The sequence below is a fragment of the Helianthus annuus genome, chromosome 3 (assembly GCF_002127325.2).
Source record: "Helianthus annuus cultivar XRQ/B chromosome 3, HanXRQr2.0-SUNRISE, whole genome shotgun sequence".
NCBI lineage: Eukaryota > Viridiplantae > Streptophyta > Magnoliopsida > Asterales > Asteraceae > Helianthus > Helianthus annuus.
The window spans coordinates 156,520,902-156,592,990 of record NC_035435.2 but is presented as its reverse complement, the minus strand read 5'-3'; the positions used below and the strand labels follow the sequence as shown (position 1 = coordinate 156,592,990).

Genomic DNA, 72,089 nt, shown 5'->3' with positions numbered 1-72,089 from the left:
GGAAATTAAAGAAGGAAAGATATTTGTAGAGTTGGAGATGAAATAGAGGTTTTTAAGGATTTGTAAGAATACTATGTGGCAGATGACGTGGCAGCTAAAGGCGCCTAAGGACGCTTTTAGTATTGGAGATTGTCTAAGGACATGCATGGCACGGTTCACAATGTGCCATGCTGGAACCATATTATGGGTGCTCTAAGTTTACATGTTACCATGAATTTGTCCGACTAGTTTGTTATTTTCATAGGCAGCCTCAAGGGAATTGCAATTTCTACTGAACATTTTAATTAATTAATTTGTACAATCCAAAGAAGTATAACTATTTGAGTGTTACAGATCATCTCCTCATTCTGGGCTAAAAAAAATAAAAATCTTTATGTGTGCAGCCACATATCATCTTCTTAAAAATTGAAAATTGAAAAGACCATAACATGTTTGAGACCTTATCTTTTCAAATTCTTAACATGTTACGTCTCTCCATCTAACAGATCTATGTTTTTGTTAATTAAAAATTGAAAAGACCATAATGCCCTTATGGTTTGTCTTTTTTTCCTTCCCTCCATATTCAACATTCTTCAAATTTGTAAATCCACATTTAACATTCAAATGTGGAGATCCACATTCAAAAATTCGGATTATAAACTCATACAAAAAATCAGTATTAGCAAAAACAAATCCACATTCAACAATTCAGATTATAAACGCAATGATTATTAAAAACAATTCCACATTCAACAATTCGGATTATAAAAATATAAATGTAGAGAATAATTATAATGTTATATTAGTTAGACTTAAAAAAACTATATTACGAGATAAAAGATATAAAACTAAAAAGAGCTCAAATGTGACAACTAAACCTATAATATTGGTTGCTTATATATAAAATGTATACCAAAAACTATGATATGATTAATTATCCAGGATTCCAGGCGGTCCGGTGATGGTGAAAGGAAGCAACAAACAGCGGGAGTACAACCCCAAATTTGAGTCGACACAGAAAAGGAAATGCACCAGACAGGATGGAGAAGCGGGGCGGAAGGAGAAAACACAATTTCCCAGCTTCGAGACATGACAAGCATTTGGATTCTACTTTAATCAAAGTATCATGTCATTATCGCGCATGATGTTGATGATGAACCACGTCTTGGTTATTCGCTGCTGACTTTTAATTATAGAGTGATTTGTACCAAACTACTAGCAAATGTAATGTAAGTTGTGTCTATTGAATAGTAAATTAATTATATAACTTTAGATTCACTAAGTGCTTAAATATATAGTTAAGGTAAACCAAGGGATCATAGACCGAATTATCAGATGGTTTAGGGGCCGTTTGGTAGCCTCTTAATGACCATTCAGATGCTACCTCTTAATGGTTTAAAACCTCTGAATGAATAAGAGGTAACCACAAGTCTGAATGGTTAAGAGGTAACCTCTGAATGGTAAATCATCTCATGTCACATTCTTCTACATTATCATTGGTAAAATTCTTAATGGTTCCATTAAGAGGTAGCATCTTAATGACCATTCAGAGGCTACCAAACAGCCCCTTAGATTGATCTAAGCCAACTAAAGGAGCTAATCACAACTAATGAAGCTTGGTTAGAACTCCTAGTGGTTGTCGGTATTATATAGAATAGGATTAGGATCAAATACAAAGGATCCTTATTGTAAGAAGTGTAAGAAGGATTTATAAAGCGACAAGTGTCCAATAACCTAAAAAAACCCACTACACAAAAAAATAAAAAAAATAAAAATAAACATCCACCACCACCAAAAACCCCCACCCCCCCCCCCCCTCTCCTCCATCACCTACCCAAAAATTATTTTTTTTTTATTTTTTTTTAACCGGGGGGTGGGGGTTTAGGTTTTTGGTGGTGGTGGGGTGGGGTGGGGGTGGGTGTTTAGTTTTTTTTTTTAGGTTTTGGGTGGTGATGTAGTGGGTTTAGTTTAGGTTATTGGACACTTGTCACTCTGTAAATCCTTCTTACACTTCTTACAATTAGAAGTCTTTGTAGAGTAACTTAACCCGAATAGAATATATTAGTTTTGATTTATTTCATTTTTTAACGATAGTTATGTTCTTGTTAATTCAGTTATCCTGGTTCCGTGACATGTGACATGTACCTTTATAGTTCAAATTGCAATAACATCATAAACCAGGTCCATGTGGACCATGTTACAAACATGAATCTCAAAACAAAAATATATGTATAGTGTGGGATGTTATTACTTAAAAGAGGCTGCCTTGTATAAGCAGAGCATGCACCCAATGTAGAATATACATATGAACATACATAATCCATGGTCTCATGCTATGCACATGAACATACATGGACAACGATATGATTAAAACGCGAATGCACGCTTATGCAGTACCACCTAAACAAACGTGTAACCCTATTCATGAAAAATCCTAGGTACATTTACAGTAGCTTCTTCCTTCAAACATAAATCCACTCATGGTCCATATCCATGTTCTCCTGCATTTGTTTTCAGTTGGGTTGTAATTGATATAAATAGAAAGTTTTGAAGTTTAAAGTTATGGGAGAAAACTTTAAACTAAAGATTAAATGTTTTAGAAATTGAATTTATGTTTTATACCCGAACTCAAGCTTCACTTCCTTCTGGCAATGTTATCAACCGATCTTCTTGATCAAACACTAGTACGGTTTGACAGCTGAAAATAGAGGTTTAAACATAACGTTAACGATCATGCAAAAGGAAATTGCTCCAAGAAAATAGGCATTAGTGTGTAAGGTTCAGTTGCTTTATACACGAGGTAGAAAAACAAGTGGATCCAGCAGGTTGGGTAACGGGTCAAAACGGGTCATGTTTAAAGGTGAGTCAAAACGTGTGGGTAACCGACATTTTTTTTCCGATCAACATGACTACATAAACAACTATATTCAATAACTCAATATGACTTCAGCAACTTTTCGACCCCTCAGGGGCGAGGCTTTATTTTTAGTAAATTAGAGTTTTCTATTCAGAAGGGGATGGCGGTGCAGTTTGTTGCTCGTCTACCTGCCTTGGTGATTGGAATGAAATTCAAAAAGTAGCGATTAAAAAAATTACCATAAAAAAATAAATGATTTACGCTGTTAAAATTGTTGGAACTTACTTTGTGCATTTGACAGTGTTGGTAGAACCCCCACTGGAAATTGACAATATGGTTCCAAAGAATGAAGTATTCTCTGTCCCACAGTTTGGACAAAGGCCCTGAAAAGTTAAAATTTAGATGTTAACATAGCACAAAGATTAGTGTTAATTTGTGAGGCCTAAACGTCGATAACTTGATGACGAAGATGCTTACCTTCAATATCAAGAAATCCCTCACAATGACGTTGGTTAGCGTAAAGGATAACCATAATATGAACGGCAGAGCCGCGAACCAAGTGAAGATAAAACTAAATGGCTCTGGAAGCTGATAAAAACATTTACAACTCTATAAACCACTTAAAAAATTATAACTTGAAATTGCAAGAAAACCGATATAAAACATTATTTACCTCCAAAAGGTATGTGATTTCGAACCCAGTAATGTCATCGAGGAAGAAGAATCTACCATACACAATTCACAAACATATATTAAACAATTAAAATGTAAAGTTGACATAATTGTTGAAAAAATCAAATAAAACAAGCAATAAAATGATAGTGTAGAAAACAAAATGCACCATTAAAGAACACTAAGAGCATTCACATCCTAACCATCAAATTATGTGAGGAGTGGTTTTTATATTATAAAGGGTATAAAAAGTGGTTGTGAGTAGAGGAGAGAGAAAATGTTACTGTTCATCTGTATATTTGGGGGGACACTGTTTACCCGTTATAATTTTTTAATATATTTTGAAAGTGGTTGTGAGTGGAAGTGAGAGAAAAAGGTAATGATAATATTATTTAATTGAAAGGAGAGAGAAAAAGTATTTGTTTTTAGTGGAAATATATTGATATAGGAGTTGTTTTTTAGTGGAATGTATGTATAATTTGATGGATTGGATGTGAATGCTCTAAAGTAGCATAATAATTGAAGTGTCACTTACAATCCTACTGCAACAACAGCAGCTGGGACATTTATGAGGAACATTTTGAGGTAATCAACAGTCAGGTCACTGTAAACCTACAACAAAATATGTTCATCGGTACGTAGAACATTACGTTAGAAACTGTAATGTAAACAACAAAGTTCAATGTAATACTCAAATTTATGGTCATACGTCATTATAATTTTAACACGTTTGCTTTTGAACGGGTTGCCCCGCTTGCAGTGTGCACATATAATGTATATATGTGTGGGCGCTCGGGGGGCAAAAGTGAAATGGTACTAACTTTAACGTTATTTTACTAATTTCGTGAAAATAACGTTAAAAGCGGTGGATGGTTAATCATGCATCATGTGGTAGCGTTGATAGCTGAAAGACACGAGGGTACATGCACCAATTGGTCTCTGTCCCGATTGTTATGTGCCTTAGGTCCAAGGCTTGATACAAAACTACAATCGAGCCGGGGGTCTCACTGGAAGCAGCCTCTCATTTCCTACGGGGTAGAGGTAAGGCTGTCTACATCTACCCTCCTCAGACCCTACCTTAGCTTTGCTATTGGTGGGATTTACTGAGTATGATGATGATGATGATGATGATGATGATGATGATGATGATGATGATGATGATGATGATGATGATGATGATGATGCTTTTGATCGGGCGTAACTTGCAATTTTTTTTTTAATTTTTTTTATACAAAGGCGCGTACCTTTCTACTACGAAGACTGCATCTTGGACCCTCAGCCACTATATCACTTCCATCTTTCTGAAAGAATGTATTATTAGTTTTTTTTTGTTTTTTTTTTTTAATAATTTTTGGTAACCATGAACATGAAAGCAATCATTTGCATACCTTTAGTTGCTTTTTCAGGTTGTCAAACTCTACATCACTCATTATCGGGTTACCAGATATGTACGCCATCGTAGCCTCTAGAAGCTTCTGTTCATCAGAGCCTGTGAAACATATAACAAAAGACCATATAAATTGACTGACATCATAATATTTGAAGTGTTCACTTGGTGACAAACTATACATACTTAGCATTACAACACTGCTTCCTTCCCACATGAGTTCCTCCTTGAGATTATCAAATTCCTCGTTCGACATGATAGCTTTTCCTTCGTAATAGAATGCCTTTGGTAGAAACAGAAGAAAAGTTTCAGATTTTGTATTGAGATAAAACAGTGAAACACAAGGGATAGTGTACTTGTAATGCTTGAAGAAATTCTTGTTCCATTTCTCCTATTGTTTTCTTCTTTTGTTCTAAGCTGCAATAAGGCATTATGTTGCTATCAACAGAATCTGCAGTAAATTCATCTTCTTCAACTTTACCTGAAAGAAACACAACACTACAACAATGAATTTGTGTTGCATTGCTGACACACTCACACATTGACATAACTTAAGCTCAAAATTTGGAAAAGTGATCGAGTGGATCTTTTTCATATGGGATTTACTCATGAACAAAAACAATTTATTTTATACCGGAAATGATAAAAGTAAACAGACGCCTACTTGGACCAGCTAGACAGGGGAAAATAGTACAAAAAAGGTTCAAATAAAAAAAGAGAATAACTTGGGCTACAAGTGGAGTTACAGGCCATTAAGTAGTAGCTGGTAAGACCTCAACAAGCCGGATCATGTAGCAAGCGCCACAAACGACCAAACATCATAGGCGGTTTGTCCCAACTATGAGACCCAATTTTAGCAATTTACAAATCATTCCCTTTTTAGTGTAAAAAGCATAAATCACTAAGGGTGAGCGGAGTGGGGCGGTAAACCCACTCGGTACCGACCCCTCATCCACCGCCAACCTTTTTACGAAGCCACGTTTACCGAAATGGGGGGCATTTTCGGTGAAGCTTCACCGAGTCGGTGAGAGGGAGGGAAGTGGGGAGAGAGATGGGTGTGTGGTGGGGTCCATTCCTTCTCAGCCAATCACATATTTTTCCTTTTTTTAAAATAGTTTACCTAAACCCATTAGGTAAACCACCGCCAACGTTTTTAAGCATTAGGTAAACAATTTAGGTGAATTTACGTGGAACTGTCTGATTGGGTGAATGGGGAGTTTACCTATTGCAACTAGGTTCCACTCCCTTCACCCTAATTATCGCAATTTACGCTTTTATCTATATCTTTGATTTAAAAAAACTAGCAATGGCTGCCAATTTATTTATTTATTTATTTATTTTATCATTTTCACTCAAGAATTATCTCCTTTATAAATTTGTACTATTGGCAAACATGATTATAAGTTCAAAAAAGCAACAAGACATAACATCAAAACCAACCTGGCTGTTCACTAGTGGCCTTTGGGGAAATAATAATCAATCTCCGTCGAATCGCAACCTCTCTTCCGATCATCTTGATCGAGTGATCATTGGACCCAGCCAACCGATACGAACCGGATAAAGGTAAACCAGCAGAGGGTCTCCGAACCGGAGCAGTGACGAAACGAGACGAGGCTATGGCGAAACACAATTTCGAGGCCATTTCGCCGGTGGCCGTTATGGTGGTGGAGTTGAGTGTGACAATTGCAAACGAAATTCATTTTGAGGTGCTTGTTTTGATATAGGAATTGAAGGATCAGACAAAGTGAGAGATAAGGTAAGGTTTGAATGTGTGGAGGGAAATTTGAGGATCAAATAAGTTTGTTGATTTTTTTATATTTTCTTGTAGCGTTTAAAATGCCATGTCAGCAGCTTAGTTGGTTAAGAATCTTAAAAATCCGTTTCTCTGACTTGGATTCCGCCACGTCATTTTTCAGTTTTCACATGGTTGTGTAAAAATAATTTATATGAAGTTTATTCTTTATTAGTTTCACTATTTAACTCAAATAGTCAAATGTAATAAAAAGAAGTTTGATGAGTGACGGAATTGTTGACCCTTGTATATTGAATAGAGTCTTTAAAGCTGACAATTTTTATATTTTGACCCTTAATATATCATTGTAAAAGTTGCTTTGTTCTCTGGCCAAAATTAACGGCAACATGATGGTTGGTGTTATTAGGTTTAGTGAATGGAGAGTTAAATGTTAGAGTAAACTGCCATTTTGGTCCATGTGGTTTGACCAGTTTTGCCACTTTAGTCTAAATCTCAAACTTATTACATCTGGGTCTCTGTGATTTGTATTTTGTTGTCATTTTAGTCCAAAATCAAAAAAACCTATTTTTTTTTACTGTTGCAACCTCCTATTTTGTCCTGTAGTGCAGGGGCATTTTGGTCCATGTTAATTTATTATAACATTTCAGTAATTAATAACATCTATCTTCAAGAACATCATCAAACTTCATCATCAAAACCCAGAAAATCAAAAACATCATCAAACTTCATCATCAAAATCCAGAAAATCAAGAACATCATCTTCAAGAAAATCAAGAACCCAGAACAAAACCAGAAACTATCACAAAAATCAAAATACAGACAACAAATCAAAACAAAAACCGATTTGTAAAAAGAAACGAGGCTCAGATCTGTATCTTCAAGAACATAATCAAACATCATCATCAAAACCCAGAAAATCCAGAAAATCAAAAACATCATCTTCAAAAAAATCAAAAACCGATTTGTAAAACCGCCATGGCTGCAAACAGAGGTTGCAAGCATGACAGATTAAGTGAAATCATCACAGCCTCATGGTGAACAGGCATAACAGAACAAGTAACAACACACACCATGAAAGAACAGTTGTCTCTCTGTCTCTCTCTCTCTCTCTCTCAATACATCTATATCTATCTATACTGTATAATAAAAGAAACCTCTTTAGGGACACTTGTCATCATATTAGGCCATCTCTTATAAATAATTATTATTTTAATTTAATCTCATATAATTATTTATAAATAAACAAACCATTGATTTATATAAACTGTTTGTTTAATATCAATAATATATATGACACGATCAATACTTATATATTAAATACTTATAAATGTAATTAAACAATACATATTATCCATATATATATCTAGGACCAAATTAACCGATTGATTTATATAAACTGTTTGTTTAATATCAATAATATATATGACACGATCAATACTTATATATTGAATACTTATAAATGTAATTAAACAATACATATTATCCATATATACAAAGTAACTAATATATTAATCAAAATTAAAAGAATATTAACATTATGTAAGTTAGTATTTCACATGCTTTAATTTTAATATAACATGAACATTATATTGATAGTTTGATAATGATATTAGTTAGTATTTCACATGCTTTAATTTTAATATAACATGAACATTATATTGATAGTTTGATAATGATATTATATTAATATAATAAACATGGTATTATACCAAAAATGTAATGGTATATATAAACTTTGAGAAAGACGATTTTATTTGATTGAGTTTAGTTTGTAAAAACAAACTAAACTTTTAACTTTTGTATTACTTATATGTAAAATTATACTTATTTAACCCGTGCAATACGTGAGGTTCTTTAAAATATTACTTTTTTTTATTATTTAGTATACAAATTACATTTCTTCAACCCATTTAATACACGGGGTTTTTAAATAAACATGGTATTATACCAAAAATGTAATGGTATATATAAACTTTGAGAAAGACGATTTTATTTGATTGAGTTTAGTTTGTAAAAACAAACTAAACTTTTAACCTTTGTATTATTTATATGTAAAATTATACTTATTTAACCCGTGCACTACGTGAGGTTCTTTAAAATATTACTTTTTTATTATTTAGTATACAAATTACATTTCTTCAACCCATTTAATACACGGGGTTTTTAAATATATATATTTTTTTATTATTAGGTATACAAAATTACATTTATTCAACCCGTGTAATACACGGGGTCTTTAAAGATATAGTTTTTTTATTATTATTTGGTATATAAAATTATATTTATTCAACCCTTACAATACAAGTAAATAATTAATTAATATTAAATTTTATCTTACTTTGAATGTCGGATAGAATCATTCTATTTTTTCCTAATAATATATTAATTTCAAATTTAAGTTATAAATTAAAGATATTTTTTAAATTATATTACAAAACAATAATCTTAAACTTCAAAAAGCAATAATACGCTCATATAAAAAATTTAAAGTACAAACAAAATATATAAAATAACTTATTAGACATCAGATCAAACTTTAAAAAACACTAATTTGGAAGATAAGCTAATAATATAATTCTATTTTTTATTTGAATTAAATCGAACCAAATTTATGATTTTTAAACGAATCCAATAGCTTATTATTTACTATACAAAATTACATTTATTTAACCCGTATAATACATGGTGTTTTTAAAGATATAACTTTTTTATTATTTAGTATATATTCGCCCCGCTTGCGGTATGCGTATATAATATATATGTGTGGACGCTCGGATGACAAAAGTGAAATTGCACTAATTTTAACGTTATTTTACTAAGTTCGTGAAAATAACGTTAAAAGCGGCGGACGATTAATAATGCATCATCATCATCATGTGGTGGCGTTGATAACAGAAAGACAAAAGGGAACATGCACTAATCGGTCTTTGTCCCGATTGCTAAGTGTTATGTGCCTTATGTCCAAGGCTTGATGCAGAACTACTATCCAGGCGGGGGTCTCACTGAAAGCAGCCTCTACATCTTACCTTCCTTAGACCCTACCTTAGCTTTGCTATTGATGGGATTTACCGAGTATGATGATGGTGATGATGATGATTTAGTACATATAATTAGATTTATTCAACCCGTATAATACACGAGGTTTATAAGGATATAACTTTTTTATTATTTAGTTTATAAAATTACATTTATCCAACCCCAATAATATACAAGGTTATAAAATTACATTTATTTAACTTGTGTAATACACAGTGTTTTTAAAGATATAACTTTTTTTATTATTTAGTGTATATAATTAGATTTATTCAACCCGTACAAATGACGAGTTTTTATTATTTGATATATAAAATTACATTTATTCAGTACAATACATAGGATTCTTAGAGATATAATTTTAATATATAAAATTATATTTGTTCAACCCGTGTAATAAACGAGCTTTTTAAAGAATATTTCTTTTAATTTAGTATATAAAATTACATTTATTCAGCCCGTGTAATACACGGGGTTCTAACCTAGTATACATATATAACGGAGGGTTGTTGAAGATAATCAAAATCACTGGCGGAAAGAGGCGGCAACCACCCTCAGAAACCCTTGCTCTTCTCTGCCTCATAGAGTAAACTGCCATTTCGATCCAGATCTGCAGTGCCACCACCGTCACTCCACCCGCCACCGCCCCACCACCTGCCCTCTCGCTAAAACCATCCAAAAAAGACGCACAGCCGCCGGAGCTTCTGCTTCATTCTTTCACCGCCACCACCATAACCACCGCCACCACCAATCTCTCTGATCTCTAACCCCCACAAACAATCAGATCAAAATATTTCTGATTTCGATTCAGATCTGAAACTCAAAGCTTTTCTCTCCAATACACACGAATGAGAGAGAAACATGAGAGAGAGAGAGGAACGCAGAGATGACGATGACGATGGTGGATCTGAGTTTCAGTAGGGACGACGCCGGAGTGGTGCTCAGGTGGGACGATGATGATGATTTATTTGGGGATTATGTTGATCAACCTAGGTCTCAACTTAACTGATCGATTTAGAGAGAGAAGAGAGAGAGAAGAGAGAGAGTCTGTTAGGGTTTTATGATGATGATGATAATTTATTTGGGGATGAAGTTAATTAAGAAAATGTAAAATGAAAAGCAAAATGACCAAAATGCCCCTACACTACAGGACAAAATAGAAGGTTGCAATAGTAAAAAAAATAGGGTTTTTGGATTTTGGACTAAAATGGCAACAAAATGCAAACCACAGGGACCCAAATGTAATAAGTTTGAGATTTGGACTAAAGTGGCAAAACTGGCCAAACCACAGGGACCAAAATGGCAGTTTACTCTAAATGTTATTTTAGTCTCTGTGGTTTGCGTTATTTTGCCAGTTTAATCCAAATGTTTGAAATGTTGTCATTTTAGTTTAAATAATTTAAAGCGTTGACATTTTAGTCTACTAAGTTAACTACATCCATTTTTTATGTTAGTTAGAAGGGTAATTCAATCATTTTATATGGTCGAATTACCCTTCTAGTTAACAGAATTACATTTAAAATGACCGAAATGCCCTTCTAGTTAACAAAATAAATGGATGGAGTTAACTTAGTTTTAATGGACTAAAATGACAACATTTAAAACTATTTGGATTAAAATGAGAACATTTTAAACCTTTTAACTAAAATAACAAATACTAAAATGACATTTAACACGTGAATGAAAGAGATGAAATGCGGATTACATATCAAAGACAGCCTTATGTTTAGTGGCCCGACTACCTACTCTTTTTTGTAATATGGGCCTTTGAAAGTTCAGTCAAATGCCCAAATCAAATCCTAATATAAACTTACACTTTTACTAAACACTCAACCTGTTGCAGCCTATTTTTTTCCTTTTATTTCTTTTTTTTTATTTATCTTTAGGACATCAACAATCGAACGTATTGATGAAACAAACCGACCAAAATATATACCAAAATCTTAAGCAATGTTTTAAAAACCGGTAAATACCGGCTGGTTATACCGGTATTACCATTTTCGGATGTAAATCGAGTACGAAACACCCCGGTAAGTAGGAGAAACGGCATAGACTTTGTACCGCTGGTAAAATCCGATATACCGGTTTGAACCGTTATACCGGTACCGTCTCAGGTCTGTTTTTGGGTTGGGATTTTACTTTTTATCATCCGATCTCCATGTTTACTCTTAGCTTTAACCTAACAACTTTTAATATTTTATCTCCATCGATTAAAATTCAAAACTTGCTTTATCACTCCATCATTCGTGACTTCCATTTAATATTTTATCTCCATCGAGCAAAATTCAAAACTTGTTTCATCACTCCATCATTCGTGACTTGTTCCAGACTTCCATCACCCCCATCGTTTGTTCCAGATTTCTATTTTAATCCAATTTTGGATTATTTTTTGAGTTAGTGTTGTAATTTATGAAATTATACAATTAACTAGTCAACCCGGTTGAACCGCCCGGCACAACCCGGTTCAACCGGTTAAACCATTTTTGTGCCTAATCCGGTATGATTAAAAAACCGGATTTTAAAACATTGATATTAAGTATTAACTAACACCGAAGCAGTGACGTATCTAGAAAATCTTAAAAAAAAGGATAACGAAATCGAATTTACACTACCGTTGGAGCGTCAAGGGGTAGCGAGGACTACCCTTTATTATATGGGAGATCCGCCCCTACACCGAAGATCTCGTTGAGGCGAGAATACCCCTAACCCACAAACATCATCGTTGAGGGAATCCCATTTGAGAAAGCACCGAAATAATAAAATCCCAACTAACGTTGTCATAAACTTTTTCGAAATCGATCTTTAGAAAAAACGCATTCTTTCCACTTTTCTTAATCCATCCCTTAAATTCATTCACAATCATCGGCCCATCGAAGATGTACCTACCATTTAAGAAAGTGGATTGACTCTCTAAGATAATCGACCCTAGACCCTTCTGAAGTCGGTTGGCAAGAACCTTGGATATGATTTTATTAATGAGACCGACAAGGGTGTGAGGCATATTTCATTCAAACCAACCGAGTTATGGTTTTTAGGAATAAGGACAATAAACGCCGAAGAACATCCCCTGTTAATGACTCTAGATTTGAATAAACTCTGAAAAATATCCTTGAAATCTGGTTCAAATAAATTCCAAAACTGCTTAAGGAATTTAATGTTAAATCCATCAGGACCAGGGGCACGAAAAAACAATCTCCTTTATCTCTTTATCCATAAACTGGAAGATAAGAGAATTAGCATGTGTCTCGGACAAGCGAGAACAGTGCAAAGGTGGCCGAGCATCAAAATATTTGAGAATACCTTTTCTAAAATACCGGAATACCTCTTTTTTGACCAACTTCGGCTTCGAAATCCAAACATTATTAATCGAAAGGCCATGAATAAAATTACTAACCTTCCTCTTGTTTATAACTAGTTGGATGCCTCGCCCACGTTGCGGGGCATTAAGCCGAATATTTCTTAGTTTCATAATATGTACACATGTATTTTAGTTACTTGCACATATTACTTATAACACGATCTCAACAAAAAATACATTGAGTCAACCAATTAAACCAAAAAACTACCATAGTTTTGCTAAAAAAAGAAAACTAAAACGATGGCAAGTCTATAATTTTGAGCTGGGGGCAAAATAGTAATTTGTCAAAACCAATGAGCGAGTTCTAGACACCTGCTTGACACAAAAGTTAAATTGAGCCAACCAAGTAAAATAAAAACTACTATAGTTTTGCCAAAAAAAAAAAAAAACAATGGCAAGATTACAAATTTTAACTGCGGGCAAAATCGTAATTTTTTGAATGAGGGCAAACTCATAGTTTTAAACTGAGGGCAAATTCGTAATTTTAAGCTGAGGGGACCCATAATTCTGAACTGGGGCAAAATCATAATTTTAACCTACGGAAAAAATCGTAATTTTTAGCTGGGGGCAAAAGCATAATTTTATTTTGACCTGGGGGCAAAAGCGTAATTTTAAACTCAGGGCGAAATCGTAATTTTAGAAAAAAGGGAAAATCATATTTTTTAACTGAGGGCAAAATCGTAAATTTGAGATAGGGAAAAAAAACTAAAACGATGGCAAGACTACAAATTTTAACTGGAGAAAAATCGTAACTTTTTAAATGAGGGCAAACTCATAATTGTAAACTAAGGGCAAATTCGTAATTTTAAGCTGGGGTGCAAAACCATAATTTTATTTTGAGCAGGGCAAAATCATAGTTTTAACTAAGGGCAAAATCGTAATTTTGAGTTGGGGGCAAAAACATAATTTTATTTTGAACTAAGGCCAAAATCGTAATTTTGAACTCAGGGATTTTTGAAAAGTGGGCAAAATCATATTTTTGAATTGAGGGCAAGCTCGTAATTTTGAGCTAGGGGCAAAAACATAATTTTATTTTGAACTGCGGCTAAGGTCGTAATTTTAAAATGAGATAAAATCATAAATTGATTATACCAATGGGGTTGTCTATTGAATTTGTTTGGTTATACACATGCATCAAAACCATTCAACCACGTATACTTTTGATAATGCTTAATTATAATATTAATAAGCTTAAGAATAAAAAAAAATAAAAAATAAAAAGGTGGCACGCCTTTTTCCACAAATAACATTATGTAACTATTGCCGTCATGTTATTTGTATACGTAGGTAATGCCGTGAAAAAGCCGTGTTGTCTCTAGGGGTGTTCAAAAACCTCATGGCTCGCAGCTCGCTCGAAACTCGCTCGAAAAAAGTTTGAAAAAAGCTCAGCTCGAAATTGGCTCGGTTGTAAACGAGCCAGCTCGGCTCGGCTCGGTTTGTAAACGAGCCGAGCTCGAGCTTGGCCTGGCTCGGCTCGTGAGCTCGTGAGCCGGCTCGATAAGGTTTACATCCTTCATTTCTTTTGTCCCACATCGCTCAGAAGACAAAAACTAAGGAAGTATTTCCCCTATAAAAGAAGGTAAAGAAAATGTACAAAGTGAGTTAACTATTTATACTTGCATATTTAGACATTTGGTTAAATTAAATTGCATATATGGCCCTTAGTATATGAAAATATTCATTTTTAGGGCTTTTTAATTAGTAAATTTTGCGGTTTTTTGTTAGTTCGAGCTAGATCGAGCCGAGCCGAGCTAGCTCGAATTTTAATCGAGTCGAGCTCGAGCCTCAAATCCCAGCTCGATTTGAATTTCGAGCTCGAGCCGAGCCAGCTCGAATTCAGTTCAAGCCGAGCTAGAGCTGGGTCGAGCTCGGCTTGACTCGGCTCGTTTACAGCCCTAGTTGTCTCATTCAGAAGCCATTTTATTCTACAACTTGCTTGATGTCTTTGGCTTTAAAATAAGTTCTAATTCAGCAATCCTTTTTTACATTCCAAATGGATCCAAGTTTAACGAGAAATCAATTCTCACTCTAATTCCAACTATTTAACCTGATCAAGATTTTCTCTAACATGTAAAGGATATTTAGAGGTTTACCCGACAAATTAGTTTCAATTCTATGGTTAAAATACTTAAATAAACAATTATAATAAACTTGTAAGCAATTACTGATATTTGTCTTAAAGAAAACTTGAATATATTTGAGTGAGAAAAACGTGCGAGGAAGTGTGATAAGGCCATGAGCTATGCTTTAACATTTGGGGTGTTAATGGTGACATAACATGTTAACTGATATTGCACACCACTCTCTCATTGTGTTAAGGAGCGTTAAAGAGGTTATTTGTTAACATGTTAACCGGATGTTAAAATAGGGTAAATGGGTAATGCGGTAGAGTAAAATGGGGAAAAATGGATGATGTGACACGTAAATAGAATTAAGGAGAGTTAATGTATACCATAAGGCCTAAGAAGAAGTGTCATATCTAAGAATTATCTATCTGACAATATATAAGTGTTTGGATGGATCATGTACAAGACAACTGAATCGTACGAAGCCAGAGCCAGCCTTTGGGGGAGCTAAATGAAGCTCTTGCTTTGGGCCACCACTTTCTTGAGGTCTCCAACTCATTCCAACTTACATCCATAAACATAGTTTAGAATATTTTCTTTTCGTTTTTGTCTTCAATGTTCTTATTTTATGCCCATGAAATTCAGTTATTACTGATTGCATTGAGGGCATATCACATTTAACAGGTGTAGTAAAATGGGTGGGATGACTTATAATTAAATTTGAAAAGGGCCCCAATTTCAGAGTTTGCTTTAGGCCACTAAATTGGTTGAGCCGGCCCTGTACGAAGCATACACGAGAAGGAGAGAGTAACAAGTGTCATTGGTTGGAAGAGTAATTTAGTCTTTCTCAAGTGAACTAGTTTCCCCGTTGATTTTCAAACAGCTATATAATATTTTCACCATTTCAAAATTCATTTAGTTAAATAGTTAGAAAAACAAGTTAGATAATAAAATAAACGAAGAAAATGTATTTTAAATGAAAAAAGTGAATTACGTGCTAAGTCAACGTGGTTTCTCAAAAGTAACAAAGTTGGGTAATACATTTTTTTTCTTAGTTTTTAACTGTAGTTAGTCTTAGCACCTAGGATGTTTCAATACCAAAAATTAATACCCTAGATTGTTAGTTTTAACTCTTAGTACTCAACCTTTTTACCTTCCACATCTAATTAACCTCTCTTCAAAATTAACAATAATAAATTTTGTTTATACATGTTTCTTTTACTTTATTTAGTGACGAAGTTTTAACAAAAGTGTCACTTATAAAATATTGATAACCAGCAACACTGAGTGTAAGGTTCTGTTTGTTTTCTTGGCAGAAGCTCTTCTAGCCACTTATGTCTGCGTCGCACAGACACGCGCAGACCTTTGGGTCCTGCAGCTTGTTTGTTTTCCAGAAGCACTTCTCAACTTTTACCTCTTCCCCACCTCTTCCTGGAACAGACATAAACCCACCTCTTCTCACCTCTTCTCACATCTTCTTTCTTTCAAACCCTTTTCTTCCACAATCCCTTCTCTGCAAATTCACATCAAACACACATCAAACACAGAGACAAATCTCATCTCCTCCAAACAAAGCACACCCATCTGCTCTCTTCCTCGGCTCCGGCGACGGGTCTACCGTTCTCCGGTAGACAACACACACCCAAACCATTTTCCACCCTATACCAAACCCCCTACTCGCAAAACGGAGATGGAGGTTCACGGCGACGGTGGTGGCGGTGGCGTCGGGTTGTTCGAGCAGGGGAGAGAGTTCAGAGACGGAGATGGAGGTTCACGGCGTACGGCGGCAGTGGTGCTTGAACCGAAGATGATGGCGGTGGAGGTGGTGGTGCTTGAACCGAAGATGATGGCGGTGCAGGTGGTGGTGCTTGAACCGAAGATGATGGCGGTGGTGGTGCTAGAACCGACGAAGATGATGGCGGTGGCGGTGGTTGAAAGACGAAGGCGGTGGTGGTGGTTGAACGACGAAGATGATGGCTGTGGTGTGATGGCGGAGGTGGTGGTGCTATGGGCGGAGGTGGTGTGATGGCAGATTGTAGAAAGAGAGTAGAGAGAGAGAGAGTTGAGGCAGAGACAAGAGAAGTGTGTGGTTGTGTTTGTGAGAAGTGATTTTGTAGAAGAAGGGAAAAAAAACAAACCCCCTTCTCCTTGCAGACTGCAGACATTTGGTCCACCTCTTCTTCTGCAGATGGCTGCAGATATGGTCCGCAGACTGCAGACGTTTTCTCGCAGAAAAAACAAACACCACCTAAGTGTCAGATATTCGTAAACATACAAAACTAACTATCAGATATTATATAACACACAAAAATAATTTACAGGTATCATGTGACACAACTATTGTCTATATGAATCCGTCATAGACTATTATTTAATTACGTACCACATAAAGATAGAGATATACGATCGACTATACATTTAATACGAACGTTACTATTGTTTTATCCCCCTGCATTTACAACTATAAAGGTACACAAGTCGTATAACATTTAACTCTACTTTTCACATAATGTAAGTTTTTTATTAAAATTTATCTATTACTAGGTTATAACTGTATTACACGGGTTGCATAGATATAATTCTATATGATAAATAATAAAAAATATATATCTTAAAAAAAACTCCTATATTGCACGTATTGAATAAGATATAATGTCATATGTTAACACAAATAGTTATCAAGATTTATCTTTTAAATATTTATCTAAATATTTATTCTTATCTAATTTTTTGTTTAAAATTATTATTATTTAATACGAGAGACAAATAGAAAAATAAGGTGATAAAGCACTGTTATCCGTGTTCAAACAAAAGAAAAATGAATGAATTCAGTTAAAGTTAAAAAATAAAATGTTAGGAATTAAAGATGTACCATAGTATGATTTTATATCCACATCTAAATCACCTAGTAATTTGAGAGAGTTAATCCTAGTTGAACAAGGATAAGGCCACCCGGGGTGGTCTGTGATGGAGGTGCCATCACTCGTTATTTCATCACTCAACACCGCCGCCACCCCTTTCTATCACTCGTGGAAGTATAACGAGTGATGGTGGTAACGCGTTGAACTTTGAGGATGATAGGGTATGGACTTGTACATTGTGCATTAATACTTGTACATTGGAATCCCATCACTAGTGATACCACCCCCACTACATTTCTATCACTATCACTAGAATATTGGGTGCTGACATGGCATGATTTGATTGGGTGCTCCCATCACTAGAATCTATCACTAGTGAACCACCCCGTCCCGCCTAAGTCTTCGTATGCATGAGATTGTCGATAAACATGCATGGCCGATATGCATGCAACTCATTTAACCATATCTTTTATTTTGAATTTCATATCATATCAATAGGAGTCATTGCTCTTTTTTATCTCAAAATTACCTTCCTTTCCAGATTACGTATTCATTCAAGTTATAAATACTACGTGTTGCTTGATTTGCTTTCATTATCCAATTGTACCCAACAATTAATTAATATTCTCCAATTCATTCATCTCCAATTGTCAAATCACTCCGATCATGGACCAATGGCCCGACATTGATCAACAAGATTCTTCAGTACCCGACTCTCTCAGCGAGAAACTCGTCTTCGCCTCAATAATTATGATGATCCTTTTCATCTTCATCTTCATCTTGTTCATCTGGCTCCTCCCTGACGACGTCACCCGACATCTTAACCACCAAAACCGGTCCATCCGATATCCTAACCCCCGAAACCGGTCCACCCAACACCCTAACCCCCAAAACCGGTCCACCCGTATTGGCTACAACAATATACCACTTGCTCCCTGCTCAAATGGGCTCAACGCGTCAATATTAAAGTCACTCCCATTATTTGTTTACTCGGCTGAAACCAAAACCGAAACCAAAACAAATGCGGATGTTGTGGATTGTGCTGTGTGTTTGGCGGAGTTTGAAAACGGTGAGAAGTTTCGGGTTTTACCGAATTGTAAGCATTGTTTTCATACCAGGTGTATTGACATGTGGTTTTATAATCATTCTACTTGCCCGCTTTGCCGGGCCCCGGTTGAACCGGTTCAAAAGGTACCTGAACCCGGTCCAAGTGCACCATATATTGGGAGGGCTTCAGAGGAGGATAGGAGGAAACGAGTTAATGTTAGAATAGATGTGCATGCTAACGAGTTGGTGACGGAGAATGCGTTACTGATGGTGTCATCGAGTCGAATTTCGCATGTGGTTTCGCAGTTGTCTGGTGCCGGACCGAGTTGTGTAGCAGTTGGCACTGAGTCAGATGTTGAGTTAGCAAGGCAAGAGTCATAGCACGAGTCAAGTTGAAGAATTAAAATTTGAAAGACAAATTTGGATGGATTAGAAAAATTAATTGGTACATGTGATTGTTGAAGAATATAATTGTTTTTTTTTGTTTTTTTTTATATCAGAATGGATCCAAATAGATTGTAAAATATTTTTTATTCTTGAAAATTAATTTAAATCTTATTCACTACCGTATACTTGAGTTCTTTTTATCATTGTAAAATACGTATAAACACTAACAATTATTTGATTATGTGCCGATCTATAAACACATGACAGTGACCATCTAATAATATATAATACATAAATATAATTTACGCGTGTGACATGACAAATATTATCATTTGATTGCGTGCATGAATTCGTAACCGGCTATTATTTGATTATGTGCCAATCTAGGGATGAGCACGATACCTGTTCGATACTGAACCAACACCGGTATCGAAATACGGGTAAAATTGATACCAAAACCGTACCGGTACCGAAAAACGAAGAAAACAGGAACTGGTACCGGTACCGAATATACCCGGTATGATTTGGTATCAGTACCCGGTATCAAATGTTGCGGATCTATAAAGGTATATAAGTCATGAGAAACTAACCTTACTTTTGTTTTCATAAAGGTATATAAAATGTCAAAATAGTATTTACCAGGTAATAACACCTACAACCCTAAATATACACTTTTTTGCAGAAAAATAGAGGTTTTTCATAACATTGATTTATATAACTAATTGTGCCTCATATTCTCAACATGAATTTTCATAACATTGATTCATATAACTAATGGTGCCTCATATTCTCAACATGAATATGACAAGGTCTTGCTAATGATCATAAATAAGAGAAAGTTTGACAACAAAAGTTAGCATGTTTAGGAATCAAGATCCAAATATTAAGTCCTAAATATTAACAAGGAGAAACAAACAAACAATTGCACCCAGCGGAAACGAGACCAATCTATGAGATAACAGCTTTACAAAAACACATTTCATCACAATTCATGAAATCAATAAATTGATCTATAATACTAGCATCACAATGATCAATTCAACGTATCAACTAATCAATAAATAAAAAAGCTGTAAAATTCAAAAATTGGGGGGAGGAGGGGAATGAAGGACCTGGACGATCGAAATGGTTAGGGTGAAACTAGCGACTCGACTCCCAAGCTGCGACAGCTTGGATATCAGTGGCTTGGACGATGTTTTGGCTTGACAAACTTAATAGCAGCGCTTTCGGGCATCGTCTTCAATCTTTTACAAAATCCTAATTCAAGGTATGACAATTGGTCGGGTAGAGGCAGGGTATGACTAATCTCAGTCTCATACCCGGTTGTAAAATCTTGTCTCATATCCGATCAATAACTCGTCGGGTATCGGGTACATTCGTTACTGTTCTAAAAAATACCCCTTGGGATTTTCATGTATATATATTACTTTCCTTTATTGTTTTATGTTTTTTAAATCTACACAATATATTAAATTATGATAAATAACATACATATTATCAGCACCATAAAATATTTTAAAATTATAAATATGTTATAAACTTATAATATTAATCTCAAAAGATAGTTTTGTATTTCGTATCGTACTAATATAAAGAGTCTCATGAAAATATACATTTCAAAAGAAAAGTTTATTTTTCAAGTAATGAAGCAACTAGAATGATATGTTACTACATAATAATTAATGGAAAAAAAAAATTAAAGTTAAAAGTTTTCAGTATACACATTGTGGCTAAACGAGCATATACTTTCGAGTAATGGGGTCGAGTATCACCTAATCCAAAACCCGTTGTTGATGTATTTTGAGTGATTAGATCTTGTTAGAATTATTAAGTATATTATGTTAGGTTTTCATGTAATCAAACTGGGTACCTTATCCAATACTACGCTAGACACTAACTAGCGCAGTTAGCTAACTGACACGGCTGGTCGTGATGACTATAGATGTTTGTTTTACGTATTTCAAAGTTAGAATTCTCAGATTGAATACTTTGTAATACTTTGTGTTTTGAGATTGAATAAAATAAAAGTTATTTACTTGTTGATGTTCATTATGTTTGATAAATAGAGTGTGTGTGAGCTAAGAGAACTTTGTAATACTTTGTGTCTTGAGATTGAATAGAAGAAAACTTAATTATTTACTTATTGATGTTCATTATGTTTGATACACAGATTGAATTCCGCACAATCTACGTATTCGTGATCTAGTTGGTATCTATCCTTACGAGACACCTTTGGATCTATAAGTGGTATCAGAGGTATTGCCTTTGTTTGAGTGGGTTTTAGATCACTTTTGGACATTTTGACGTTGTTATCTCTATTCTACCCACTTTTCAAGCTTATTTTCGTAAGATATGGGGTTTGGGAGTGATAGAGAGGAAAAAAGAGGGTGATGGTGGGGAGGGAGACGACTTGGTGGGAGATGTTAGGGTCTGGAGTAAAAATGGAATATGATAAATTAGTATTGGGTTATGTGTAAAGATCTGGGTGGGTGGATCGCTCAGTGGATGACCCAAGGATTTTTTTCTAGGGGAGCGAATTTTTTAAAGAATTTTAGACACCTAGGTATATAATATTTTTATAGTTCGTAGCGAGTTAGGTCGGGTTGGGTCATGTTAAAAAAAGATAATCAAACTAAAATTCATATAATCAACAAAAACACATCAAACGTCAATACAAACATATTTTTATGCCCCACGGGTTTTTTTATTCATTTGGATATTTGGGGTCCTTATAGAGTCATTAGTCGAGAAGGAGCTACGTATTTTTTTAACTGGTGGTGTGGATGATTTTTCGAGAACAATTTGGTGCTACATGTTAAAAAATGGGGATATTGGCCTCTAATAATCCCTACTATACGTCGTTGGTCATTGGTAGTCTCACTTTTTCTTATTCCCTCTGACAGTCCCGCCTTTCAACTATTTTTCCTCCACCGGTCCTCAGTTAAAAAAACTTAACGGAGTTAAGTTTTTTTCCGAGTTACAAACTGACGTATTAGGGCTTTGATTAGAACGAGGATACGAGTCGAGTTATACAAAACTTGCCTGAAATTGTGCTACAAACAACAAAAACGGTGCTTCAATTTGGGTGTTTAAACTTCCAATTAACAAAAATCAAATCGTTTGGAGCACCGTTTCGAGGTAAGTTTTACATTAATAGACTCATATTCTCGTTCTGATCAAAAGCCTAAAACGTCAGCTTGTAATTCTGAAAAAAAAACTTAACTCCGTTAAGTTGTTTTAACAGAGGACCAGTGAAGAAAAAATAGTTGAAAGTGTTAAATGGAAAGGATTGTCAAAGGCGAATTCTAGTCATCATTCCTCAATCAAAGATTTGCCAGCCATTTTCCAGCCTGTTTTCCAGCACCAACCAGTAAATGTGTTTCCTTGTATAGATCTTTGTTTCTCGTATAAATAGGCCTCTTGTTTTCTTTGTATAATGCAACAATCAATACAATTTTTTCTCTGATAAAGTCAAGAGAAAGGTGTGACAGTCAGGGGGGGATAAAAAAAGGTGCGACTGTTAATGACCAATTATGTCTAATAGGGATTATTAGAGGCCAATATCCCTAAAAATGAAATTAAGGTCTTTGAAAATATAGTTATTAGTTTTTACAATCTTTCACAAATATAATTCAGTAAAAACAATTTAAAACTTTTAAAAGTGATAATGGAACTAAATTTATAAACAATCAAATGAATATGTTTTGTAATTCTAAAGGTATTCTTCATTAAACTTCATATTCTTATACACCACAACACGCAGGATTTAGAAAGTTAGATTAGATTTAACAAAATTAGTTGAAATTTAATAATAAAATGTTAGGAATTGAAGATGTACCATAGTGTTTGTAGCAAGTGAACGACTCCACATCTAAAGTCACTCAATCACTTCGTAATTGAGATGAGACGGTTAATTATACTTGAATGAGTGTGCCTATTGGCACACTAAAGTGCCTATTGGCACACCAAACCCTAGCAAAAGTTAGGGTTTATCTACGCTGCGTATTGGTCAATACGCAGCCTATAAGGTAAACCCTAGACGCTGCGTATTGACCAATACGCAGCGTAGATAAACCATAGATCTCAGTGCCTGATTACCAATCATTGCACAGAAAACAAGGTCCCTATACGCTGCGTATTGACCAATACGCAGCGTATACAAAACTGATGCTCATTTGGGGTCATTTTGGTAGGTTTGAAGTGTCAAATTTTTGCCAGGTTTCTATACGCTGCGTATTGACCAATACGCAGCGTATATAAACTTGGTAAAATTTGACACTTCATACCTGGAAACATTTTGTGTCAATTTCAGAAACATAAGGGACCATTATTGTAAATCCTGGAAACATCAGGGACCATTTATCTAAATTATCAAACATCAGGGACCATTTTTGTAATTTTATGAAACTTCAGGGACCATTTTTGTAATTTTATGAAACTTCAGGGACCATTTTTATAAAAAATGAAACACCAGGGACCAAAGTGTAAATATATATAAAATCAGAATAAAAGGGGGTCTTCTTTAAAGAACCGGCCCTTAGCATGAATCGAACTCGTGACCTTTCATTTAGAACCGTAACGCCTTAACCAGTTTATCCTCCGTTCCGGAGCTGTTAGAACATGGAACTTAATTCTTATATGCAGTGACTAATAATACGCTGCGTATTGACCTATACGCAGCGTATACTGACAGTTAGTATACGCTGCGTATTGGTCAATACGCAGCGTATAAAGCCTTCTGAACTTTAAATTCACACAGAACCTGTTATGTTCCAGAGACACTCGTTAGAACATGGAACTTAATTCTTATATTTTTTTTATTATTTAGTCGACGTCGTCCGTAAGGCGCGTACGGGCCTAACGAGCGTCGAAACTAAGCCCGTCGTTAAACGGACTTAGTTTCGACGCTCGTTAGGCCCGTACGCGCCTTACGGACGACGTCGACTAAATAATATTTTTTTTATTATTTAGTCGACGTCGTCCGTAAGGCGCGTACGGGCCTAACGAGCGTCGAAACTAAGCCCGTCGTTGCCCGTTAGGCCCGTACGCGCCTTACGGATGATAAATTTACAAAAATGGTCCCTGAGGTTTGATGTGTTTACAAAATTGGTCCCTGAGGTTTGATGAATTTACAAAAATGGTCCCTGGTGTTTCCAGGATTTACACAAATGGTCCCTGGTCAATTTCTGAAACACAAGGGACCATTTTTGTAAATCCTGGAAACACCAGGGACCTTTTTGTAAATTCATCAAACCTCAGGGACCAATTTTGTAAACACATCAAACCTCAGGGACCATTTTTGTAAATTTATCATCCGTAAGGCGCGTACGGGCCTAACGGGCAACGACGGACTTAGTTTCGACGCTCGTTAGGCCCGTACGCGCCTTACGGACGACGTCGACTAAATAATATTTTTTTTATTATTTAGTCGACGTCGTCCGTAAGGCGCGTACGGGCCTAACGAGCGTCGAAACTAAGTCCGTCGTTAAAATTTTAACGACGGGCTTAGTTTCGACGCTCGTTAGGCCCGTACGCGCCTTACGGACGACGTCGACTAAATAATATTTTTTTTTATTATTTAGTCGACGTCATCCGTAAGGCGCGTACGGGCCTAACGAGCGTCGAAACTAAGTCCGTCGTTGCCCGTTAGGCCCGTACGCGCCTTACGGATGATAAATTTACAAAAATGGTCCCTGAGGTTTGATGAATTTACAAAAATGGTCCCTGGTGTTTCCAGGATTTAATAAAATGGTCCCTTGTGTTTCAGAAATTGACCAGGGACCATTTTTGTAAATCCTGGAAACACCAGGGACCATTTTTGTAAATTCATCAAACCTCAGGGACTAATTTTGTAAACACATCAAACCTCAGGGACCATTTTTGTAAATTTATCATCCGTAAGGCGCGTACGGGCCTAACGGGCAACGACGGGCTTAGTTTCGACGCTCGTTAGGCCCGTACGCGCCTTACGGACGACGTCGACTAAATAATATTTTTTTTATTATTTAGTCGACGTCGTCCGTAAGGCGCGTACGGGCCTAACGAGCGTCGAAACTAAGCCCGTCGTTAAACGGACTTAGTTTCGACGGTCGTTAGGCCCGTACGCGCCTTACGGACGACGTCGACTAAATAATATTTTTTTTTATTATTTAGTCGACGTCGTCCGTAAGGCGCGTACGGGCCTAACGAGCGTCGAAACTAAGTCCGTCGTTGCCCGTTAGGCCCGTACGCGCCTTACGGATGATAAATTTACAAAAATGGTCCCTGAGGTTTGATGTGTTTACAAAAATGGTCCCTGGTGTTTCCAGGATTTAATAAAATGGTCCCTTGTGTTTCAGAAATTGACCAGGGACCATTTTTGTAAATCCTGGAAACACCAGGGACCATTTTTGTAAATTCATCAAACCTCAGGGACTAATTTTGTAAACACATCAAACCTCAGGGACCATTTTTGTAAATTTATCATCCGTAAGGCGCGTACGGGCCTAACGGGCAACGACGGACTTAGTTTCGACGCTCGTTAGGCCCGTACGCGCCATACGGACGACGTCGACTAAATAATATTTTTTTTATTATTTAGTCGACGTCGTCCGTAAGGCGCGCACGGGCCTAACGAGCGTCGAAACTAAGCCCGTCGTTAAACGGACTTAGTTTCGACGCTCGTTAGGCCCGTACGCGCCTTACGGACGACGTCGACTAAATAATATTTTTTTTATTATTTAGTCGACGTCGTCCGTAAGGCGCGTACGGAACGGGCTTAGTTTCGACGCTCGTTAGGCCCGTACGCGCCTTACGGAGGACGTCGACTAAATAATAAAAAAAAAATATTATTTAGTCGACGTCGTCCGTAAGGCGCGTACGGGCCTAACGAGCGTCGAAACTAAGTCCGTCTTATATGTAGTAACTGCGTACAGGCTGAGTGTCTCTGGAATATAACAGGTTCGTGTGAATTTAAAGTTCAGAAGGCTTTATACGCTGCGTATTGACCAATACGCAGCATATACAAAACTGATGCACATTTGGGGTCATTTTGGTAGGTTTGAAGTGTCAAATTTTTGCCAGGTTTCTATACGCTGCGTATTGGCCAATACGCAGCGTATATAAACTTAGTAAAATTTGACACTTCATACCTGAAAACATTTTGTGTCAATTTCTGAAACATAAGGGACCATTATTGTAAATCCTGGAAACATCAGGGACCATTTATCTAAATTATCAAACATTAGGGACCATTTTTGTAATTTCATGAAACTTCAGGGACCATTTTTATAAAAAATGAAACACCAGGGACCAAAGTGTAAATATATATAAAATCAATATAAAAAGGGGGTCTTCTTTAAAGAACCGGCCCTTAACATGTATCGAACTCGTGACCTATCATTTAGAACCGTAACGCCTTAACCAGTTTATCCTCCGTTCCGGAGCTGTTAGAACATGGAACTTAATTCTTATATGTAGTAACTCCTAATACGCTGCGTATTGACCTATACGCACCGTATACTGACACTTCGTATACGCTGCGTATTGGTCAATACGCAGCGTATAAAGCCTTCTGAACTTTAAATTCACACAGAACCTGTTATATTCCAGAGACACTCGTTAGGCCTGTACGCAGTTACTACATATAAGACAGACTTAGTTTCGACGCTCGTTAGGCCCGTACGCGCCTTACGGACGACGTCGACTAAATAATATTTTTTTTATTATTTAGTCGACGTCGTCCGTAAGGCGCGTACGGACCTAACGGGCGTCGAAACTTTTAACGACGGACTTAGTTTCGACGCCCGTTAGGCCCGTACGCGCCTTACGTACGACGTCGACTAAATAATATTTTTTTTCTTATTTAGTCGACGTCGTCCGTAAGGCGCGTACGGGCCTAACGGGCGTCGAAACTAAGCCCGTCGTTAAAATTTTAACGACGGGCTTAGTTTCGACGCTCGTTAGGCCCGTACGCGCCTTACGGACGACGTCGACTAAATAATATTTTTTTTATTATTTAGTCGACGTCATCCGTAAGGCGCGTACGGGCCTAAAGGGCAACGACGGACTTAGTTTCGACGCTCGTTAGGCCCGTACGCGCCTTACGGACGACGTCGACTAAATAATATTATTTAGTCGACGTCGTCCGTAAGGCGCGTACGGGCCTAACGAGCGTCGAAACTAAGCCCGTCGTTAAAATTTTAACGACGGGCTTAGTTTCGACGCTCGTTAGGCCCGTACGCGCCTTACGGACGACGTCGACTAAATAATATTTTTTTTATTATTTAGTCGACGTCATCCGTAAGGCGCGTACGGGCCTAACGGGCAACGACGGACTTAGTTTCGACGCTCGTTAGGCCCGTACGCGCCTTACGGACGACGTCGACTAAATAATATTTTTTTTATTATTTAGTCGACGTCATCCGTAAGGCGCGTACGGGCCTAACGGGCAACGACGGACTTAGTTTCGACGCTCGTTAGGCCCGTACGCGCCTTACGGACGACGTCGACTAAATAATATTTTTTTTATTATTTAGTCGACGTCGTCCGTAAGGCGCGTACGGGCCTAACGGGCAACGACGGACCTAGTTTCGACGCTCGTTAGGCCCGTACGCGCCTTACGGACGACGTCGACTAAATAATATTTTTTTTATTATTTAGTCGACGTCGTCCGTAAGGCGCGTACGGGCCTAACGAGCGTCGAAACTAAGTCCGTAACGACAAAACACTTTAAATAACCTGCCAGAATTTTTTATAACCTGCCTGAATTTCAAAATATAACATTTCAAAATATGTGAAACTGTTTACACCGAAGTTTGATATATACATAACAAAATACATTACAAAGTTTGTACATACATAACAAAATGATAAAATACTACTGCTGCTGCTCCTGATGCTGCTGCTGCTGCTCCTGATGCTGCTGCTGCTGCCGCTGATGCTGATCCCAGTCCGCATCCGCAATGAAGGGTAGTGGAGGTAACCCGTCATGCTGTCGCTGCTGCTGCAGCGCCGCAGCCACCCACTCTAACAAATAATTGTTTCTCTCAACGTTTCGAAGCAGCCGCTCATGTGACGGGTCAGGACCGGGCATAACATGGCGTGGGAACTGGGGCGCCCCGGGTGGTCCACGCGGCTGTGGTGGCCGCGGAAGAACGGCGGCCGGGTCATGCGGCTCCGGCGGCTCCGGATCCCGCGGGGGATAAATCAGAGGGAACTCTTCTGGCAGTTCCTTAAGCTGGTATTGCGTGCCGTCCAGATTCTTTAACCGCTTCCCGCATGGAAAGTCTTTGGTAATATGCATCCCGTTTATTGTGTTCATCCCCATCCGCTTTGGCTGTGCCGCCGGGCCTACACGGCCGCGGTCGTTCTCCGGATGATAGCCCAACGAATGGGCTATCTTGGTCACGTAAGCGCCGCCGAATAGCATTCCGCGCTCCTGTCGATGATGCGCGGAGGCGAAATACTGCGCCAACCCGTAGGCGAGAGCGCACGGCCTCTTGTATAAGAGGCAATACAAAAAGAATAAGTCACCACTCGTACACCACTCCCGGCTTTTGTTTCGAGCAGTGATCGAAGTGGAAATCATCTTGTGCAAATACCTGCATAAATGGAAACCAGTCAGTAAATAATAATCAGACGACATCGATTAAATGGAAACCGTAAGTCGCGTAGGTCCCTAACGGGCATTTAAACGGCTGCAAACGCAGCCGCAAACGGCAGCGATTTCGCTGCCGTTTGCGGCTGCGTTTGCAGTCGTAAACGAGCGTTTAAACGGCTGCAAACGCAGCCGCACACGGCTGCGTTTTCGCTGCCGTCTGCGGCGGCATTTGCAGCCGTAACCGGGCGTTTAAAGGGCTGCAAACGCAGCCCCAAACGGCTGCGAAATCGCTGCCCTTTGGGGCTGTGTTTGCAGCCGTTTAAACGCCGGTTTACGGCTGCAAACGCAGCCCCAAACGGCTGTCGGTTTAGACGTCGTTCAAACGCCGGTTACGGTTCGACTTCGACTAAAAAATTAAAAAAAAAATATGTTTAAAAAAAAATCCTGTTTAAAAAGAAATTTGGTTTAAACGGTCCTTGGAGTTTCAAAAATTGACACAAATGGTCCCTTTTTTGATATATTTACACTTTGGTCCCTGAAGTTTCAATTTTTTACAAAAATGGTCCCCGATGTTTCAAAAATTGACACAAGTGGTCCCTAACGAGCGTCGAAACTAAGTTCGTCGTTAAAATATAAAACGACGAACTTAGTTTCGACGCTCGTTAGAGACCTACGGGCCTTACGGTTCGACTTCGACTAAATAATAAAAAAATATATATTTTAACGACGAACTTAGTTTCGACGCTCGAACGGACCTACGCGCTTTACGAGCGTCAAAACTAAGATCGTCGTTAAATTATACTTTTTTTATTATTTAGTCGAAGTCGATCCGTAAGGCGCGTAGGTCCGTAACGAGCGTCGAAACTAAGTTCGTCGTTAAAATATAAAACGACGAACTTAGTTTCGACGTTCGTTAGGGACCTACGCGCCTTACGGTTCGACTTCGACTAAATAATAAAAAAAAATATATATATTTTAACGACGAACTTAGTTTCGACGCTCGTTAGGACCGTACGCGCCTTACGAGCGTCAAAACTATGATCGTCGTCGTTAAATTATATTTTTTTATTATTTAGTCGAAGTCGAACCGTAAGTCGCGTAGGTCCCTAGCTATATTTTGTTGGATGTGAAAGTGGCATAGAAGCCTTTTTGCGTTCGGGAATACTTTAGAACACGCGTTTATTAGGGCAAGCTCCCTATCCGTGACTATCACACGCGGCATCATACATTTATGCAATATTGACTTGATCCGCTCAAGCACCCACACGTAGTTACCCCTTCGTTCTTTACAAATAACGGCATGTGCGATACAAAAAGACTTCCCAGTCGACGTCATACCCACAACCTGGACAAATGGCATGTTGTAGAGGTTTGTTTTGTAGGTCGCGTCGATCAACATCACGTGCGGGAATGCACGCCACATAGTGATTGAATAAGGATGAACAAAGAAAATCTCTGTTACGACATCTGTTTTGGGATCTTGTCGGGTGTCGTAAATGAATCGGCGGTCATGCAGCAGGCTTTCCAGTGCCTGAATAGGATTCTTTCCGTCCATTATTGTCGCTCTAATTTTTTGTACCGCATTTTGCACGTCTTTCTGAACGTGCAGGCTGTCGGGGAACTGCTTTCTTAGGGTTTGAAATATGATACGTGGCTCCATGTTTTGAGCAGTTAGCTGCTCCACTAGCTTGTATTCGGCTTTAGTAAATCTTCGCACAAAAGCGTGGCCCAACAGACTCGTCGTAGGTTCGTGGTTATGGTTCGCACAGTCCACTTTTAACTCCCACGTGTCGTTCATCACGTCCCGGATGGCGAGTAATGAAAATGGGCAGCCGATTTTTTTGCTACCAGCTTTCCTAACTGTTGCTTTACTACGGTGTTCACCACTACGGTCGCACACAAGCCATACCATCCCAGTAGTACCGCCAATATTTTTTGATCGGCGGGTAACAATTACGTAACCATTATCCTTTCCCGTTTCTTGTACCCAATTCTTCAAATCAGTTAGAGACATGAAACGCTAAAAAAAGTTACGTTAATAATAATATAATCGAAACTTCAGGGACCATTTGTGTCAAAAAGACATTAATAATAATAATAACAATAATAATAATAATAATAATAATAATAATAATAATAATAATAATAATAATATAATCGAAACTCATACTTCAGGTACTAATATGGTTATTATTGAAACTATTTTAACAGAATGATTTAACAAGGTTAACTTTCATATAAAGATTTCATCTTTAAACACTAACTCAGTTAGCATACTTAACTGAACAGTATAGGGACCATTTGTGTCAATTTTTGAAACTTCAGGGACTATTTTTGTCAATTTTCGAAACTTCAGGGACCATTTTTGTCAATTTTCGAAAGTTCAGGGACCATTTTTGTCAATTTTCAAAAGTTCAGGGACCATTTTTGCAATTTTCGAAAGTTCAGGGACCATTTTTGTCAATTTTCAAAAGTTCAGGGACCATTTTTGCAATTTTCGAAAGTTCAGGGACCATTTTTGTCAATTTTCAAAACTTCAGGGACCATTTTTGTCAATTTTCAAAACTTTAGGGACTGTTTTGTCAATTTTTTAAAACTTCAGGGACTATTTTCGTAAAATTTGAAACTTCAGGGACTTTATATTGTTTTTGGCACTTAACTGGACTAACTGAGTTCTCTAACTCAGTTAGTGGTCCCTTGTATTAAATGCTAACCTAGTTAGGATATAACTATGATTTAACTAACTAAGTTAGGTTTAAACTAACCATTTTGTTAATTAGACTAACTAGATTATTATTATAAAAAGAATACAATTTTTAATAATAATAATAATAATTATAATTATAATATTTTTAACAACAACAATAATAATAATAATAATAATAATAATAATAATAATAATAATAATAATAATAATAATAATAATAATAATAATAATTACAATTATAATTATAATTAAAGTATTTAACAATAATAACAATAACAATAATTATTATAATTATATTATTTTTAACAATAATAATAATAATAATAATAATAATAATAATAATAATAACAATTATAATTATAATAATAATAACAATAATTATTTTAATGTGATACCTCATTTACTTGAAATGGATTGCCCGGGGTAGATGGTTCATAAAGTGATGTGTTACGGGACTCATAACCATATCCACCATGTTCTTCGTATCCACCGTATCCAACTTCATCCCTAGATCTATCGTATACACTGTAACCACCTTCACCCCCGTATCCACTGTAACCACCGTCACCCCCATATCTATCGTATCCACCGTAGCCCCCATATCCACTGTAACCACCTTCACCCCCGTATCCACCATCACCACCGTATCCACTGTAACTTCCGTATCCACCTTCATCCCCGTATACCCCATAACCCGGATACGATTGCTGCGACGGGTAATATGGTTCATCAACAGGTGCATTCTCAACACCGTATCCACTTTGTTGCACGTACGGAGATTCATACCCGTATCCGTAATCTGGACACACTTGATGCGCCGGGTAATTTGGTTCATCAACAGGTGGAGTGGGAGTCTTGTTCAAGTCTGGCAACTGTGTTTCTTGATTAACAGGGACTCCAGACACAACCTCCTCCTCCTCATTGGCAGCATTTGATCCCCATGTGTCGTTAGAATAACGATTACCGAAATAATTATCCTTCCAAAATGATGACATTTTAACAAGGTTGAACCAAAAACTAACAATTTACTGAAGAAGAAGATGAAAAGGAAAGCAAAGTATATGTCGGGTGATGGGTAACAGATATGAATGGAGGGATAAATAGACTTTCATCTGGCATGTCAATACGCAGCGTATTGATCCCTACTCACCGTATTACTTTATTCACGTGCCCTGGACAACATCGTATCAGGTCAAATCAGTCTATCAATACGATGCGTATTGATCAATACGCACCCTATGTAAGACTGATTTGACATGGTACTAGGTTTGACTGTCTGGTCGTCCACCTACCACTTATATACGCTGCGTATTGACCAATACGCAGCGTATTTAGGTAACCCTATACGCTGCGTATTGACCAATACGCAGCGTATGCAAACCTTAATTGTGCAGATAGCCTGACTTGGTGTGTAGATAGTGAGAGTCTACTTGAATAGGATGATTATTAAGTCATCGTATGCATGAGATTGACGATAGACATGCATGGCCGATATGCATGCAACTCATTTAAATATTAAATATTTTTTTATATTTTGAATATCGTATTGATAGGAGTCAGAATTGTTTTTAATTTCAAATTAGTTAGCTTCCATCCCACGTTATATAAACTTATAAATAGAGTAGTAACTTGTGATCTTTGAGTTTTTCATTCAAGTTATAAACCCTGCGTGTTGTTTATTTTGCTTTCATTATCCGATTGTACCCAAAACTTCATATCAGATCTTGAAGAAATAACTCCATGTCTGCAGACTCTCCGGTCATGAGCCCATGGCTCGACAGTGAATCACAAGATACCCCCATCCCCATACCTTACTCTTTCAACCAGAAACTAATGTTTGTCATAATAATGATGCTTTTCATCGTCATGTGCTTATCGTTCCTCTTCAAGGACACCCGACATCCTAACCGCCACAACCGGCCCACCAATATCGTCTACATCATCAACGACAATAGACCACTCGCTTCCTGCTCGAGTGGGCTCAACGCATCAATATTAAAGTCACTCCCATTATTTGTTTACTCGACTGAAACCAAAACCAATGCGGATGTTGTGGATTGTGCTGTCTGTTTGTCGGAGTTTGAAAACGGTGACAATTGTCGGGTTTTACCGAATTGTAAACATTGTTTTCATATTGGGTGTATTGACATGTGGTTTTATAACCATTCAACTTGCCCACTTTGCCGGTTACCAGTTGAACCAAAGTCTGCACCTGAGCCCGGTTCAAGTGCTTCATCTATCGAAACGACGTCAGAGGAGGATAGGAGGGAACGAGTTGATGTTATAATAGATGTGCCTGTTAACGAGTCAGTGACGGGGCCAAGTTGAAGAAATTAAAATTTTGGATGGATTAGAAAAAGTAGTACTTGTTGAAGAATATTATTGTTTTAATATCACAATGGATCCAATATGTGGAGGCTGTACAATTTTTGCACATGAAATAACATATGTTTTTGTTATAAAATCTTATTTGACTGTATTCACTATTGTATACTTCTGAGTTCTTTTTATCAGTGTTACTTATCGAAAATGATGATTCGGCATCACATAGGGGGGTCGGGGCGCCGCGTTGTGTCCCAAAGACCACGCGTGAACTAGCGTGATACACCGCCGCCGCCAAAGACCATCATGCAGCATGAACTTGATAACTCGTGGTGGTGATAACGCGTGAAGATTTCTTCCCAAACATCCCTGCTTCCTTCTCCTTCACATGATATCATGGGTGTGGTGAGTGATGGGCACCCCCACTAAAATCCATAACTAGTGATGGAACCAAGTTCAATGCGTGGTGGAACATGATTGAGTGTGGTGAGTGATGGAAAGTGGAGCGCCCTGACCCCCTTAGTGTGAAGCACGTATTACGTATATATAAACGCATGACAATGACTATCTAATACTAAAACATGAATATAAGATAAGTTGTGTGTATGAATCGGTCACTCGCTATTACATGCGGATATGTAATGGTATAGAATGTTAGATAGAGTATGTGTGACACTTGATTTGATTTTGAAATATGATCCGGATAATGTTTTAAGCCCCCGTTGGAAATTTGGTGAATGGATATTTAATATATTTATAATTTAATGAAATTATAAATATTAATTAGAATATTCTTGTGGTAAATAAAAGAGAAACTCTTGAGTAGAGCTTCTTGATGACATTTAATTAGTTTTATTAGAGTTTTTAAATCTCTAATTAAGTGACTAATTAAGTGAAACCTTTCACTAATCCTTAAGTCTTGTACAAATAGTAGGCTATGTGCTTCTTTTGTTATAACAAGAATATGCTATTGCTTGATACATGAAGAATACTTGAAGACCAACTAGAGAGATGAGTACTCTCTTGTAGGTCCCGGTTTTGACTCCGAATCGATTGCTTAACGACACGTTCGACGTGCGGAATCCGTGAACGTGTGTGACCGAAACACACGAAACGTAATATAAACGTGATTCTTTGATAGATATGAAAAATACAAAGAACCGTGAATCACCTTTTGCCTTTCTCTCTCTACTTTCTCTCTCTAACTTCTCTCTCTAAGCACCAAGCTCCAAATCTCTCAAATGGCAAAAGTCTTAAATCTAAACCCTAAGGCATCTATTTATAGGCACAAGGAATAAGGGATTTCCCCTTATTTACAAGAATGCCACCTTGCCCTTTTTCCTAAATATTACAATATAAACTCTAGAATTCTTCATTTTCTGCTACGCTTCTGATTGACGAAGGCGATAGACATTCTGCACTAACAGACTCCCCCTTGGATATTGCCGCAGTCAATCCGTAGTCAAACTCGTAGCGACTTGTCTTTCTCTTCCTCTTTGAGTCTTCTTGTAGGTTTGATATCATCAGCAACCAAAGACTCCTCTTGCTCGAACAGAATCCCCGTGGATCTGTCTTCGGGCTTTAGTTGCTCCCCCTCTCGATCAGACTCCTTTTCTTTAGGCTCCCCCTTTCGTCAAGCTTCCGTGCTTTTGGGATCGACACCTGGTTTTCGGGATACAAGCTCCTTCAGGATAGTTTCCTGGCTCCTTGAATGCACGCTTCCGTTTACGTTGAGCTCGTTTTCAGACTCCCCTTTAGACTCGGCTATCGGGATCGTAGTCTGGAACACCATCTGCAAATCTTATACATTCATAAGTAACAGCATTATGAACATCCAGGATTGATGACCTGGCTTTCTCAACATATGCTAGAATAATTTTATAGTGATAGCATTTTCAGTTGTTCAGGAACCGTAACCTGACACTTTTAAACATTTTCACTTCAACTTCCCCTATCAACAAACTATATAGATTTGGGAGATATAGCAACCAAAATCGAACACTGACTCTATTACAAAAGATTTTAACAATCTAAGCATCCAAATCCCTCACAGTAAATCATCCAAGTCCAATTTAATGACCTTAAAGATATCACAAACTGTTTTTGCTTTTAAAAATTTCAAGTTTCAAATTAATGAACTTGTTTTATTTTCAGAAACACATTCAGCATACTTAGATTTTGAAACTCAGCATTCAGACATCGATTGTCGAAAATAAAGCGAAATCAAAATCTTTTTGTAGTTTTCTGAAACATAAAGCAATACAGAAATATTTACAGACAATATTTTTGTTTGAGTTTGTGTCCGAGGATCATATCAGTTTATGACAAATCACTAGCACCGTTGAGCTTTTAAACACTTTAAGTTCTAAACGATTCACTTAGATTGTCAGTATATTGATCCACTTAAATTTTCTCACAAAGTTCAATCGAATCGAGATACGGATTAGTGTTTTAATGACTTAAACTTATTCGCGTGTACCACCTCAGAATATACTCCCGTATCCAGATCCCAATATTCAGTCTTACAGGTGAATATACCACAGATGATATCTGTAAGGGGTTAGATGCGAAACCGTGAGAGCTCAGGTCAGAACTTCCGTTCAGCGGAGAGATGACGGTTCGACTTTCGGTGTGTCCCCTTTAGAGGATCTTTTTTTACAACAGCAATGATTATCAATTTTATTGTTTCATCATTTTTGCTGAGGGCGGCGCTATGTTTCAAGCAATGCGAAAAGTATTATACGGGGACTAGGCCATTTCTTCCGCAAAATCAGAAGTCCCGGGATAATACCCCAGATATCACTGAGTATAAAGACCTAGTATCTCAGAAAGAGGGACCTTTCAAACAAGATTTCGGGGGTTACCCATATATCCGAGAGATGTTCCCCACGAGATAAGCAAATTATTGATATTTAGGTTTATATCTCGAAAACAATTTACTAAGCGTGTAAAAATCTACTGGCATATCATCAGTGAGACCGTTTTTCACATTAAAACATTCCATTTCTTTAGCGTACTGTGATTGTCTACTGATGTACTATCATTTCCTCTTTTCACACAAAACTCAATTTTTGAATTTTATCATGTTTTTGGCTTTTTCAGATTTTCTAATGTTTTTGTATTTTCTGACAATTTCTTACTCCCCCTAAAATGCAAAACCATTTAAAGAAAATTTGACAAACCGATGTAGATAGCTTTGTCTCGCCATCCATTTTCTGCTTTTTGTGCACTGAATTGCAGAAATCATAACGTACCCCCATGATTTACAACCCATTGATTTTCGACAGTTTGAAAACCGTTTTTCAATCTTGTGAAAGTAATCATGTTTGTTCCGCCGTGAGGGTTTCGGCATATTCAAGTAATATATTTTTTTTAAATTTTGATTTTTGACAAATTTCAAACAAACATATTTTTTATTTTTCAAATTTTTGACAAAATAAAAACATATTTTTGGTTTTTTTAAATTTTTCAATTTTTAGGGTTTTTTGAAATACTGTTTATTTATGTACAGAAACTGATAAGCTCCCTGTTCAACCAAACCAGGGTTCAGCAGCCTCTTCCTGTGCCAGGCTGCTCATCAATTCTCTTCCTTGACAATCAAACTTCATGAGCACCTGCACATTTACAAAAACTCAATTACTTGAACAATTTAGCCCAGGTCTGTTGGACCTTAGGCATTTCAACACAATATTCATTCAATGATGGAAAGTCTTTGTCATCTCGTACAAATACTTTTTCATCTTTGATTTCAACTTTTTTATCATTCTCAGAAGTCACTTATTTCTTAACCACCCAGTTCTGTCCTTTTGAGGCACTTCTTTTGTAAAATCGTGATTCATTTTGATTATTTTGACTTTGAACAGCAACTTTTGGTTTCCAAAATTGATTTGGCTTTGTCATATCAACTGATGTTTGCCAACTTTGTGTTGTTCTGAATCTGGGTGTGTGAGAATTCTGGGTATGTCCTGAATCAGACCTAGTCTGTTTTGGTTTCCAAGTTTGATTCGAAGCAAACTTGTTTGTGTTGTACCTCCAAGTTTGTTTCGAATCAAATCTGGTAGACTTTTGTCTCACATCCTCAGACTTCTGTTTTTCAACATCAACATGCTTTGTGTTTGGACACTTGCGTGCAACATGTCCAATTTGATCACATTTAAAACAAGTTTTCTTTGAAACATCCTTAGCCTGTTGTTGTGTCTTTTTCTGAGCATAGAACTCTTCATTAGACTGTCGTCTACATTGAAGTTCTTCCTCTTCTTTCAAACTTTTTCCGTGAACGAAATTCGTCTTTTGCTGAAAATTTGGTTTTTCATTTTGTTTCCAATTTTTATTCTTTTTATAACCTAAACCAGCCTTCATATTCTTCTTTTTGAAACCAGGCTTGTTATAAAAAGTTTTCTTGCTCTTCCCAGCAAATTTTGAAATTTCTGATTTTTCAATTTCAACCATCTTAAAAACTTTATCAATCTTTTCTGAAATCACATTTTGAATCGGGAATACAATATCTAAGAATAATTTGTCCGATCCAATCATGGTATAAACCAATCCTTTTGAATCATCATTCACAACTTTCTCAGATTTTGACTGTTTAAGATAGCCATCATGAAAATTTCCCTCATTTTCATCATGTGATTCAGACTTACCTTTGGTTGACTCATCTTTCAAAACGCTTTCAACAACCTTACTTACCACCTCTGAATCATCAGCTTCATCAGATTTGGTGTAAGTCATATCGATACTTTCAGGTAATTGGTCAACTATGTTCAGACCTTTTGCCACCTTTTCCTCATCATAAAAAGTATAATTGTTTCTCAATGGTGGAGGTACCTGATGAAATTCTGAACCAATACCTTTTCTAATCTTATCAATATCTTTGTCATCTGGTGTGATGTTGAAAATGCCTTCGAGAATGTACGAAGAGTTATGATAACTTTGAAGTTTAGTAAAAACCTTTTCTTTTTCAGCCAGAACTTGTTTAAGATTAGCAATTTCATCAACACATTTGTTTAATTCAAGTTGCATTTCTTTAAACTTTCTCTCATACATTTCTTTAATGACTAAAGTTTCAGACAATCTTTGGTCAACACATTTGACTTAGCTCTTCAAAGTATCATAAGCCTCTTGTACTCTCTGACTTGGACACTTCAAAGCACCATACTCTTTTTGAAAATCTTGGAATTTATTTTCTTTTTCAACACAACCAACACATTTTGCTTCTCTCTCTACTTTCTCTCTCTAACTTCTCTCTCTAAGCACCAAGCTCCAAATCTCTCAAATGGCAAAAGTCTTAAATCTAAACCCTAAGGCATCTATTTATAGGCACAAGGAATAATGGATTTCCCCTTATTTACAAGAATTCCACCTTACCCTTTTTCCTAAATATTACAATATAAACTCTAGAATTCTTCATTTTCTGCTACGGTTCTGATTGACGAAGGCGATAGACATTCTGCACTAACATCTCTACTTGTTTTCCACCACATGAGTTCAAACACTACAATTACCGGATGTAACCTTGGGCCCGTGAGCCATCTCCGGCAGTACAGACTGCTTCGGCTGTTGTACCCTGGGAGACAGACGCGTTGTCTTTAGTAGAGGCGCGAAATCTGTTTTAAGGGAAGCGTGTTGAACACGTGCATCAACCAAAATCGTCAACGTTTTAGTGTGCTCTTTGTTGCAGTCAAGGAGTATTTTCAATACTCAATATGATTAATACTCGAGTCAAGGATGCTATCAAGTGCGCGTGAAGGACCCATCAGAGATGCCGCTTGAATCAAGATTGGTATATATAATTATATTTTATATTCTTTTTATTTAGTTATTGCAACCGGTTTTGTACTATGATATTTCCTACGAATAACGAGAGTATCGTTATTATATATTTTGTAATTATATTTTACAAAAGGTGAACCTAATTCCTACAAACTTAAAATAGATTTCGTGAGATTGTTGCTACAATCTTAAAATCTTATTTATAAGGATTTTTGGTTCACAAAAGGATTTATAATATATATATATATATTTAAAGATTATGATCTTATAAATATTTTTTTTGGGAAATATGTATGTAGTACAACTTGTTGTGTTTGGATTTTTTGAGATTGAGATACAATCTTAATCCTATACCTTGGTACAAAACGAAGAGTTTTGGTTCCAACGTTTGGTTTTGAAACGATTTTGAGAATCGTTAATTTTTCTAACTATTGTGTTAGATCGGGTTTATTAGTGTAAACCATACGTTTTTTATAAACGTTAAATTCTCTAACATGCGTGTTAGACCGGAAATCATTAGTGTACACCATACGTTTTTTGTAAACGTTAAATTCTCTAACATGTGTGTTAGACCGGAAATTATTGGTGTAAACCATACGTTTTTTTGTAAACGTTAAATTCTCTTAAGTAGAGTTTTTTATGTCTTTAAATAAGAGTTTTATGTTACTTGATTAGAGTTTTATGTCTCTAATTAAGTCTCTATTTAAAGTAGACTTTTCATCCACCCATGGATTGATATGAACAATTAAGTCTTATAATGATTTTTGTAATCATTTGTCTTCTAACATGTGCGTTAGAAACGTTCATGAAACGCGTTAGTTTGGAAGCAATTTTTAATTGTTTAGTTTCTAACGTGTGTATTAGAAATGACTTATTTATTTGAACCATATATGTGCTTTTAGCAAGTCGAATTAACATTTTGTGAAAATGTTAATATTTCTAACGTGCGCGTTAGAATTTCTTTCATATTAACATGATTGTTAAAATAGTTAAAATACAAATGCTTTGAACTGTTTTATGTAAACATTTTATACAAGTAATTTGTTGTAGCATTGATTTTAATGCTTTGTATGATTTAGAAATAAAAGGTCATACATTGAAGTTGATGTTTGATTGGCTTCAATAATTAAATCACCAAAAAGTGATGGTGTAGTTGTGTGGGATTTATCACCAACTTTAATTTGTGATTTCTAAATCCATTTGAGTGAAATTTTAACTATTAATTAAACTCTTCATATGGTGAAACTCTTGAGTAGAGTTTTAATGATGACATTTGATGAGTTTTATTAGAGTTTAAGTCTATAATTATTGAGACTCTTAATTCTTCATATGGTGAAACTCTTGAGTAGAGTTTTAATGATTACATTTGATGAGTTTTATTAGAGTTTAAGTCTATAATTATTGAGACTCTTAAATCTTCATATGGTGAAACTCTTGAGTAGAGTTTTATTGATGACATTTGATGAGTTTTAATGATGATATTAATGCTTTAATTTGGTCATGTTTTCTATATATGAAATTAATTAAATTTTCTAACACGTGTGTTAGAAAATGTGTATCACGAATACGAGGTTAGAGATTGTTCATAATGAACAGAAATGTTTTATGTAAACATTTAATTGTCTCTATGTGCATTAAAAATGGTGAGAAATGGTTTATTTTATAAACTATATCTTCAGAAAACGTTTTATGTAAACGTTCAATTCTATAATGTGCTTGTTATAACATTTTTTTCTAACATGCGTGTAAGAAAATGTTTAGTACATGTGTAGAGTCACACCCCCAAAATCCACATGCGGAGTATCACCGCTTGGAGGCGTGACTGACCAGGATCAAGCCACCAATCATATTGAACATAGCATATAAATAAACGCAAACCTAAACACAATATAATTGGTGTCCAAACAAAACATAGTTTAAGTTGTAAGCGGAAGCATAATGTTTAAAACCAAAGTATAAGTTCAAAAGTATGACAAATGTTTAACATGGCATATGACTATCCATGTCCCACAACGTCCACGCCTCCTCGTGCAAGCTCCAAAAGTACCTATTGACCTGCAAGGCATGTAACGACAAGTCAACAACAAAGTTGAGCGAGTTCACAGTTGGTTGTTTAGTTTTAGCAGTTTGCTTTGAAATCATAAGTTGTTTCGTGTACCACGAGTTAACCAGTTCTTTTGTTTCCCAAACCATAACCATAATCAGTAGGGGGCTTCCCCTGTGAACCACTACACCGTACCATATCGACTACTAACGAAATATAAGTTGTGCCCTACATCAGTGTCTATCATCACTGACAGTTTGCCATGTCCATTAGTACACGCCCGTTCGAACGACACGGTGTGAGGTTTGTTAAACCTAATAGCGCTATTAACTAATGACCCGCTCGCCATCGGCCTCGGCGATTAAGTCGATATAAAGATGAGGGACTTCATGATAGAGTTTTGTCTAGTAAGTTAAGGTTGTTGTCCTACCCAAGGAGGACGAACGTACGTAGTTCTACCCAAGGAGAATACGCAGGATATATAGTGGCATCCTATCCAAGGAGGATGGCCGTACATATTCTACCCAAGGAGAATATGTAGTTTTCCGTTTTAGTTTTTAACCCATTCCCAACCCTTGGAAATCCCATGCCTTGTAGAAAGTGTGAACTCACCTCGGTTTGCTCGGTAAGATTATTACTCGCTCACAAATAATTCAATCCAATCCTATGGTGTTTATACATACATAATCAGTTGATAATCACATAGTTCAGGTAACAATCATGATCATAACGTATATGCAAGTAACAACTAACACATAGCATATAACAGTTGTACAAGCTCATGCAAGTCATGCTTATCACTAACACCAGTTAACTAACCCAGTTAACCCGTAACAGACCTAACAGAGTTACTGTGCATGTTTAACCCTTGACGAAACGCCCTGTTTCGTCATACTTCCCTTTTGACGAAACTCCCTGTTTCGTCATGCATCCCATCGGCGAAACGCACACATTTCGTCGTGATTACCTCCAGCGAAACACACCCGTTTCGTCCTCATCAGCGTTTCGTCGGAAGGCATCTTTACGTTGTGTTATCAGTTACACACAGGAACCCTAATCATTCTGAACAGCCGTTTTACACCAATCTCGAACAACCAGTTATCATCTAACGTTGTGATCACAAATCCTTATATAGAATCATACAATCAGAATCAAGCATTCAATCAATATACACGGTTCCAATACTTAACATCCGACCGACATGAACAACGAACCCACTCGCATACAATCACAAGTATCAGATTCAGTTTCATAAGTTAACAATGGAGCATCAGTTACTTACTATTTCTTAATACTTTATTTAATCGCATCAAATAAGTTTATCCGATTCACCATCTACGAATATCATCTAAATCATACAATATACGTATCGACATACAAGATCATCAGTTAACAAATAAACGAAATCAAACGGCTAAATCATAACATCATGGAAATCAAGTGCACCAACAATTAAATTAAACCCTAGCAACGATCTAATCATAAGAAAAAGGGTATACTAACCGATTAAGACACGAGACTAGCAAAGGTTTCAGGAGAGCTAGAGGCTGCCGTCGCACAGGAGAGGGAGAGAGAGAGACCTTAGGGTTTAGAGATTGATAACTGATAAGTTTTTACGTAACCCTAAGTCATTATACATTCATATACACGGGTTGGGCCCTTAATGGGCTTCGGCGAAACAGTGGGCTGGCGAAACGCCTGTTTCGTCAAGATAAGGATGGCGAAACACTCCTATGTTTCGTCGAAGTGGTTGATGGCGAAACTCCTTGTTTCGTCGGGTATAGTTCCTAATCTCAAACAGTTTACAAGTTCATGTAACCAAACACTTTAATCACATTGAATAGATAACATATCAAACAAACATCTCCACATATAATCCAACGTGTACAATTACAAGGCAACAAGTCGTGAAAGTAAACAACTAAACAATTAATCGTGCAATTAACGTGAAGATGGAATCTTGGAAACTCGAGTTGTCACATTATCCCCAACTTGAAAGAAATTTCGTCCCGAAATTTAGCATGCGGTTACTGAGGAAACTAGTTGTGTTGTGTTGTTTACTGGTTTTCCTGGGGTGTCACATCATCCCCCTGTTGGTTTGGAATTTCGTCCTGAAATTCCGCAGTAGCTTCAGCCTCAGTAGTAGTTGCATTGTTGCCGAACAACTGGGGATACTTGAGTTTCATTTGGTCTTCTCGTTCCCAGGTGAACTCTGGGCCACGACGGGAGTTCCAACGAACTCGAACAAGAGGTATTCTGGTGTGCTTGAGAACTTTCACATCTCGGTCAGTAATCTCTACTGGTTTCTCGACGAATCGCAACTGGTCGTCTATAGTCAGCTCCTTAAAAGGAACTATGAGGGTCTCATCTGACAGACACTTTTCAAATTTGACACGTGAAATATGTTGTGAACTCCACTGAGTTCTGTTGGTAGGTTCAGTTTGTAGGCCACTTTGCCTATTTTCTCTATGATTTCGAACGGTCCGATGTAACGTGGATTGAGTTTGCCTCGTTTGCCAAAACGAACTACACCTTTCCACGGTGAGACTTTGAGTAGCACTCGATCCCCAACCTGGAACTCGAGTGGTTTCCTGCGCTTATCAGCGTAGCTTTTCTGACGGTCACGATCTGCCGCCATACGTTGTCGTATCTGTGCAATCCTTTCCGTTGTGTCTACTACAAGTTCTGGACCCGTGATCTGACTATCACCCACCTCTGCCCAACAAAGAGGTGATCGGAATTTACGCCTGTACAATGCCTCAAACGGAGCGGCTTGAATACTGGTGTGATAGCTGTTATTATACGAAAACTCCACTAACGGGAGATGTTTTTCCCAGCCGTTACCAAAATCAATCACACATGCCCTAAGCATGTCTTCAAGGGTTTGAATGGTGCGTTCAGACTGCCCATCCGTCTGTGTATGATAAGCGGTGCTCATGTCTAAACGTGAGCCAAAGGACTTGTGAATTGCTTGCCACAGTTCAGAAGTAAAACGCGCATCACGATCGGAAATAATAGAGGTTGGCACCACGTGCCTCGAAACCACTTCCTTTAAGTAAACGTCTGCTAGAGTAGAAAACTTGTATGTTTCTTTGATAGCCAAGAAGTGTGCGGACTTAGTCAATCGATCCACTATCACCCAAATGGTGTCGTTTCCGCGTTGAGATCTTGGCAGGCCAGTAACGAAATCCATGGAAATTTGCTCCCATTTCCATTGTGGTATCTTTGGTTGTTGAAGTAGGCCTGATGGTTTCTGGTATTCAGTCTTGACTCTCGCACAAGTTAAACATTTGCCAATGTAGGTTGCTATGTGGGCCTTCATGCTAGGCCACCAGTATGTGGTCTTTAAGTCGTGGTACATCTTATCCGAACCAGGATGTACCGAGTAGCGAGACTTATGCGCTTCATCCATCACTAGCTCGCGTAAGTTTCCATAAAGTGGGACCCAAATACGCCCTGTTACATAGTAAGCGCCATCTTCTCTTTGTTCTAACCGTTTCCTTGATCCGCGTAGGGCCTCAGCCCTGACGTTTTCTGGTTTCAATGCTTCAACCTGAGCTTCTCGTATCTGGGTGGGAAGGCTAGATTGGATGGTGAGTTGTAACGCACGCACGCGTTTAGGTGTAGTCTCCTTTCGATTGAGGGCATCGGCCACCACATTGGCTTTGCCCGGATGGTACTTGATCGCGCATTCGTAATCATTCAGTAACTCGACCCATCGACGTTGACGCATGTTTAATTCCTTATGTTGGAATATATGCTCGAGACTCCTGTGATCGGTGTAAATGGTGCACTTGGTACCGTACAGGTAATGTCTCCATAACTTAAGCGCAAAAACAACAGCTCCCAGCTCCAAATTGTGTGTAGTGTAGTTTCTTTCGTGAACTTTAAGTTGGCGTGAGGCGTACGCAATGACTTTATCCCGTTGCATCAACACACAACCAAGACCCTGAATTGACGGGTCACAATAAACCACGAAATCGTTTGTGCCCTCTGGCAATGAGAGAATAGGTGCGCTACAAAGTCTATCCTTTAAGTGCTGAAATGCTGATTCCTGTGCATTACCCCACGATAGGTGATGCCTTTCTGTGTTAGTGCAGTGAGAGGTTGCGCAATCCTGGAGAAATCCTTGATGAACCTTCTGTAGTAACCTGCCAAACCCAAGAATTGGCGAATTTCCGTTGGTGTGCGAGGTGCAGGCCAATTCTTGATTGAGTCTACCTTGGATGGATCAACATGAATCCCATCCTTGTTTACCACGTGGCCTAGAAAGTGGACCTCGCGAAGCCAAAAGTCGCATTTTGAAAACTTAGCGTACAATTGTTCTGTTCGAAGAAGTTCTAAAATAGATCAGGATGTCGTCGATGAAAACAATAACGAACTTATCCAAGTAAGGCGTGCACACTCTGTTCATAAGATCCATGAAGACTGCAGGCGCGTTCGTCAATCCAAAAGGCATAACCAGGAACTCATAATGCCCATAACGAGTCCTGAATGCTGTCTTAGAGATATCCTCGTCTCGAACTATCAGTTGATGGTAACCTGACCTCAGGTCAATCTTCGAATAGTAGCTCGACCCTTGCAGCTGATCGAACAAGTCATCAATGCGTCGAAGTGGATAACGATTCTTTACAGTCGCCTTGTTGAGTTCGCGGTAGTCGATACACATTCTGAAGGTACCGTCTTTCTTCTTCACAAATAGTACTGGAGCTCCCCAAGGCGAAGAGCTAGGACGAATAAAGCCCTTATCCAAGAGCTCTTGTAGTTGCGTGGACAGTTCTTCTAGTTCTGGTGGAGCTAAACGATAAGGAGCTCGAGCTATTGGCGCTGCTCCAGGAGCTAGCTTGATTTGAAATTCAACCTGACGATGTGGTGGGAGACCAGGTAATTCCTCAGGGAATACCTCAGGAAAATGACGCACAATCGGGATATCTTCGATCTTCTTTTCTTTCTTCGAGGTGTTAGTAACGAGGGCTAAAATAACAGTGTGGCCCTTTCGCAAACACTTATGGGCCTTTAGAAAAGAAATGATGCCCACCACGGCACCACTCTTGTCTCCATGAATCACTAAAGGTTCTCCATTTGAACGAGGAATGCGGACGATCTTCTCCTGACAGAGGATCTCTGCTCGTTGTTGCGATAACCAATCCATACCAATAACAATGTCGAAACTACCCAAAACAATAGGAATGAGGTCGATAGAGAAGGTCTGACCAGCTAAGATGAGATTACAACCCTTAACTACGTGAGTGGCCTCTAAACTTTTACCATTTGCTAATTCTACGACATACTTGGTGCTCAAAGGTGTTGGTGTGCGCTTTAACAATTGACTAACTTTGAAGGACACATAACTGGTATCGGCACTCGAATCAAATAAAACAGTAACAAAGAAGTCGTCGAGAAGAAACTTACCCATCACCACGTTAGGATCATTCCTTGCATCACCCTGCCCAATCACAAACACACGGCCCCGAGCGCCATTGTTTCCATTGATTCCCCCGTTGTTATTCCCATTGTTGTTTCTGTTCCCCTGATTGTTGTTGTTATTCTGATTCTGGTTCAACTGGGGGCAGTTTCTTTTGAAGTGACCTTCAGCACCACACTGAAAGCATCCCCTGTTACCCTGCTGTTGTTGCGGATGATTCTGTGGAACTTGCTGTTGCTGTTGACGATTCTGATTCGCAGGTCGCGCGCTCCTACAATCCTTGGCTTCATGACCAAACTTGTTACACCTCAGACAACGGCCCTTGTTGCACTGCCCACTGTGATGCCTGCTGCATCGGCTGCACTTGGGGTGGTTTCCCCTGTATCCACCCTGCCCTTGACTACCAGAAGATTGCTGACCAGGACTCTGGTAGTCGTCAGTCTTTCGTTGCTGAGACTGAGACTGAGCCGATGTTGAACCCTTGCTTGAGATCCCATCCCATTTACGCTTCCTATCGCTGGGGGCATCAGAAGTAGTAGTGGCTGTAGCAGTCGTACCAATACGCTTGGGCAGTTTGTTCTGTTCCACCGCCTGATCAGTGAGACAATGAGCCAGTCGAGTGACTTGCTGGATGGTGCCAAGATTTGCGCGGTCACATGACTCTGAATTTCCGGCACAAGACCCTTGAGATACAGCTCAATACGTTTGATGGGAGGGTCTACCATGGTAGGACACAAGATTGCCAGCTCATTGGATCTTTTCATATACGCTTCGATTTCCGACCCTGTCATCTTTAAGTTGAAAAACTCCACCTCTAGCTTGTGGATGTCGTCGCGACTACAATACTCTTCCTTGATCAATTCCTTGAAATCATTCCATGGGGTGGCGTTAGCAGCAACAATCCCCAGCATTTGAACCTGAGCGTTCCACCACGTGAGCGCTATACCTTCAAGAGTACCAGTAGCATACTTCACCCTACGTGCCTCAGGGCATTCACACATCTCGAAAACAGACTCGAGCTTCTCGAACCAATGGAGGAGGCCTACCGCTCCTTCTGTGCCACTGAAAGTAGTAGGTCGACAGTCCATAAAAGTTTTGAAGGTACATGCAGGAGGTTGAGCATGTTGACCTGTCGTGTGTGTAAGAAGAGACAAAGTTAAACACAAGTGTTGGGTTACGAGAGTAGGATCTAAAGATCCTAGAGTAAGTTGCAATGGCAGGTTATACCTCCTGCCTGAGCAGCTGCTAGTGCTGCAGTGACTTGTTCATCGATTAGAGCCATTAGCTGGGCTTGAGTTAGGTTAACGTGTCCACTCATGATCTTCATATCAAAGGAAACATAAGTGAGAAATGTTCGCGAAAGTGCGATGACAGAAGAGAGTAAGCACACATGCGTTCTCAAACAACAGTTGTTACGTTCATCTAAGCATACCATGAGCAAAGTTCTATGTAACTAGCAAGTAGGCAATACAAACATAAACCATACCACCTAGAATGTTGAGTCTTGCACGTGGAGCGAGGCGTCGTTGTGGATCGTTGAGCACTGTACAGGTTATAGTCTGGTTTTACCAAAAAGCTTTTGCCCTTTTTAAAACCAAGTTCACTATAACCAATGGCTCTGATACCAATCTGTCACACCCCCAAAATCCACATGCGGAGTATCACCGCTTGGAGGCGTGACTGACTAGGATCAAGCCACCAATCATATTGAACATAGCATATAAATAAACGCAAACCCAAACACAATATAATTGGTGTGCAAACAAAACATAGTTTAAGTTGTAAGCGGAAGCATAATGTTTAAAACCAAAGTATAAGTTCAAAAGTATGATAAATGTTTAACATGGCATATGACTATCCATGTCCCACAACGTCCACGCCTCCTCGTGCAAGCTCCAAAAGTACCTATTGACTTGCAAGGCATGTAACAACAAGTCAACAACAAAGTTGAGCGAGTTCACAGTTGGTTGTTTAGTTTTACCAGTTTGCTTTGAAATCATAAGTTGTTTCGTGTACCACGAGTTAACCAGTTCTTTTGTTTCCCAAACCATAACCATAATCAGTGGGGGGCTTCCCCTGTGAACCACTACAACGTACCATATCGACTACTAATGAAATATAAGTTGTGCCCTACATCATTGTCTATCATCACTCACAGTTTGCCATGTCCATTAGTACACGCCCGTTCGAATGACACGATGTGAGGTTTGTTAAACCTAATAGCGCTATTAACTAATGACCCGCTCGCCGTCGGCCTCGGCGATTAAGTCGATATAAAGAAGAGGGACTTCATGATAGAGTTTTGTCTAGTAAGTTAAGGTTGTTGTCCTACCCAAGGAGGACGAACGTACGTAGTTCTACCCAAGGAGAATACGCAGGATATATAGTGGCATCCTACCCAAGGAGGATGGCCATACATATTCTACCCAAGGAGAATATGTAGTTTTCCGTTTTAGTTCTTTAACCCATTCCCAACCCTTGGGAATCCCATGCCTTGTAGAAAGTGTGAACTCACCTCGGTTTGCTCGGTAAGATTATTACTCGCTCACAAATAATTCAATCCAATCCTATGGTGTTTATACATACGTAATCAGTTGATAATCACATAGTTCAGGTAACAGTCATGATCATAACGTATATGCAAGTAACAACTAACACATAGCATATAACAGTTGTACAAGCTCATGCAAGTCATGCTTATCACTAACACCAGTTAACTAACCCAGTTAACCCGTAACCGACCTAACAGAGTTACTGTGCATGTTTAACCCTTGACGAAACGCCCTGTTTCGTCATACTTCCCTTTTGACGAAACTCCCTGTTTCGTCATGCATCCCATCGGCGAAACGCACACGTTTCGTCGTGATTACCCTCCGGCGAAACACACCCGTTTCGTCATCATCAGCATTTCATCGGAAGGCATCTGTTACGTTGTGTTATCAGTTACACACAGGAACCCTAATCATTCTGAACAGCCGTTTTACACCAATCTCGAACAACCAGTTATCATCTAACACTGTGATCACAAATCCTTATACAAAATCATACAATCCGAATCAAGCATTCAATCAATATACACGGTTCCAATACTTAACATTCGACCGACATGAACAACGAACACTCGCATACAATCGCAAGTATCCGATTCAGTTTCATAGGTTAACAATGGAGCATCAGTTACTTACTATTTCTTAATACTTTATTTAATCGCATCAAATAAGTTTATCCGATTCACCATCTACGAATATCATCTAAATCATACAATATACATATCGACATACAAGATCATCAGTCAACAAATAAACGAGATCAAACGGCTAAATCATAACATCATGGAAATCAAGTGCACCAACAATTAAATTAAACCCTAGCAACGATCTAATCATAAGAAAAAGGGTATACTAACCGATTAAGACATGAGACTAGCAAAGGTTTCAGAAGAGCTAGAGGTTGCCGTCGCACAGGAGAGGGAGAGAGAGAGACCTTAGGGTTTAGAGATTGATAACTGATAAGTTTTTACGTAACTCTAAGTCATTATACATTCATATACACGAGTTGGGCCCTTACTGGGCTTCGGCGAAACAGTGGGCCGGCGAAACGCCTGTTTCGTCGAGATAAGGATGGCGAAACACTCCTCTGTTTCGTCAAAGTGGTTGATGGCGAAACTCCTTGTTTCGTCGGGTATAGTTCCTAATCTCAAACAGTTTACAAGTTCATGTAACCAAACACTTTAATCACATTGAATAGATAACATATCAAACAAACATCTCCACATATAATCCAACGTGTACAATTACAAGGCAATATGTCGTGAAAGTAAACAACTAAACAATTAATCGTGCAATTAACGTGAAGATGGAATCTTGGAAACTCGAGTTGTCACATGTAGTAAGATTAAACAATACAAAACCATTTGATATTTTGGGTTTGATTTATGTTTTCATAACCCTAATTGATATTATTAATATTGTATATTGCAAAACTAAGAAACTATTTTGAATTATTTTTAAAACAAAGTTTTGCATAACATTAATAATTTAGATGGTTCGCTACTCTTACTAGAAGTAGCATATGGTGAACAAAGTAACAATCTGGTGGATGTTATTTGGTGAAAAACAACTTGGTGTTGTTGTGAACAAATTTAATTGTTCAAGTTTACTACTTAAATGTAGTATTTGTAACAACTTGGTGTTGTTTTAAGCATAATTGTCAAAGTTTAAAGTTTCAAGATGAAATAGGGAACTTGTACTTACAAGTGCACGGAGTCGTATTGAGGGAGTACCTCAAGACATGCCATGGGAAAATATTGTAGAGAAGATTTCGGTCAGATTATAAAGTGTTGAAGATAAAAGCACTTTGCTATTTGATGTCCACATATTGTCTATGCTTCCGTTTAAATTTCAAAAGTGATTGGCACTTATGATTTAGTTTCCAATGTATTTTATTGTTTTGTGTTCAATATCTTCAGATAACACATTCAATTTTTTACTAAGAACTAAATCGCTAATGGTTGTGACGTATAATTTATTTTTGTGAAATATAATTATAATGTCGGTTATACATTGCTTAAAAGAATATGGTTTTAAATGGATAGTACATAAAATATTTGGACATAAACAACTTGAGAGTTGTTACATTGACTAAAAGTAAAAGGCGAAACATCAAATGTATAACCACATCATGAGTGAGTAATGAAAGAACATAGGGAGTGTATTGAGATGAAATACACTAACGACATTCATGTCAACATACTTCATTAGAAGTCATTGGAAAATTCACAAGTGTGAATTCTAACATATGAAAGTAAAAGTACTATATGTTATTGTATACCTTTAATAATTCTTGCGAGGTTTATAAGTAGATGTGTCTACCACTTGATTATTGTTAGATCTATATGGAGATTTTACCTTCATTTGAGAATCCTAAATATACATATCTCCTAATGAATAACAATAGATGTGTTCAAATCACTTATGGCAAAATTATGAATGCCATGTTGTTGAGTGTCGATCTAGTTGACTCTATCTCACACATAATAATGATTGGAGACGAGAAACATTCATCTTGTTGGTGATGAATGTGTTCACCAAGTGACTTTGATTAAGACTTATGTTTAAGTACTTATGAGTCAATGGTAGATTGTTGGAGATCAAAGGTAAACAAGTTATGTTCCTTAAATGAATGATGAAATTTGTGAGACCTTCCTAAATATTGATGTTTTAGGATTATGATTAAGTCTCATTATTTTGTCTTAACAAGGGATGAATGTTGCAAAGTGATATTATGATATCCTTATGGCTGTGAAGAATCAGAATGATGCATCTTCTGTTCACATACTAAAGTATTGTAGTCTAAAGCATGCTAGACTAGTACTTGGTTAATTACGAGTCTTAACGGGGACTAATTAACTCTAAACATTCAAATGTGTATGAACACAAAAAGAATTTGTGTACAGACAAAATTAAGGGAGAATTTTTCATTCATTATAAGGAAAAGACATGTAACTTTTGAAGAGTTTGTTCGAAAAGCTAATTAGGAGAACTCATTGTCTAAGCTTATTCTAGATGTTAAATAGAATTATTCTAAGTTGGTGACAAACTTATGACAATGGCATGTGTTGCTTTGGTCAGCTCGGAAGCTTATGTAAGCTAATGCAATATGAGTCGAATTCACTGATACAATTAGGTTGATCTTGTTCAATCATATGTGTATAAATGTCGTTATAAGTGAAGTTACATAAATGTTGATCAAATGGCAAGAAATGTGGGGAGGATCCATTTAGAAACAACCCTATAAGGGTATGTAGAAATGGTTTTCATTACCCCATCTGGATGATATCCTATAACACTTAAATGTGGGAGTGTCTTGCATTTGTATCATAAAAGTTTGGCAATAAGGATTTTGTAATCCAATCTAACATTGCAAACAGACGACTATGTGGAGGACACAAAGGTCGTAGTGCATAATGGAGATGTGTTTGCCTTAAATGTTAAGCGTATCTTACAAAGACATATATTATAACCAGATTCAGATGGCCACTGAGGTTATAGTCTTAGAAGTTGATAATAGGCAAAATTAACTTACGAGTTAAGAACACATCATGACAATTGATCTCAAATACGCAAAGTTATTTGTTAATGTTATGGATCCAACAACCTGAGGGTTTATTAGAGATCAAGTTGTGGAATGAGACTGAAGCCCATGGAAAAAGGGTATGTGAATGACACCTAACTTAGTTGACTGGAGATCCCAAGATCTAAGTTCAATAGGACAACTAACTCATATGCCTAAAGGTGGTCACTGTGGGGGCATAAATGATATGCATAAACTAGTATATATGGTTATACATACCCCAAAGTATAAAAGGGTGTTTAAATACGTCCTAGTCTATTCCTATGATATTCAGTGACAAAGAGTGAGGCTAAGCATAATATGTGGTAAATGATTTGGATAAATCACGATAACCACAATGCTTTTAATGATCTAAGGAGAATCACCTATGTTAGAGAGAAGTGGGGTCGCTTCGAATGGAATTGAGGGCACAATTCCTAGAGCTCTCGCAGAACCAGGAAAGTGTTCCACGACCATTATCGGACACGACTATGAGGAGATGACCCGACTAGGGAGAGTCTTGTGTGAAGTGTATTGTAGTCTACACAAACAGCAGACGAGTTCAAAGACATCGAGATCTACTCAGAGCTAGTGGGCTAAGTGCATTTCATGAGCGAAGGTTCAAAAGGTAACACCTACCTATCGTATGCAAAACTCAACTGTCGAGGTTACATTGGAAATTTTAAGTGTTTTGAACGATCTCCATTCATGTGGGGGATTGTTGGAAATTTGGTGAATGGATATTTAATATATTTATAACTTAATGAAATTATAAATATTAATTAGAATATTCATGTGGTAAATAAAAGATAAACTCTTGAGTAGAGCTTCTTGATGACATTTAATTAGTTTTATTAGAGTTTTTAAGTCTCTAATTAAGTGACTAATTAAATGACTAATTAAGTGAAACCTTTCACTAATCCTTAAGTCTTGTACAAATAGTAGGCTATGTGCTTCTTTTGTTATAACAAGAATATGGTATTGCTTGATACATGAAGAATACTTGAAGACCAACTAGAGAGATGAGTACTCTCTACTTGTTTTCCACCACATGAGTTCAAACACTACAATTATTGGATGTAACCTTAGGCACGTGAGACATCTCCGGCAGTACAGACTGCTTCGGCTGTTGTACCCTGGGAGAAACACGCGTTGTCTTTATAGCAGAGGCGCGAAATCTGTTTTAAGGGAAGCGTGTTGAACACGTGCCTCAACCAAAGTCATCAACGTTTTAGTGTGCTCTTTGTTGCAGTCAAGGAGTATTTTCAATACTCAAGATGATGAATACTCGAGTCAAGGATGCTATCAAGTGCACGTGAAGGACCCACCGGAGATGCGGCTTGAATCAAGATTGGTATATATAATTATATTTTATATTCTTGTTATTTAGTTATTGCAACCGATATTGTACTATGATATTTTCTACGAATAACGAGAGTTTCGTTATTATATATTTTGTAATTATATTTTACAAAAGGTGAACCTAATTCCTACAACCCAAAATGCTCTGCATATATGCTATCTGAGCTTAGGATTACCTCATAAAATTTTCTATGTTTCTCTCATTGAATTTTGTCTAATTTTCTATGATAACATAGATAATTCAATTGTTCACTTTCTGCTTTTGAAATACTTTTGATTTTCAAAAACAACACAAAATCCATAAGGGAGTAGGGGTGGTCATCACTCATCACTCACAACATCCAATCAAGTTCCGCCATATCATCAACCATTATTTTATCACTCACCACCTTTTTTAGTAGAAATGGTCATCACTCACAACACCCAACAATACATATCACTCAACAACACCCAACAATACCATCACTCACAATACCTTCACGCGTGATAAATATCACGCGTTGTTCATTTAGCGCGTTAAACTTGATTGGTGACGGTGGTGTTTGATCTTGTTTCACGCATGATAATAAACCATCCGTTACTAATATTCTTTTTAAAGGTTTTCGATTTATGTGAAATATGCGCCGCCTTCCTTTTTGGCATATCACTACTTGATATTAGGTTTTCTCTTCGGTCTTATTATCGTATGTTGGTATCGTATCAATACCGTGATGAAGTTAACCGATATTGAATGAATTCCCGCTTCAACACATAGGGTAATTTTACAACTAATTTTTCATATCTACAGTAAATAAAAGTAGTTAAAATGTTTAGGAAGATGTGCCAACTCGATTTAGCAAATGAGCCAAAACAGCATCTAAAATCACTTTCTTGTGTATGGCTAGAAAAGTCATAGATAGTGAAAGAATTGGGGCCTAGTAGAAATGAATCGTTGACGTTGACTAACTTTTTTAAATATCTATTCATGCCCGGCCCCTTCATGTAAAAATGACTTTTGAATGAGAAACGTGAGAGCAGAGCCGGCTTAAAATTTTCTAAATTTTTCTAGACCCAAAGCGAATAGTAAAATTGGAGCCCTTTTGTAAACGAAAAAAATTGCTATAGATCATATTATTCATATATCATCTTCGTATATGCATAATTATATATTATAAACCTCAATATTAACAATCTCAAAGCCAAAATTACCAACATATAATATATTTTTTTAGAATTTGAGACCTTAGGAAAATGGAGACCTAAAGCTCTTGATTTATTTCACCCACCTGAGCCGGCCCTGCGTGAGAGTGAATAGAAATTGACATGTAGTCATTATATTTTGAATTTAGGCGTGATATTTTAGGTTGTTTTGGTAAAAAAAAAATACCAAAAATAACAATTTAAAACACAAATGTAGCATATTATGAACATGAAATTTAAAAGAAAATAAAACACACTGCTTAACGCTTAAAAGACACTACTTAATGTTATTCGCATGGTGTTTTAAGTTTTAAGCCTAAAATTAATTGCATTGTGTCTTAAATTGTTATGTTTGTTGTTTTTATTGTCAAAACAACCCAAAACATTATGTTCAAGTCCAAAACGTGATGCCTACATGTCAATTTTTATGTCTTCTCACATTTCTAACAAAAAAATGTTTTTTTTACAGGATTCTATGACCATGCCCCAATACCCCTAAATCCCTAATTATATTATATTATATATACCTATAGTAACTTTATTTTTTTTTGTTTTTTTTATTTTCTGGCTTTTTCTATTTTGCTTAGTAACTTTAATTTTTAGTTTTTTTTTTCTTTTTTGACCTTTTCTATTTTGCTTTATAATTTCTTTTGTCTTTTTTATACTTTTACCGTTTAACATTCTTCACATTTACAACCCCTTTAACTTTTTAATAACTATTAACTTTATAGTTGAGTTTTACGTGTTTATTTTTATATATGTGTTGGAATAAATTTAAATTAATTTACGTTTAGACGCAATTTTTTCCTGAAAATGAGTTGGGTTAAATATTATATGTTCTTATGCTATTGTCATGTACGTTTTCAATTGTTCTATGTTTGAATGTATTTTTTCTATAAATGAGTCGGGTCAAATATAATATTTTCTCATTAGACGGTATAAATTCGAGTCACTTTAGTTTCGACACCGCCACAACGTGTCGCAACTATTTTCTTACGTGCTTATTTTTATGCACGTATCTGTATAAATTTAAGTTAGTCTACATTTTAATATTAACATTAACATTAACATTAGTAACCTATAAATAATCAACTACTTTAAGCATAAGGTGGTTGTAACTTTGGCTTTGGGAGAGTTTCAAAAAAAATGGAATTTTCCATTTTAACCTTCAAGTTTTAATCCTTGACAATTTAAGCTTAAAGTTTTAATCTTTGTTTCCTTTTTAACCCTAGAGTTTTAATATTTGACAATTTAAGTTTAAAGTTTAATCTTTGGTAATTAACCCCTTTAATTAATTTGATTTTTCACTTCTAATTCAAAAATTTCAATCTTTTGCGATTTAACCACTTTAAAGTTTCAATCTTTTTTTTACAACTTGTAATCTTGGCTTTTGGGGGGTTTTCAAAGAAAAAATGATTATTCATATGGTTGTTCCGTTGTTGTAACCTTGGCTTTGGGGATTTTTCAAATTTTTTCACTTTATAGCTCATTCGAAATTTTGTGACTTAACACATCGCAACGTGCGTCTTTGGTTTAACGTTTTTACATTTCGTTCTAATGCGAGTTAACACGACGCAACGTGCGTGTGTGGGTGAACGTTTTTACACCGTTTATTTTTTCCCGTTTGACAGGTTTAATATAACGTGCGCATCCTAAATCAACTTAGTTATAACTAAAGAATTCCCGCCGCATTGCGGCGGGTCGTAATTCTAGTTAACATTAACATTAACATTAACATTAACATTAACATTAACATTAACATTAACATTAACATTAACATTAACATTAACATTAACATTAACATTAACATTAACATTAACATAAATTACAATTAACAAGTTGTGTGAATAGTGCTTTCATCCTAGTGGTTTTTTTTTCTTTCTTTATTTTTTTCGGGAGTTTATTATTTTTATTTTTTTACTTTTATTTATGTTTAGTGTTTCAGTTTTAGGTTCCTTTTTCATGAAAGTTATATTTGAGACAACGTTTACCTTTCCGTTTACAATTAATTTAAAATCAGTCCGTCTCGCTATCCAAATTAAATTTATTTTTATAGTTTTCGGTGATGTAAAACATGTGTCGATATTCTTTTATTCTTTCAGCATATTTCTTTCGGTTATATACGGAACCAAAATAGATACCCATCAAAACCCCGCAGCATTAGCACGGATAATCTTACTAGTACCAAACATTTTATAAAACTATAGTTCATACTTCATATCTTCATAACCTATGTTATATTTAATATAAAAAATGAAAACACACTAAAAATAGTTAATTACACGAATAGTTTATAACACTGATTTTATATATGTCCCAAATTCACACTAAGACTATGGGTATGGGGTGGGGGTTGGGTACAAAAGTCCAAGTCACCACTCTGGGTGGGCTTGGGTTTCGGCGTGGCCCTTTGGGCGGGGGTTTCAGCCCGGGCGTTGGGCGGGCCTAGCGGTCTTCCGTGGTCGGCTCTCATTGGCTGGGTTGGCTAGGATTTAAATTTTAATTTTGTGTGTATTTTTATAATAATTGAAAAAAATTATAACACGTGGCCAACCCACGCGGGCTAGCCACGCCCCGCCATACCGACCCAACATGCAACTGACCAGCGGTACCCCTCAAAATCCACGTGTCAACCCATGCCTCAAACCCTCACCCCACCATACCCCACGGTCTAATGGTCTCCAACTTTGACTTTCTGTAAGTCTAATGTTCCTTACCTGTTAATGTCGTTAAAAATACCAATTAAGTCCGCGTAAAATGACGAAACTGCCTTTAATATGTAAAAAAATAAAGTAAACAAATTAATTAACTAAAACAAAGGGTGAGGATCAAATAGAAAGTTTATTTTGCAGTAATTGCAGCATCCTTTGCATTTTCCAAAATGCTTTCCCTTGCAGGTATTGCAAAATGGGATAGTGGAAAATCGCCCGGTTTCTCTTTTTCTGAAATTGCTACTATTACCCATATGAAATTCTTGGGTAATTTTCTGGGCTAAATCCTTCCTTCTATTTTCTTCTCGAGTGCATATCAGTCCGTCAGTTAGAGTGTTGGCTAACTCTACCGCATCGTCAATCGTGCGGGGTCTCGCAGCTTTGACAATGTCACGAATCTCGCTAATCAAACCCCAAATATAGCGAGAGATAAGTACCGGTTCCGGCGAAGCCAGAGTAGGTACAATTCTGGCATACTCAAAGAATTTTGAAGTATACCCTCGACAATCTACATCCACCATTCGGTGACTTAAAAACTTATTTGCCATTTGTTCTTTCTCATATTCGAGACAGAATTTTCTTTCTTTTAATTGATTAAATTCTTCCCAACTCATGGCATAGGCCACGTTACTTCCTTTAGCTTGTAACACTGTATTCCACCATTCTAACGCTTCTTCCTTGAAAAGGTGCGAAGCGTACATAACCTTATCTTCCTCAACACATTTACTTATTCTGATCACTGCCTCGGTTTTCTCTAACCAACGCAGTGCCGCAGTTGCCCCTTCATTGCCTGCGAACTCTACAGGTTTACAGGCAAGGAACTCCTTGTAAGTGCAACCAGTCGTTGCAGCTTTCCTTTTCTTAGGAAACGGAGCTTGTCGTGGTTCCTTATCATGATTAACATGATCATTGCCTCCGTTTACGCTATTACTGAAGTTATTTTCAGAATTACGTTTGCTAGGAATGATTTGCTGTGGTTCTACCGGATTTTTAACAGCAGCAATGATTGCTGGAATAGCGTTGGCTATCCCTTGAGCAATTATTGTTGGAATAGTGTTGGCTATCCCTTGAGCAACGATATTTTCTATATCCTGCCTAGTCATATATTGATCCCCAGGTTGTTGCTCAGATTGATTAACCTCATTAACTGGTTCATTATTCACGTCCTCCATCTGATAATTAATTGTATGTATATATATATATATATATAATTGTATTAGTATCAAATAAATAACAAGTATACATAGATTTATTATATAGTTTCATATAGCCAAAACTTATTGATTACTTGATTTTATATTTAATAATATGCCTTAATATACACCATTATCTTACAAAATTTTATTTGTAGTTATTTTATAGACTGATTTTGACTATTATTATTATACAATCTCTGTTCCATAAATCCCCTATTCTTTGTTAGATGATATTCTAGTAACGGTGTTTCCTCTGATCACATTTTCAGGAGATCTGTTTCTCAATCTCTTGGATCCTATCCTCAACATTCATTAGTTCTTAGTCAAAGTGGCGGAGTCTAGCTATATTCTCATTACTTATTGGTGGATTTGGTTCTGGATCGAACTGGGGAAAAAGCTTGTAGGGATTGTTTTGTAACTGTATTTCATTAGTCAACCATTCGTCTATTTCGAAAGGTCGCGAGTGGATTGAAGGGTTTGGAATAGATGGTTCTATGTTTATTAATAGTTGTTTTTCATTAACAGTCTTGATAGAACTATAATCTGTCAATGAAAAATCTAATTCTTCCTGGGATGGTAATCCCTTAATTTGCCTAGAGTTTTCCCCGATTTCTATTTTCTTAGGCGTGGGTTTTTCGAAAGGTACAGCGTTGAATTCTATAGGTTCTTCTCTATCTGCTATATACCTATTGAAATCTCTGGAAACCTCTATTCTTACTGGATAGAGTTTTAAATTCTGAAGGGCGTCAGACAAGTCACTCATGCTGTTTAACATAACACAATTACTAAGTCAGAATTTATAACAAATTTGATAGAAAACTTTGAAATATTATTTCATACTGTTTAACTATCAAAACAACTGAAATATAAAACACCCTAGATTTTATTTATAATTTTATTTATTTACTGAATAAGGCTTCTAGACTGTAGATAATAAAGGTACTAAAATTTTGGTCCAATTTATTTAAAAATTATTAATTGCTACATTGGCTAGCATATAAAGATCTGTCCATACTGTACATAATTAGTCAGATAATAAAACATATATCATAGAATGACAGTTAGAAGATTTAAATAAGTACTTAATAGGCTTAAATCAGTGGCTTGATCAGTGGCTCTGATACCACCTTTTTCTATCACGGCCCCCGTACCTGGTTTGACCCGGTCCAGGAGCCGCGGGACAGAAAATCCCGTGGTATTTATTTTTATAGCGGAAGTCTTATCAGGATCGTTTTTAAATTTGAAAAATGCCCGAGTATTATTTATTTACATTTCGGGATAAATCCCGTAAATATCATAATTTCATTATTTTACAAACATGTTTATTTATTTTATTTGAGCCACCACTTCAAGCTTGATAGTGCTCCGTAGCAAGTGAACTTAATTCAGTAGGTCACCTGAAACATGTTGTAAAAAGGTTTTGTCAGCGGGGAAATACTGATTAAATCATTCATTTTGATAAAATGACACATGGTTATAATTTACAGCATAAGAGCGATTACTATGGCAGTATCTTAATTAATATCTGGCCTTGCCACCCGTGTGACGATGGTCATACCACTATTGGGTCCAGTCACCCAATTAGTGACGTTTTGTCACTGTTAGGTCTTATTAGCCTAACCCCTGTTAGGGCTTATTGCCTAACCGTGAGAAATTAGTAATGTGCACAATACCCCACTAGCCAGCGGTCAAGATAACCACGACTTAATCCCTGTAATTATAACATTTTGAAAATAATTTGGAGTATTGTAAAACAGTTGATAAAAAGAGAATGACTCACATTGCAGGTTTATCGAGCAAGGTATAAGCCTACTGATTAGCCTTGATTAAACCTAATTTGATAATAATGCATACACAACGGGTTAGTAACTTAATACAGCAGTTACGTCAATTCACGAGATTAAACCCTCACAATGATTAACAAGTGCAATACTTAACAATTCAATCGGATTCACAACGAATAACAGAGCATAGTCCGAATTCGAACAGTACTCAAATATTCAAGTCGAAATCACGACGAATAATCAAAGTAGAAGCTCAGTTTGAGCAGCACTCGGACAATCGTTGGATAGTTATAATCGATCGGACGTTGAATCGTAATAGCGATCGAGTTGTTACCCTGATTGCGGCAGCACTTCGTGACCCGTGTGTGTTAATTTGAACGAATACTGATATAACTCGACGTAAAATCGGAATTTTAGCGTCGTTTTAACTTCCCAGATCAAGTCCCAAGGTCCTCTATTTATACCCGAAAAATAGCCTCGCTTACGGACCGTATGCCATTTCCCTTACGGTCCGTAAGGGAAGCAGTCTATATATAGGTGCCTAGGGTCGGGACTAGCTATGCTGAGTTGATAGTTTGGTCCAATTAAAATTAAACAACGATTTAAGTAGATAATCGTTTAACTAGGGTTAACCCCCCTTGAGTTTTAGGGGCCCTGATCCTGATTCCGATTGTTCCGGAAATTTTAGGGTTTATGCCAAATCACTTGGGTGTCTCAATTAGGGTTTCCTTAATAGATAATTATTATCCTAATTACTAATTTTCAGGAGAGTTATTACATCCTCCCCACCTTAAGAAGAATCTCGTCCTCGAGATTTGCTTGGAATAAATGAGGTATTTTCGCTTCATTACTGATTCTAGTTCTTGGATATATGCTGGTCCTCTCTTTGAATTCTATTTGACTTTGATCAGTACTAGTTGCTTGTGTTTGAGAAACTTGACTTTTCTATCTTTGATCTGTAGTGGTTTTTCTACAAACTTCAACTTTTCGTTTACCTCTACATCTTGAAGAGGTACTACCAGGGATTTGTTGGATAAACATTTCTTGAGATTGGATACATGAAATACATCATGTACTCCAGCTAGCTCTTCTGGTAGTTGTAGACGATAGGCTATTGGTCCTATATGTTGAATTATCGGAATGGCCCAACGTACCTTGGACTCAGTTTTTCCTTCTTACCGAATCGTACTACTCCTTTCCAAGGAGAAACTTTCAGAAAGTACTTTATCTCCGACTTGGAATTCTAATGGCTTGCGGAGATTGTTTGCCTAACTTTTCTGGTTTTGGGTAACTTGGTAACAAAATCCATTGTTATGAGTCCCCATCTTCATACAGGGATCTTTTAGTTGTGGTAGTAATCCTACTTAGAAGCATCACAGTATAATTCAAAATTTTCCGTTCCTTCTGGAAGTGCTAATATTAGTGCATTTCTACTTTAAAATCCTAAAAGCTTTTTCTTGTCTAGGTCCCTACTTAAACTTAACTGTTTTACTTGTTAGCTTAGTTAAGGGTACGGCTATTTTAGAAAATCTTTAATAAAACACCTATAATATCCAGCTAACTCTAAATAACTCCTAACTTCGGTTATTGATTGCTTCAATTTTGGAGGGATCTATGTGAATACCTTTATGATTCACTATGTGTCCTAAGGATTGTACTTCTTGAAGCCAAAATTCATATTTTGAGAAATTGGCATGCAGTTTCTTTTCTTTTCTTAAGGGTAAGAGTGCCTTAGCTATTGGTACAGTTCCTAGAATTAGATGAATTCTAAATTCTATTTCTCTATTGGGTGATAATCCTGGTAGGTCTTGGGGGAAAATCAGGATGTTTCGATATAATCAGAATGTCTTCTATTTTCTTTTCTTTGGTATCAACAATTATTGATACCATATATATGCTATTCCTTGTTTCTTTGAATAATTGGCCAACTTCATTACTGAAATTAAGTTTCAGTGACTTTTGTGGTTTATCTCTGGTTATTATTACTAATTCTCTTGCGGGTGTATGGATTTCTATGAACTTTTATTATAGAGAATTCAAGCATGGTTGGCCATTTAACCAATCCCTTCCTAATACAACATCAAATTCGGCTAAATTCATTAGTAACAAGTTTGCTGAAAATTTATGTCCTAGTAGTTATATCTTTGCTTCTCGCAAAATCTTATCTATCCTAACGGAATTCTCAGCTGCCGTTTCAACTGTAAAAGTCTGCCTAAGGTTAGTTAAAGGTAAATTAAGGGTTTGGCAGAATGAAGTGTTTATAAAACTTTGGTTTGCACCAGAGTCAAAAAATACTTGCATAAATGTTTGTGAACTAAAACATACCAACTATGATGTCAGGAATTAGTTCAGCTTCCTGAGTAGTTAATTGAAAAGCTCTTGCGTTTTTCTTGGTAGTCCCTTCTGCAGGTTTCGTCTTTTCGTTTACTGGGTTGCCTAATTTCGGGCAGTTTGTTCTGAAATGTCCGGTTTCTCCACAATTGTAGCAGGTTATTGCCTTCTTTTTCCTGCAATCCTCTTCTCGATGTCCTGGAATTTTGCAGTAATTGCAGCATCCTTTGCATTTTCCAAAATGCTTTCCCTTGCAGGTATTGCAAAATGGGATAGTGGAAAATCGCCCGGTTTCTCTTTTTCTGAAATTGCTACTATTACCCATATGAAATTCTTGGGTAATTTTCTGGGCTAAATCCTTCCTTCTATTTTCTTCTCGAGTGCGTATCGGTCCGTCAGTTAGAGTGTTGGCTAACTCTACCGCATCGTCAATCGTGCGGGGTCTCGCAGCTTTGACAATGTCACGAATCTTGCTAATCAAACCCAAATATAGCGAGAGATAAGTACCGGTTCCGGCGAAGCCAGAGTAGGTACAATTCTGGCATACTCAAAGAATTTTGAAGTATACCCTCGACAATCTACATCCACCATTCGGTGACTTAAAAACTTATTTGCCATTTGTTCTTTCTCATATTCGGGACATAATTTTCTTTCTATTAATTTCTTAAATTCTTCCCAACTCATGGCATAGGCCACGTTACTTCCTTTAGCTTGTAACACTGTATTCCACCATTCTAACGCTTCTTCCTTGAAAAGGTGCGAAGCGTACATAACCTTATCTTCCTCAACACATTTACTTATTCTGATCACTGCCTCGGTTTTCTCTAACCAACGCAGTGCCGCAGTTGCCCCTTCATTGCCTGCGAACTCTACAGGTTTACAGGCAAGGAACTCCTTGTAAGTGCAACCAGGCGTTGCAGCTTTCCTTTTCTTAGGGAACGGAGCTTGTCGTGGTTCCTTATCATGATTAACATGATCATTGCCTCCGTTTACGCTATTACTGAAGTTATTTTCAGAATTACGTTTGCTAGGAATGATTTGCTGTGGTTCTACCGGATTTTTAACAGCAGCAATGATTGCTGGAATAGCGTTGGCTATCCCTTGAGCAATTATTGTTGGAATAGTGTTGGCTATCCCTTGAGCAACGATATTTTCTATATCCTGCCTAGTCATATATTGATCCCCAGGTTGTTGCTCAGATTGATTAACCTCATTAACTGGTTCATTATTCACGTTCTCCATCTGATAATTAATTGTATGTATGTATATATATATATATATATAATTGTATTAGTATCAAATAAATAACAAGTATACATAGATTTATTATATAGTTTCATATAGCCAAAACTTATTGATTACTTGATTTTATATTTAATAATATGCCTTAATATACACCATTATCTTACAAAATTTTATTTGTAGTTATTTTACAGACTGATTTTGACTATTATTATTATACAATCTCTGTTCCATAAATCCCCTATTCTTTGTTAGATGATATTCTAGTAACGGTGTTTCCTCTGATCACATTTTCAGGAGATCTGTTTCTCAATCTCTTGGATCCTATCCCCAACATTCATTAGTTCTTAGTCAAAGTGGCGGAGTCTAGCTATATTCTCATTACTTATTGGTGGATTTGGTTCTGGATCGAACTGGGGAAAAAGCTTATAGGGATTGTTTTGTAACTGTATTTCATTAGTCAACCATTCGTCTATTTCGAAAGGTCGCGAGTGGATTGAAGGGTTTGGAATAGATGGTTCTATGTTTATTAATAGTTGTTTTTCATTAACAGTCTTGATAGAACTATAATCTGTCAATGAAAAATCTAATTCTTCCTGGGATGGTAATCCCTTAATTTGCCTAGAGTTTTCCCCGATTTCTATTTTCTTAGGCGTGGGTTTTTCGAAAGGTACAGCGTTGAATTCTATAGGTTCTTCTCTATCTGCTATATACCTATTGAAATCTCTGGAAACCTCTATTCTTACTGGATAGAGTTTTAAATTCTGAAGGGCGTCAGACAAGTCACTCATGCTGTTTAACATAACACAATTACTAAGTCAGAATTTATAACAAATTTGATAGAAAACTTTGAAATATATTTTTTTTTTGAACGGCCAACAAACTTAATCCCGAGCACTCTCGGGGCACCCACTGGACAAACGGAGTACTCCGAGAGTAACCCGAGTCCACCACCAATTCCGGGGAAAACCCGGTAACCCACCCCGCCCGTAGGCACGACGGTGAAATTACCGGTAAAACCCGTTTGGCTCAAGGATCCAACCCAGGTTTCCCTGGGTCTCCTATCATTGCCCACCAATGCCTCACTCTGCACCAAGTGGGAGTCGAACCTGCATCTCTTAAGAGAAATGCAAGCTCTCCACCACTTGATCTAGAGATCATTGGCAAAAAACTTTGAAATATTATTTCATACTGTTTAACTATCAAAACAACTGAAATATAAAACACCCTAGATTTTATTTATAATTTTATTTATTTACTGAATAAGGCTTCTAGACTGTAGATAATAAAGGTACTAAAATTTTGGTCCAATTTATTTAAAAATTATTAATTGCTACATTGGCTAGCATATAAAGATCTGTCCATACTGTACATAATTAGTCAGATAATAAAACATATATTCATAGAATGACAGTTAGAAGATTTAAATAAGTACATAATAGGCTTAAATCAGTGGCTTGATCAGTGGCTCTGATACCACCTTTTTCTGTCACGGCCCCCGTACCTGGTTTGACCCTGTCCAGGAGCCGCGGGACAGAAAATCCCGTGGTATTTATTTTTATAGCGGAAGTCTTATCAGGATCGTTTTTAAATTTGAAAAATGCCCGAGTATTATTTATTTACATTTCGGGATAAATCCCGTAAATATCATAATTTCATTATTTTACAAACATGTTTATTTATTTTATTTGAGCCACCACTTCAAGCTTGATAGTGCTCCGTAGCACGTGAACTTAATTCAGTAGGTCACCTGAAACATGTTGTAAAAAGGTTTTGTCAGCGGGGAAATACTGATTGAATCATTCATTTTGATAAAATGACACATGGTTATAATTTACAGCATAAGAGCGATTACTATGGCAGTATCTTAATTAATATCTGGCCTTGCCACCCGTGTGACGATGGTCATACCACTATTGGGTCCAGTCACCCAATTAGTGACGTTTTGTCACTGTTAGGTCTTATTAGCCTAACCCCTGTTAGGGCTTATTGCCTAACCGTGAGAAATTAGTAATGTGCACAATACCCCACTAGCCAGCGGTCAAGATAACCACGACTTAATCCCTGTAATTATAACATTTTGAAAATAATTTGGAGTATTGTAAAACAGTTGATAAAAAGAGAATGACTCACATTGCAGGTTTATCGAGCAAGGTATAAGCCTACTGATTAGCCTTGATTAAACCTAATTTGATAATAATGCATACACAACGGGTTAGTAACTTAATACAGCAGTTACGTCAATTCACGAGATTAAACCCTCACAATGATTAACAAGTGCAATACTTAACAATTCAATCGGATTCACAACGAATAACAGAGCATAGTCCGAATTCGAACAGTACTCAAATATTCAAGTCGAAATCACGACGAATAATCAAAGTAGAAGCTCAGTTTGAGCAGCACTCGGACAATCGTTGGATAGTTATAATCGATCGGACGTTGAATCGTAATAGCGATCGAGTTGTTACCCTGATTGCGGCAGCACTTCGTGACCCGTGTGTGTTAATTTGAACGAATACTGATATAACTCGACGTAAAATCGGAATTTTAGCGTCGTTTTAACTTCCCAGATCAAGTCCCAAGGTCCTCTATTTATACCCGAAAAATAGCCTCGCTTACGGACCGTATCCCATTTCCTTTACGGTCCGTAAGGGAAGCAGTCTATATATAGGTGCCTAGGGTCGGGACTAGCTATGCGGAGTTGATAGTTTGGTCCAATTAAAATTAAACAACGATTTAAGTGGATAATCGTTCAACTAGGGTTAACCCCCCTTGAGTTTTAGGGGCCCTGATCCTGATTCCGATTGTTCCGGAAATTTTAGGGTTTATGCCAAATCACTTGGGTGTCTCAATTAGGGTTTCCTTAATAGATAATTATTATCCTAATTACTAATTTTCAGGAGAGTTGTTACAATTATAGTGCGATTTTCGCCATTAATCATTGATTCAAACACCCGATCAACGTGTTCTTTAGCTTTTTTTTTTTTTTTTTGAAAAAAACGCAGTTTAATTTCATTCAAAATCTCGTTTTTTTTCCCGTGATTTTGAAGATAATCACTCGATACGTTCGATTCGATCGCTGATAAGTGTTTTAGAAATGAGACATTTTTAAGTGTTTTCTGGCCATTGCGTTTTATAAATAAGACATTTCTTTGTGTTTTTTGTGCATTGCGTTTTAGGTAAAACACTTTTTTGATATGTTTTCAATCCATTGCGTTTTAGAAAACAGACATTTTAAGTGTTTTCTAGCCATTGCGTTTTAGAAATAAGACATTTGTTTGTGTTTTTGGTGTATTGCGTTTTAGGTAAAACACATTTTTATGTGTTTTCAGTCCATTGCATTTTAGAAACTACACTTTCTTTTGAGTTTTTAGGCTATTGCGTTTTAGAATTAAGACATTTCTTTGTGTTTTTTGGCCATTGCGTTTTACAAATAAGACATTTTTTTGTGTTTTCTGTGCATTGCGTTTTAGAAAAATGTCATTTTTTAGGTTTTTTTTTTCCATTGCGTTTTACGCAACTGGGTTTTTTCCATTGCGTTTTACGCAACTGGATTTTCAAAGAAAAAATTCGAAAATATAGCAATAGTATACTCGTTTTAAAGATAAAAGTTTTTTGGTGCAATTTTTATAAAAAAATAATGTCGTATGAAAGAATTATTAACGTTTAAAAAATGGGGGGAATTGGAGGAGAGAGAAACTATTGCATTGGATTGACTAGAATGCCACTAGACAAACTCATGTTTTTTCCCTTCAATTTCACTCAGTTAATCTTAGCCCTTAATTAAATAAATGGATGGTTAAGATTACTTTCTAGGTTTCCTACCTAAATAAACTTTCTATTATATTCTAACCCCTAAAACAAAAGGATTATTTGTATAAGCTCTCTTTAATTAATTACCCTTAATCTTGTACCACAGCCACCACCAACTCCCCAAACCACCATCCACATGTTAGTTCTTGAATTTTCTCCTAAACCTCAAAGCCATGACGATCCATCGTTTTGTTCATCCCTTGCATAATATGCTACTCGTTGGCCACCATCACAATCCACTGTGTCGACGGTTTTCCGGCACGGAGAAGGAAACGAGGTGGTTCTTATGATGGGTGTCGGAAAAACATGCCAAATGTCAAAAAGGATTCATTAGGTCATAACATCTACAACCTAAAATATACAGTTTCTTTCAAAAATAGAGTTGTTTACATAAATTGATTTATATAACTAATTACATCCCGAATTTTCAACATGAACATGACCTGGTCTTGCTAATGATTATACATAAGAGAAACAACTATTGTTTGTCCACAAAAGTAACATGTTTAGGAATCAAGATCTAGATCTACATTGGTGCATTAAATTAAGGCCTAACAAACAAATAATTGCACCAAACGAATAGGAGATAAATAGATGGGATAACAACTTTATGAAAACAAATTTCCACCACAATTCATGAAAACAACAAATTGATATATAATACTAGCATCACGATGATGAATTCAACTTATAAACGAATCAATATATTGAGGAAATAAAAATCCAAAAATTGGGGGGGGGGGGGTGAAGGACCTGAAGATCTAAACAACAATGGTGAAATCAGCGACTCCCTAAGCGGCGACAACCTCGATATTAGTGGCTCAAGGACAATTATTTGGTTCGACAAACTTAAGTGCAGCACCTCCGACCATCGTCTTCAATCTTTTTCGAAACCCTACTTCAGTCATTCTCTTGCATGGGCGGCTATGATGGTGTGTGGGGAGGACCTCCACACAAGGTCCGTGATTTCGATGGGCACGCGATTTAAAAAAGTCTGATAAATATATATATAGGGGAGGGTTTAAATGAGAACGCTAAATATCGTGAGAACCGTGAGAACGAATCAAAAAACCACGAGAACTTTGTCAAAATCAATTCAAATTCAAAATTTCTTTTTACACTTATCATTATTATTCGAATACAATGTTATAAATTTCATTTATACGTTTAAATTTACGTGAATTCGTAAATAAAGAAAATTTACACATGTGTAAGTTTGTCATTTACACATGTGTAAATTTGTTATATTTACACATGTGTAAAAATTCTAATAAAAGTAATTTTGAGAGGAGAAATAAATTATTTGATGTTGTAAATGCTTTTTTTGATGTTGTATTTTAATTACAGTGAGGGTTGTATTAAAAAAATTGGTTTTGATGAGTTTTTTTATTCGTTCACACGGTTCTCGCAATATTTAGCGTTCTCAAGATAACCCTCCCCTATATATATATATATATATATATATATATATATATATATATATATATATATATATATATATATATATATAGGGTAGGGATCCTAAGAGAAGTCCACCCTATTTGAGAAACTTGAGAAGCAATCTGGACCACACATTTCCCTAAGCTATTCGTAATATACACATATGTATATAGTCAGTTTTAAACTATACATATATGTATATTACGAAAAGTTTGGGAAAATGTGTGGTCCAGAATGCTTCTCAAGTTTCTCAATTAGCCTAGTGCTTCTCACATGATCCTAACCCTATATATATATATATGATTTTCTTTTAGATTACTAATTAAACATTATGGAAGGGCACGTTTTTTCGAGCTTGAACAGGGTACGTGAATTCTCAGAGACGCCTCTGTTCTCTTGTTTTAACATAGAAGATCATTTAAGTTGTTTCTTAATGAGCTTTGAAATTTTGAGTTTCCAAAAACCTAACAGAACTAGACATACTAAAAATAATGACCATAAAAGGTGTTAATAGTTATTTTATTGGCCGTGGCGATGGCGAGAGTTAGTGGCAGAAATAAGTTGAAGAAGATGAAGTGTGGTTAGTCGGACCTATGGTAATAATCATATAAGTAAATTACAAAGTTCGTCCTTTATGTATGTCATTTATTACAAAGTATGACCTTTATCTTTACTAAGTTCAGAAAACATGCTTAATGTTTGAAAAACCATTCAGGTTATGTCTTTTACCCTAAACCTAGTTTGTTTTCCCAGTTAAGTCAGGTCACGTGAGAAGCACATGAGGGCATAATGTCATTCTACCTACCAATTACTGTGCCCTGTTATAAAAACGCTAAACCCCACCATCATCTTCTCCATCTTTCAATCGGCTGCACATACCTAACCCTAATCCCCAATTCGTCCCCCTGCAAGTCACCCTCAAATACGCAATCGTGCAAGAGAAAACAACAATGGTGCTATGTGAATGCAGGAAAGAAGCTGTAATTGTGACATCTTGGACTAATCGCAATCCTGGCCGTCGTTTCTATGCATGTCCTGATCAGGTATGCGATAATTAGGGTTTTGTAATTGATTTGTACCTGAAATTGAAACTTGTTCTGTCTGTGTTAATTAGGGCTCGGATTGTCGATTCATTGGTTGGGTTGATACAAGGTGTCAAAGGTGTGTTGACATCATACCTGGACTGCTTAGGGGAAAGAACCATGCTGAAGAACAGAAGAACAAGCTTGAGGTCAGAGTCAAAGAAAGTGAAGAAGAGGTTATGAAACTGAAGAAGTGGTTGATTATCAGTTGGATATGTTTCATTTGTTATATAGTGTATTTCTAGTGTAATTTTGGTCTGTAACTGCTGGTATCTAATGTAATTTTGACATCATGTAATGAAAATTGTGGTATATTGTTGTTAGAAGTTGTGCAATAAGCTTTGTAAATCTCTGACATGTCCGAAACACCTGACAATGTGCAATAAGCTTTGTAAATAAACCACATTGTGCATAACCAACTAGGATATCATACCAAACACTTCATAATCCATTACACTTCATAAGTTAAAAGACTGACCCAAAAACCTGTTCAAAAGACAGCCATTCCATGTTCAACCTAATACATAAGTACATAACCACTAAAAGTTTTCAAAAGACATAAACTAACCCTTAAACATGTTCAAG

General features: G+C 36.9%; 4 protein-coding genes across 4 annotated transcripts; 2 read left to right on the top strand and 2 right to left on the bottom strand.

Moving 5' to 3' along the window:
* Positions 1-2,191: 2,191 nt before the first annotated feature.
* LOC110930294 (PGR5-like protein 1A, chloroplastic) lies at positions 2,192-6,606 on the bottom strand. The gene is made up of 11 exons (XM_022173582.2): positions 6,336-6,606; positions 5,252-5,376; positions 5,082-5,178; positions 4,897-4,997; positions 4,753-4,809; positions 4,044-4,120; positions 3,510-3,561; positions 3,314-3,424; positions 3,122-3,219; positions 2,602-2,677; positions 2,192-2,480 (listed from the first exon to the last, which is right to left on the bottom strand). Exons 1-10 carry the CDS (start codon positions 6,535-6,537, stop codon positions 2,608-2,610), a joined length of 990 nt encoding a protein of 329 aa, XP_022029274.1. The 5' UTR covers positions 6,538-6,606; the 3' UTR covers positions 2,192-2,480; positions 2,602-2,607.
* Positions 6,607-18,632: 12,026 nt separating this feature from the next.
* LOC110932343 (RING-H2 finger protein ATL2) lies at positions 18,633-19,394 on the top strand. The gene has a single exon (XM_022175685.1). It carries the CDS (start codon positions 18,633-18,635, stop codon positions 19,392-19,394), a length of 762 nt encoding a protein of 253 aa, XP_022031377.1.
* Positions 19,395-28,257: 8,863 nt separating this feature from the next.
* LOC118490540 lies at positions 28,258-32,904 on the bottom strand. Its single transcript, XM_035988235.1, has 4 exons — positions 32,083-32,904; positions 30,146-31,000; positions 29,086-29,339; positions 28,258-28,981 (listed from the first exon to the last, which is right to left on the bottom strand). Exons 1-4 carry the CDS (start codon positions 32,680-32,682, stop codon positions 28,258-28,260), a joined length of 2,433 nt encoding a protein of 810 aa, XP_035844128.1. The 5' UTR covers positions 32,683-32,904.
* A 467-nt stretch (positions 32,905-33,371) lies between these two features.
* On the top strand, positions 33,372-34,114 carry LOC110928161 (RING-H2 finger protein ATL2). Its single transcript, XM_022171331.2, has one exon. It carries the CDS (start codon positions 33,428-33,430, stop codon positions 34,013-34,015), a length of 588 nt encoding a protein of 195 aa, XP_022027023.1. The 5' UTR covers positions 33,372-33,427; the 3' UTR covers positions 34,016-34,114.
* The last annotated feature ends 37,975 nt before the right edge of the window (positions 34,115-72,089 follow it).

What these genes read in the sequence shown, in the direction of transcription:
- LOC110930294 (XM_022173582.2), bottom strand. Translation starts at nt 6,537, where the DNA reads ATGGCCTCGAAATTGTGTTTCGCCATAGCCTCGTCTCGTTTCGTCACT. An exon ending in GGCCACTAGTGAACAGCCAG is followed by an intron (nt 5,377 to 6,335) that starts GTTGGTTTTGAT and finishes TGTTTCTTTCAG; the next exon opens with GTAAAGTTGAAGAAGATGAA. An exon ending in AATTTCTTCAAGCATTACAA is followed by an intron (nt 5,179 to 5,251) that starts GTACACTATCCC and finishes TTTCTACCAAAG; the next exon opens with GCATTCTATTACGAAGGAAA.
- LOC110932343 (XM_022175685.1), top strand. Translation starts at nt 18,633, where the DNA reads ATGGACCAATGGCCCGACATTGATCAACAAGATTCTTCAGTACCCGAC.
- LOC118490540 (XM_035988235.1), bottom strand. Translation starts at nt 32,682, where the DNA reads ATGTCATCATTTTGGAAGGATAATTATTTCGGTAATCGTTATTCTAAC. An exon ending in ATCCATTTCAAGTAAATGAG is followed by an intron (nt 31,001 to 32,082) that starts GTATCACATTAA and finishes AACTTTTTTTAG; the next exon opens with CGTTTCATGTCTCTAACTGA. An exon ending in TAATAAACGCGTGTTCTAAA is followed by an intron (nt 29,340 to 30,145) that starts GTATTCCCGAAC and finishes CTAAACCGACAG; the next exon opens with CCGTTTGGGGCTGCGTTTGC.
- LOC110928161 (XM_022171331.2), top strand. Translation starts at nt 33,428, where the DNA reads ATGTCTGCAGACTCTCCGGTCATGAGCCCATGGCTCGACAGTGAATCA.